General features: G+C 46.8%; 1 protein-coding gene, 1 long non-coding RNA gene and 1 pseudogene across 5 annotated transcripts; 1 reads left to right on the top strand and 2 right to left on the bottom strand.

Moving 5' to 3' along the window:
• Nucleotides 1-587: 587 nt before the first annotated feature.
• On the bottom strand, nt 588-16,629 carry LOC142443008 (uncharacterized). 3 transcript variants are annotated; one of them, XM_075544593.1, is made up of 5 exons: nt 16,471-16,629; nt 15,683-15,900; nt 4,808-4,931; nt 2,530-2,671; nt 588-2,201 (listed from the first exon to the last, which is right to left on the bottom strand). In XM_075544593.1, the coding sequence occupies exons 2-5, from the start codon at nt 15,695-15,697 to the stop codon at nt 1,052-1,054; spliced, it is 1,431 nt and encodes a 476-aa protein (XP_075400708.1). In that variant the 5' UTR covers nt 15,698-15,900; nt 16,471-16,629; the 3' UTR covers nt 588-1,051. The 3 variants fall into 3 exon arrangements, with proteins under 3 accessions (XP_075400708.1, XP_075400727.1, XP_075400717.1); XM_075544612.1 differs by having other exon boundaries at nt 588-2,198; XM_075544602.1 differs by lacking the exon at nt 16,471-16,629 and having other exon boundaries at nt 15,683-16,405.
• Nucleotides 16,630-23,827: 7,198 nt separating this feature from the next.
• Nucleotides 23,828-24,230, top strand: LOC142430284 (small nuclear ribonucleoprotein Sm D2 pseudogene; annotated as a pseudogene).
• A 16,556-nt stretch (nt 24,231-40,786) lies between these two features.
• LOC142443023 (uncharacterized) lies at nt 40,787-55,590 on the bottom strand. 2 transcript variants are annotated; one of them, XR_012783499.1, is made up of 5 exons: nt 55,395-55,590; nt 53,878-54,119; nt 46,958-47,081; nt 46,538-46,661; nt 40,787-46,260 (listed from the first exon to the last, which is right to left on the bottom strand). It is a non-coding gene; the product is annotated as an uncharacterized LOC142443023 (long non-coding RNA). The 2 variants fall into 2 exon arrangements; XR_012783498.1 differs by lacking the exon at nt 55,395-55,590 and adding an exon at nt 54,470-55,388.
• Between the last annotated feature and the right edge of the window lie 594 nt (nt 55,591-56,184).

Genomic DNA, 56,184 nt, shown 5'->3' with positions numbered 1-56,184 from the left:
AATTGTAGCCTATAATGTCCCTAATGGGCTCAAACAATTGAGGATGGCCCAGCACTGGGCACGGTTTTGTTCTGTTGTGCATAGGGGTGGCGATGCTTCAGAACTATCTCAGTGGCACAAACAACTTCCCTAAGGAACCACGCAACTTTGAGTCTAGTCCATGTGTTCTGTATGGCCATTGTAGTAAACTCCTGAAGTAGAGCACCATCGGGATAAACGGTTGTTATCAGAATGATAAAGAGATTGGAGGAGTTATGTCTGTCTTCTGTGCTAGAGGAATCTGCTCTGGGCTGGTCATCCTAACTTCTGGTTAGTATCTGCGGTGTTGGGTACACGTAGAAGTCTATGAGGCAGGAAAACTGCCCTCGCAATGGCGTCGACGGCTCATGCAGCACTGACATCAGCCTGACAAAGGCCCTTACCCACAGCCACATGGAAAAACCAGAAAGGTACTTTGCTTCCTACCAGAGTCTGTTGATGAGCGGAGCTCTCAGAGGGACACGAGGTTTCCCTCGTCTCCTACCTTCTTAGCATCAATGCAAAATGTCATTTTGCATGCTTTTTAAGAAGTCCAAAAGACTCAGATGTTTTTGTGTTACTTATATATGCATAATTTATTTAAAACGAGGCTTGTCCTATCTATCAAAAGGTGATTCGTGAAGGCTCACATGTGTGAATCACCACCACCTTGGAAAGTATCGGGGTTAAAGCTAGAACTTCCCCTTTAACATTTTCTTTAAACTACTTGGTGTCGATAGTCTGTACATCCTTTGTTTTTTCAGAAAAATGAAGGTGACTGAAAGCTCTCCCACAACACTACGCATGGATCCTTCCTTTCTGATGAATCTTCTTACATGTCTTTACGACCTCGGGGAAACGGAAGAGTGTCTCTCATTCCTGACATAAAACAAGGCTTCTTACATAAAGCGATGAGGCATGATGAAAGAATATAGGTTTCCTCCTGTTCCCTAAATTCTTCACAAGACCGATCCACAGTGAAGTAAGTGCTCCTTGAAGTGAGATGAACGGGCAAAGGCTTTCCCGTGGTGCTTTATACACAAGGCCTCTGTGTCCAGTGGGCTATTTTGTGCTGTGTGAGGTGTGAGGACTGACGGAACGCTTTCCCGCAGTCCTCGCATCTGTAAGGCTTCTCTCTGGTGTGCGTCCGGCTATGCTTTGTAAGGTACGAGGACCGACTAAAGGCTTTCCCGCAGTCCGCACACTCATAAGGCTGCTCTCTATTGTGACTCCTCAAATGATTAGTTAACGTTGAAAGATGCTTAAAGGTTTTTCCACACACTGTACATTCATAAGGCCTCTTTCCACTGTGTGTTCTTTTATGTTCGGTTAGTGTTGAGGAATAACTAAAGGCTTTCCCACATTCCTTACATTCATAAGGCTTCTCTCTGCTGTGAGTTCTTGTATGTTTAGTGAGTGCTGATGGATGACTAAAGGTTTTCCCACATTCCATACACTCATAAGGCCTTTTCCCACTGTGTGTTCTTACATGCTCAGTTAGCGTTGAGGGATAGCTAAAGGCTTTCCCACAGTCCTTACATTCATAAGGCCTCTCTCCCCTGTGAATATTCATGTGATATGTTAGTGTGGAGGGACGACTAAAGACTTTCCCACATTCTGTACATTCATAGATCCTCTCTTCACTGTGAATTCTTCTATGTCTATTTAGTGTGGAAGGATGACTAAAGGCCTTTCCACATTCCTTACATACATAAGGCCTCTCTCCACTGTGAATGTTTACATGATTAGTTAGTGTTGCTGGTTGCCTAAAGGCTTTCCCACATTCTTTACATTCATAAGGCCTCTCTTCGCTGTGTGTTATTCTATGTTCATTGAGGCATGGGGAACAACGGCAAGGTTTCCCATAACGTATACAGTTATAGGGTTTCTCTCCAGTAAGCGCTTTTAAGTGAGGATTTAAATAAGAGCAGCTGCAGATTCCTCCACATTCCTTGTACTGAAACGATTTGTATCCACTGTAAGGGCTGATGTGATGGCTGAACGTGTTATCGCCATCCTCACAAAATTCAAAAGAATTCGCACCAGCGGGAGTTCCCTTGAGTATATTAAAATTTGCAATCTGGCAGAAGAACTTTCCATTGCGCTCATCTTCTTTCTGGTCCGTTACTTGAGGCTCTCTAGGAGCGCAGATGCCCTCTACGTCCTCTACCACACAGTTCCTGCTGAAAATAAGGGGTAGAGTGTTAGGATGTGCGTTTTTCACCATTTCAAATCCGCCATTCACAACGACTGTGCATCCGTCGTGCTGAGTTGTTCCCACGCTGCACGGGCACAATCATCGAACAGAGCACCTTCGCCAAAGTCTTGCCAAATAAAGAGGCTTTCTGATATGAGGTACAACCAAACTATGTCATAAATACTCAATAGCTGACTCTCCTTTATGGAAATACTGTATTGTAAAAACTAGATAAACACATTATTTATTTATTCAGACTCTGTTTTACACACACACACACACACACACGAACACGCATGCCATGGGCATGATACCTCAGAGGCCTTTCCTCGTGGTCGTCGTGATCTTCACTGCCACAGCTTCCTCCTAATACAGACGACCAGGACTCGTTCTTCATGAATCGCATGATTATATGTTCGCCTGAACACTCTTGTCTGTGATCGTCCTGTTGAGAAACTGACATAGGCCAAGAAATTTATGAGCATCAAAGCATCGGTGAGGACTAGACAAGGCAACTAGTTTTCCCAGGAGTTTGGCCGACCAGAGGGTCAGAAACTTCTTGAGAAATAATTACATGATCATTGAGGGAGAGTAAGTAAACTAGGGTGTAAGTAGGCATGCAAAGCAATGCGTGTATGTAAAAGGAATGTTTTAAAACTTTTCATTGGGAATTAGAGGTGATCACTCACATAGTAGATCACCTCTCTTAAGTTCAACAACTTATCATACCTCCCAGTGTCTTGTCCTGGTTCCATCATTGTTCTCCATCTCCCTTTTGTTCAAAGTGTCACGGACCACCAGAAGAACCAACAAATCTGCCTTCAAATAAGTATAGCCAGACAGCTCCGTAGGGGCAAGGACTGGGAGACTGTCTCATGAACTATGGACAGGACATCATACTTGGTACAGTAGAGGGCCGTGAAAAAGAGGAGGCCCTTCTCCAAGGTAGACTGGCACAGTGGCTGCAACAATGGGCTCCCACATAAGAACAATGGGGAGGATCGTGCAGGACCCGGCAGGGCTGCTCCTGTGGTGGGCGAGGCCTCTGTGAGTCAGAGCTGCTCAATGGCACCTGACAGCAACCACCACACTCTTGGTGACAAACTGTCCCCTTCACCCAAGTTAACACTAGTCTACCCAGTGGGTGTATAAGAATACTAAGAGAAAACTAGAGGACGTTTCCCCCCAGAAGTCAAGAGAGAACTAAGAAAAACAAAAACTTTAAGTCAGTTCAGTTACGTGTGGAGGTTCAGCTCCTTGAAGTCAAATGGTTTCCCAAGCTGATTTCTTCTAATATAATTCTATCCAGCCAGGTCTCTGCCTTTAAAGGACACTCGCCTTCCTTTGTTCCCAACATAATGGCTCCATATAAATCCTCTCTACTACGCTCAGATCTTTCCTTTGCTTGAAAAGGAGAGAAATTCACATGGTTCACATGGTACTCACCGAGAGAGCAGCTCATGAGCACAGCACCAACCAAGGAGCAAATCTCCCTGATACCATGCCAATCGTGTGGTCTCCAGAGACTCCAAAGTTGGTGACATGCAGTGAATTCTTTGCTGTGACCCTTCTGGCTAAAGTCCTTCAGATTGTGACGTAGTGCAAGTCATAGCTCTATGCTTGTGGTGATAGTCTCAGGTTGGACCGAGATGTCTACGATGTTTGTGAGGTCGAATTCAGATGACGTGTGTGTTCTTAGGTCACCTCCTTACCAGACTGAGGAATCAAAGTTACCACTCTGAGTATCCTTGGGGTGGGGTGGGTGTGGTCTGCATTCAATATATAGAAATACGTTCACAGAGTCCACTCTCTTGCTCTGCATCTGCATCTAGTGCCTCCAGCTCCTGGAACACGATACACTAGCCTGTCATCTGACTGGCCCGCTAGCTTCAACAGCCTTTGGAGTTAATAGCCTGTCACCTGACCCACTGATTAAGGTTCATCAGTTCCTGAAACCACGTGAGTGAAGAGAATCTTCCAGATTGACCTGCGACTCGTGGATTTGGGACTCGCCACCCTCAACAACCACACCAGCCATTTTTCTCGAGGATTTGGACCCTCTGCAAGAAGCTGCAGAGGATTATGGGATCCTAAGACTTGAGGGAGACTACTTGAGGGGAGGAGGAGTTGACCTCAGAGATGATGGAGAGGCACAGCAGTTTGGAAAAGGTGGACGTTCAGGGCATCATTGATCCCTGCGCAGAGTGATCAACTGTGGGCCTTCAGAAAGAAATTAGACATGCAGATGGACAGTTCTAAGAGTGCTTGCCAAAAAAATAAGTCTAATTGGTCATAAACCGAGTAAAACACTATAAGTCTCTTTCTTTGGCCCTAGAGTACCTGGATACCAACGCTCACATTCACAAGGACCTAAAGACGTAAAAGCTTGAGAAATACAGAGCTAGTTGAACCCACAAGATGTTTAGTTTCATGGAGAGATCACTAGGGTCTAACCCGTGTCAGGTCAATGAGACTGTCTGTCCCGTTTGCCAATGATCTTCCCATGCCACAACCCAAATGCTGTAAGAGGTCGAACAGAACAATGTATTTATATGCAAAGGAAGTGATTTAGAAAGCAGAAGCCATCTCTACCTGAGTCCAGGTTCCTAAAGGTTTCCACCATGACATCTCTGTACAGTGTCTTCTGGGAAGAATCCAGCAGAGCCCACTCTTCTTGGGTAAATTCGATGGCCACATCCTCAAATGCCAGTGAATCCTGCAACATCACACATAGGCCGGATCAGCAAGGTGTCACATTCCCCAAACCACCCTTTGGCTGCGAGGTCACTGCAGGGTCCACAGGAGAACAGGTCTCAGTGAAGCTTCCGGACGGAGACCCGGTCATGAAGATGGGACAGTCTGTCCTTTTCTGAAGGACGAGCCACTGAGACCGTTGCCAACATCAACACAGCAGTGTCAGAGGTGGTGCTCCCAGGTCGGAAGGCGCTCGAGGCTGAACTTCAGGAGAACGGACGGCCTCCTCCAAGGAGAGTCGGCCTCAATGGCGTGGGTGGAATAAAGCTCGGGGAACCTTCACTTGCTGGCTGGACATGACTCAAAAGGAGAAGACCCCGCTGCAGCCATCTATTGATCACCAGAATGTGAGTATGAATGTGCACAGTATGAATCCAGGGAAACCCCGTCGTCAAAAATGAAATGAAACACAGGGAGGTCAATAATCTAGATATTGGTGAGCTGGAAATGAACTGGCATTGACTGTCTTAAATCACATAGCCTTGTCATTTAATATCCTAGGAACAACGACTTCAAGAGGCATGGCCACAGCCACTGTCAAAAAGACCATTCCACGCTCTCAAGATCCACCCGCGAGTACAATGCCGTCTCTGTGGGCAGCTGACACCAGGGATAATGGACGGGGTGGTCAGTGAAGTTAACTTGCTGTGGCTCCTTTCTGTACAGCCTGTGACTGCCGTGTGGGGGCTGGCTGGGAGCCCGCCATCAGGGTGCAGGGGACGCTAACAGAGTCATTCCGTTTTGGCTCTCTGTTGGGTACATCAGGGAGCCAAGTCAGTAGTTAGCACCTACTTCTGCAAAGGCTGGCTTCTCTGTCAGAGAAATGCACACTGAGAGAAACCCTCCTCAGAGTCCTCTCCGCCTTATTTGCCTGCTCCCATCCAGTCAAGTGGCAGGAACTATACAGACGACAATTCCACTTTACTGCACACCCACCTGATAGGGACCAGCCTTTTGCGTATCCTTCGAAGACACATTATACACACAATGAGATCGTTACTGCAGTTAGCGCCTCAATTTTAAGGTTTTAGTCCAATGGCTCCCCAAAGCACTGCTTGAATAAACGCCATCACAAAGAGATGATCTTTGAAGCGTGATCAAAGCTAATGAAGATGACTGGATGGACCAAACCTAACCAATCTTGGGATCCAGAGAGCAAGGTGTAATCAAAGCCATGCATTCGGAGGGCAACTGCTGGGCCACTTAAATTCAAGGCAGATGCCAACTCAGCAGGTTATGGTGGCCCCTTTGGGGGATCCCCAAGGGGCAGTGGGTAGAGCCTTTCTTAGAGGACACTGAATGATCGCAGAGCCATATTACGAAGAAGCTTTAAAAAAGAAAGAAAACGGCATTTGGTATTTTTTCCCCCCAAAACACAAAACATGCATCTGCTTATTCTTAGCTGATAGCAAGGGCTGACCTCCAGGGATTTCAACTGGAAACCAAATGTCAGCCACCCTATAGCCCTGTCTCTGCCCACTCAGACTCTTAGCCACAAGCTCAAGAACACGGAACAGGAGACTGATGTTAGGGACTCAAAGATGCCAACACTGCCGTCTTAACACAGTCAGGCTGCAAACGCACAGCCCACCAGGGAGGGACGGGGAGACGCATGCACGCCCTCACAGTTGTACAGGCCTCGTGGGAAAGAGGCCGGGAAACAGCTCCCTCACATGTTGATTTTTCAGTCTTCACCAAGGCCTGTCATAAATTTACACCTGTGGTTTTTTTCCTTTCCCATATAGGCGTATGCTCCTGAATCGTCAGAACATACAGCATCCCTGAAAGAAATCCCCAGACACGGAGAGAACTATTTCCACATTCATATCCTCATTTCCTTGGGGAAAGAAACCATTTAACCCAATGGTTCTCAACCTGTGGGTCGCGACCCGTTTGGTGGTCCAACGACCCTTTCACAGGGGTTGCCCAATTCCTAAAAGTAGCAAAATGACAGTGATGAAGTAACAACAAAATTAATTTTATGGGTGGGGTGGGTGGGGACAGTCACCACCACATGAGGAACTGTATTAAAGGGTCTTGGCATTAGGAAGGCTGAGAACTGATATAACCTGTCTCTCAAAGACCCGACACAAAATAAACACAAGGCATTGAGAATCCCAGAGGGACGGGTAGCTTTCCTCCTAATTCTAATGGACAAAAGTTAAGCGTGACAACCAGATTCGCCTTGGTAATTTGGGAACGAGCAGCCTGAGACGATGGCGTTTGCTGTTGGGTGCTGTTCGGTCAGTTTCAACTCGCAGTCACCCATGCACTGCCCAGCACCGCCTTCCTCCCAACTGTCGCCGGCCATTACATTGAGTCCACGCGGCAGCTCCTTGACGGCGTCCCTCGGTTGTGCTCACCTTTCACTTTACGCAGCAGGCTGTCATTTGCCAAAAACTGGTCTCTCTGGACAACTTGTCCCAAGTGTGTGAGAGAGTCTTGCCACCTCCCTTCTCAGGAGCCTCTGGCTGCACTTCTTCCCAGTGGGTCTGTTTGCCGTCCGGGCGGCTCATGGCACTCTCCAGACTCTGCCCCGCCACGAGCAGTGCCACTGAGGCCAGCGTTGGACAACCTCTGCATTCTGTGGAGTCACCTTTCTTTGGGAAGGGCACACATACGGATTTCTTCCCGCTGGATGGCACAGGCCATGAGTGCTTTCAGTGTTTGCTCAGCTTGTTGGAAGGTTTCAGCCTGATTTCTATTGATTCCAGGATCCTTGTTCATGAATGCCTCCCAGGCAACTTCAGACGTCTTACTTCAGTCCCGTTGGTTCTCGATCACACGCCGCCTCTGGAACTGGCTGAATGTCGCCTCGTGCTTTTTGGTACAATGGCTGCATATTCCATCATCTTTTGGTGCTTCCTGAACGACTCACTATTTTTCCCGTAGAATCCGTCAGTATTTCGATTTGAGGCTTGGCCTTTCCCCGTCAGTTCTTTCTGTTTGAGACCCAGAGTATGTCCCTCCCTTTGGGATGGCTAGTTCCAGGTCTCTGTACGCACCACACTCTGATCTGTCTTCTCCAGCTAGCCTTTGACATTTCCTATCCAGCTCCTTGACTTCAGTTCTTCCATTTGCTTCAGACAGACTACATCCAAAGGCAAGTATGAGCGTCTCTTCCAACACCCACTTTGACTTTTTTTCTCTTTCCTAAATTTTAAATGAACTGTTTACTTTGTATATGACGTTGTTGAAGTCATTCCATACCTCATCCAGCGTTCCGTTATCAGTGGTCAGTGTGTCAAATCTGTTAAGGTGGGACACACAAGTTCCTAGGGGGTGGGGCTGGGGGTTGTTCTGTTTTGATCTCATGGACTTGTTTTCCTTTTCCTCAACTTCAACCTGAACTCAATGATCTGTGCTAAGGGACCCCTGACCTCACTGTGGCTGCTAACAGTGAACTTCTCCATGACCTTTCCCTGCTGATATAGCCTATTTGATTCCTGCATATTTCACCCAGCAAGCTCGTTTCTGTTGGTGGAAAGGAAAGCATTTACGATGCCTTGCCAAATTCTAGATGCCATCGCCAGCTTCCTTTCTGTCACCAAGGGCATCCGTCCTCTGTTTCATGCCTTTGCATTTTGATAGCCAACAGTTATCAATATAGCCTGATCGAATGTCCGAGCAACATCAGACTAAAAGGTTGGTGGAATTCCTCCATTTCCTCCTCGATGTCTTAGTAGTTGGTTTGTAAATGGGCACCGTAGCTGCATTCACTGGCCTTCCTTACAGGGTATGGGTATGTCCTATAGAGATCTTCACATGTGCCCTTCACAATGTGTGGGGCACAGCTTGCTTGCATTCGCCATTCCTGGCATAGTAAATCATCAGTGTCTGGCTCGGAATGGCCGGTGGCGGTGCATTTCAGGTCACTCATGCCTGGGAGCCCTGGCGGCATCGTGGGCTGTGCGATGAGGGGCTAACTGGAAGGCCAGCATTTAGGACCCCAAAGTTGCTCCGCATGAAACAGATGACGCTGCCCACTCTAATAAAGAGTTAACGTCCCAGACATCCAACAGGCAGGCCTCTCCCGCCCTCTAGGGTCACTACGAGTCTGAATCAAATCAATGGCAGGAGGGTGACGTGAATGGAGTACCGCCTGTGGGAGTAAGATCTTCCATATCTTTATTTGCTGATGGGGCGCAAGTGAAAATAAGAAGCCACTGCTAAAATCCATTAATAAAATTTCCAACCTATAAAATATGAATCTAGGAAAATGGAAAGCCATCAAAAATGAAAGGGAACACATACAGATGTACATTCTAGTGAGCTGAAATGGACTGCCTTCGAGCATTCTAAATCAGGAAATGATGTGGCTCACTATCCTAGAAATAAAATAATCAGAGGAAGGGTGTTGCCTAAACTGTCAAAAAAGGCCACTCCAAGGTCTATCTGGAAGAACAAGGCTGTCTGCGATCAGACAATGTCTCTCCACATTCATGGAAATCCAAACCATACAAGTGGTTACTCACACTTATGACCAACCAACATAGCTCATGATGGAGAAATTGAAGATTCTGCCAACGTCTTCCATCTGCACTGGATCACACTTGCAGTTAAGATGCACCAATAACTGCTCGCAAGTAGAATGCGAACACTGGAAACAGAGGGAGGGACATGGGTTGCAAAATATGGTCTTACTGATAGAAACGAGGCTAGAAATTCCATGAACAAACTTTTGCAAGACCAACGACTGCGTCACAGCAAATACTTCTTTTCAACAACACAAACAACGGATATACACATGGACTTCTCCAGATGGGATACACAGATATCACATTAACTCCATCTGCGGGAAGGGATGATGGAGAAGCCCCATATCTACAGCTAAAACCAGGCCAGGACCTGGCTGTGGAGCGGACCACCAACGGAGCACATGCAAATTCAGGTTGAAGCTGAAGAAAATTAAAACAGGTCCATGAGAGCCAAAATACTACCTTGAGTCTATCCCCCCTGAAGTTCAAGAACATCTCAAGAACAGACTTGCTGCTAATGACAGAACATCATTCATGAAGAAGCAACAGGTCATTAAAAACACAGGAAAGAAGCAAAAGGTCAAAGTGGATTCAGAAGAGACTCTGAAGCTTGCTGTTAATTGTCGAGTAGCTGAGGGAAGTGGCGGAAATTCGAAGTTACAGAAACGAAGAGAAACTTCACAGATAGCTTGAGAAGACAAAGTCAGACATTACCATCATGGGCACGGTCCTGGGGCTGGAACACCAAAAGGAAGCCCACACTCTGCATAACGTAAAGGGAAAGGACTCAAGAAAACGCCAAGCCTCAACTTGAAATAGCGAAGGATTCTGTGGGCAAAATATTGACTGAGTCAGGCGGTTATCAAAAGAAAATGGAAAGTATACACAGAGGCACTGTAGAAAAGGGAAAAAAATTAGTTGACATTCGACCATTTCATCAAGTAGCATCTGAGCAAGCACCAGTGGTGCTGAAGGAAGAAGTTCAAGCTGCACTGAGAGCATCAGCCAAAACCAAGGCTCCAGGAGTTGATGAAATAGTCACTGAAATATTTCAAGAGCCGGTGGAGCACTCAAAGCACTGAGTCACCAATGCCAAGAAATTTGGAAGACAGCTACCTGGCCAACTGACTGGAAGGGATCTGTACTTGTACCCATTCCACAGGAAGACGACGCAACAGAATGCTCGAGTTACAGAGCAATATCATATGCAAGTAAAAGTGTTCCTGAAGATCACCCAACAAAAGTTGCAAGCAGCATATCACCAGGGAGCTACCAAAGATTCCGGCCGGATTCAAGAGGGCGTGGAAAATTCATGGCGGCCCTCTTGCTGCTGTCGGGTGGATCTGGCTCAAAGCTGTGAACACCAGAAAGATGCTTACTTGTGTTTCCTTGACTATGCCAAGGCACGGACTCTGTGGACCATAACAAACTATGGGTGACCTTGAGAAGAATGGGAAATCCAGAACATTTCATTGTGCTCATGAGGAGCTTGTATATGTATCAAGAGGCAGTGTGTGAGCAAAACGTGGGAATGGTGCACGGTGTGAAATCAGGAAAGGTGTCAGTGAGGGCCGTATCCTCTCACCATACTTGTTCAATCTATATGCTGAGCAGATCGTCATAGAAGCTAGATTATATGAAGAAGAGTACCCCACCAGGATTGGAGGAAGGCTTGTGAACAGCCTGCAATATGCAGACAGCACAACCCTGCCGGCCGACAGTGAGGAGCACTTGCTGATGAAGGACTGCAGTCTTCAGTATGGATTACAACTCAACGTCAAGAAAGCAGAAATCCTCAGCTGGACCAATAGGTGACGTGATGAATGGAGACAAGGCGAAGCGGACAAAGATTTTGTCTGGCTTGGGTCCACCATCAATGCCCATGGAAGCAGCCGTCAAGAGATCACGCAATGTACTGCACTGGGTACACCTGCTGCCCAAGACCTCTTGGCTGCTGAAAAGCTGGGGGGTTACTTTGAGGACTAAGGTGCGCCTGACCCAAGCCCTGCTATTTTCAATCACCTCATGTGCATGAGAAAGTTAGACACAAATAAGGAAGACCAATGAAGAGCTGATGCACGTGAATGATGGTGCTGGGCAAGAACCCCGAAAGCTCCGTGCATTGCCAAAAGAACACACAGATCTGTCGTAGAACAGGTTTAAGCAAAATGCTTCTTCGAAGGAGGATGGGAGGCTCCATCTCACGTATTTGGATGTTATCAAGCGAGACCAGTCCCTGGGAAGGGTCGTCATGCTTGGGGAAACCGAGGCCGGCGGGGGAGGAAAACCCTTGATGAGATTCACTGCCATGTGGCCACAATGGGCCAAAGCACAATTGTGAGGATGTGCAGGCTTTCCTTTGCTGTGCATCTAGGTAGCTACGGGCCAGAACCCACTCAGCAGAACCTAACAACATTTCCAGTCCCAGGAACCCACAGGGCAGTCCCACTGTGGCCTTCCTGGTCACCACCACGTCAAGTAGGACGGCTCTTCCTCCAACAAACAGGCCCCGAAATGATGTTATGGCCCAGGAGTAGCACTACCTGGCATCATCTACCCTACAGTCGGGAAGAGAAGTGCAGGAACGGATACATGCACATCCCGGCTCACTGCAACACTGATCACAGCAACAAGAAGATGTCAGCAACATCAACACTCATTAACACGAATGGATAAATAAGCTCCGGAACATCCACACAATGAAAGACATGTTGTTGTTGCTAGGTTCCATCAAGTTGGCTCCAGCCCTCAGTGACCCACTGCACAGCAGAACCACAGTCTGCCCTGTCCTACGCCTTCCTCACAATCGTTCCTGTGCTGGGCCCGTTGTGGTAGCCACTGTGTCCATCATCTTCCTCTTATTTGCTGCCCCTCCACTTTACCAAGGAAGCAGACGCTGAACATCTTATGCACAAAAGGAGTAGTGCCCATCGATAAACAAGAATCATGCAAACGTGACGCCGTGACATGAATGGGTGGAGGATATCATGCGAGGTGAAGTCAGTCAAACGTGAAAGGACACATACTGCATGCGACCGACGTTATTTAAAAAAAGGGAAGGAAAGTGCTCACACCAGACAAAACAGAACAGATGGTGACCAGGGGCGAGAAGGCGGGAAGGAGGGGCAATAGGCGGCAGAGGTTCATTGGGGTCACGGGGGAGAGAACCTCCTACAAGAGGGAGATGGGGGAAAGGCTAGTAGGAAGAAACTGGGAAACCTGGGTGAGATTCCCGAAGCTGTTTAAGTTGTTGAATGCAAAAACATCACTCTGATGTGTACATGCCCACCTAACTTATAAGTCAAAGTTTTTGGGGGAAAGATTCCATTTCTAATCTGTACTGGTAATGGTGAGAATTTGTGTGGCTAAACAGCAAGGTTTACAGCGGTTACTTCTAGGTTAGCAGTTTTTAACCTTCCTCACGCCGCCACCCTTTCGTACAGCTCCTCGTGGTGTGGTGACCCCCCAACCATAACATTATTTTCGTTGCTACTTCTTCACTGTCATTTTGCTCCTGTGATGAATCAGGCGACCCCTGTGAAAGGGTCGTTTGACCCCAAAAGGGGTCGCGACTGACAGGTTGAGAGCCGCTGCTCTAGGGTGAGCTTTTGGGATGATGCCTGAGTTTTCCTTTCTTCATGTTCACCTTTCTCTTAGATGTTTTTGCAACAGGCATGTAACACTTCTATATCTAAAAACCCTAAACAGTAATCTATGATGTGGAAACCAAAAAACTCCTGGCAAGATGATTAGGACGGTTTAAAATAAAGCTGTTCATCTGCAGGCAGCTGGAAGAAAGCTGTGACGGAGCAGAGGAGTAGGGGTGAACCGCTATGAAGCACACTTTGAAGTTCCATTGCCATTCGAAGGGCACTCTATCGGGGAAACACAACAGTTGTACTTTTACACACAATAGAAATCCACTGATGCTTAGCTAGAGCTTCCTAGTCCAAGTTAAAACTACTTGAAATTTAATCACTTAAAGCTTAATTAAGAAGTAGTACAATAAATTTATTTGCATAAAATCTAACTCAGGACACTCTCTTGACACAGAAAGCTCGAGCTATCAGTCAGCACATCTATTTTAATATGGGAAATAGTTCCAAAGTGGCTCGAAGCGTTCAACACACCAGCTCTTCTGGCGCAGTGGGTTACAGAAAGCTTCAAGATCCTTCTCGATATTTAAATAAGGCGAACGGTCGCTTTTAGGGCTGTTAAAACGGGCATTCCTCTGTGGGTGAGAAGGTTTACATGCTGTCCATTCAAAACAAACTGATCCCCAAATTTGCTAACAGTGGAAATGGTACCCCTGGGAATGTAAATCCACTCATCTCTTAGTAGGTTCAGTTTCTCTAGCTCAAAAAGAACCCTTAATTTTGCATTCTAATCCGACACTGTATGGAACAGCCAGAAATAACAGCCATGTGTCACCAGCTCTCGGCACAGGACGGCCCAGAAGACAAGTTAAATGGACCACCAGCTTCTCAGGAAGCTTCACACTGGACTTGCGGGCATTTCTGATTTCCTCATCTCTATGGACACATGGCAAAACTGGCCTGTGAATGGAACTGCACAATTTCTTTAAACAACAACTTACTCTATTTGAAAACAACAAAATTATACATGATTAGCTTATAAGTGAAACTACGTGACACTGTATTTATAATACTGGACATTACACATTTGAGCTACTGGGTGCCATGTATCATAAGGGTCGCTCAGTCAGACTATTTCTGTCCACTGCACCGTTTGTCATTACACGTGATCTTTACTTGCTAAGAACTTCCTCACTGTGCTTGTATGTATGAATGAAGTAATGCTTTCATGAATGGGACGAGTTTATTGGATTAATGCTCAATTTAGGTTCCCATCAAATTGATGTGTGTCTGTAGAGACAGGTAAACAAGTGAGTGTTGAGATTAGAAGGCTTAGAAGAAAATGAATTTGGATGTCTATTTGTCTCATAAAATGGATAGAAGTCTGCATAAACGGTAGGAGGTGTATGTAAAAAACCGGGGTCTGTCACTGTCGTTGAGGAAGTTGAAACGCATCAAAACGACTCGTCCTGTAAACCTAGTGTTGAAGTATACAGTGAAATACTCCACCAGTTTTTTTAAAAAAAGAGGATGGTTTAGACGGCCTCAACAATAATCCAGGTGGGACCATGCTCCGGCATCACTTATTCCTTCAGTGAAGTAATGACGGTGGCAAGGCCCGCACATGACCGCAGAAACAGTCAGATTTCTTCCCCGAGCAATGCGCTCTCCCTTTGCCCCATCACAGCGGGTAGCAGGCAGAGCTGTGGGTTCAGATCTGCACAGTTCAAGGGCCTCCGAAAGGCCAGGAACACTGTTCACAGGGATGGGCGGGGATGCTGCTGGGGGATCTGCGCTTCACCTCGTCACTCAAGCTGCTTCATTTCCAGGATCTGGACAAGGAATTCGGTTACTCAACATACGGCCCCAAGGCCCAGAGTGTGATGTTTAGGCCCCGTGGTACCTTTGGGACTTCATAATAAGGTACCCCAAGCATGAAGGGCTTGAAAAACCCACACGTATAGAGGTAGGTCTCCGTGACAACAGCTGTGGTGATTACATAACTTCATGTCAACTTGTTAGATAGGTTAGAAGGGTGGAGGCTAGCCTGTCAATCAGGTGGCAGCTTGATGACCTCATTTTGGAGGTGTGGCAGGTATAAAAATAGCTCGCTGAAGGTCAGAGCTCCACTCTCTGCTTCCTCTCCCTGAGAGACATTCCTGTTGACAAGACACCTGGAGCTACACTGATGGAGCCAGAGCCCCGGAGCTGGAGGAGCCACGTGGAGAGCCACGCAGGGGCTGAGACGCTCCCACGAGGCTTTCCACCCGCTGGTCTGGGGGCTCCCTGCTTTCGTTATCGTTGCATGTGCTGAGTGAGTCTGTGGAAGAGCTCATGGACTGGTATCCAGACAGATGGGCTAATATTGGACTTAAGGATTTGATCTGGACTAGGCAGGGCTGTTTGCTTTCTCAATATACAATTACCCTTTGCTATGAAGCTCTTTCTTGTATACGTGTGTCTATGAATTTGTTTCTCTCCTCCACCGGGAGGAACACAGTGGCACAGGGCCTCGCCTTTCTAACACCCGTTTGCTCGCAGAAGAAACACAGCACAGAGTTGCCCCCCTCCCCCCACCTTATCATCTATAAACTTGACTCGCTTTTACTGGGAATGCCCCAGGTCTCTTTGGTACTCACCATTCCCTGGCTCATTTCTCAACCTCTAATTGAACGCCCCAAGTAAGACGGGCAGCAGTGTCGGAGAGCCACCGGGCAGTCTGCAGGCAGAGAAAGCTTTGGTCCACAAAGCCAGTCAAAGCCTTCGAACCTCCTCCCTCGGACTACAGGGATCTGCAACGCCGTCACCTGGGTCCAGATGCCTATACTGGACTCCTTCTCTCGGGCATGGCCGGGACCTGAGAAGGGAGAAGGAGGCAGAGCAGAGGGGATGGGATAAACAGAGAGGCAGGGTCCTGGCCTTCTGTCCTCTTAGACGGCGTGGCTCCCTGCTTGCAGAAAAGGCGCCGTTTGCATTGTGGTGCTGGGGAGGATTGTCAAAGTGCCCCGGGACTGCTGCATGGGCAAACCGGCCCGTCGTGGAAGCAGCACCGTCAGAATGCGCCTCAGGGGCCCAGCTGCTGAGACTCCGCCTTACACACTTCAGACATACTGTCAGGAGAGACCAGTCCCTGGAGAAGCGGGGACATCGCGCTCGGTCGAGTGGAGGGGAGCGGAGTATAAGCAAGGCCCTCAAGAGGGGGGACGGACGGGCGGACGCACGGACAGAGGCTGCAACAATGGGCTCGGGCATAGGATCGAGGGTGAAGATGGCGCCGGAGCCGGCAGCGTTTCGTTGGGTGGCACCAAAGGGTCGCTCTGGGGTCGCAACCCACTGCAGGGTTCCTGGCAGCCGCCTCCCGGGGGACGCGCGGACCCTGCTCGCCGGCTCACCTCCCTGCTGCCCTGCAGGTCTCGCGAGACCTTACCTGTAAGCGCACAGAGACGCCGTGCAGGCGCCGCCGAGCGCGCGCGGGGACGGAAGCCGCGGGTTCGCGCGCAGCCCCGGGAGGATGGAGGGAACCGGGCGCGGGAGCCGGAGGGGCGGGCCTGCGCGCCAGCCGGGAGCTCTTGTGCGCGGAACGCTCGGAAGGGCCCCAAGTCGGACCAGCAGAGGCGACGCACACGAGGGCGCCACAAGAGATGGCTCCGGAGCACTTCCGCTTCCGGCCTCGCCGCGGCGTGCAGTAGCGAACAGGTCTGCGTTCTGACACAGATTGCCACGGCTGCAGGCGCGTGCTGTAACTTGGCCTGGGGTTTCAGATCTGTGCGCTGTAACCTTATTGTCTTCATGGGAAAATGCTGTGTAAGAAAGAAAAATGCGATGTCTTAAAATACTTATATCACCTGTTTCTTGGGAGGTGTGTCTTAAAAAAAAGTGAATGAATGGGGCAAGCTTTACTTTGGTTGCTCACGAAAGAAACCAAGACAAGCCCCCTTAAAGAAAAAGAGGAAGGGAAAGGATTTCCAGCTTTCTAAGGAAAAATAAAAAACGCACAAAGTCACTGCACCAAAAAGAACTGGTCTTCCACCGTTTCAGGAGGTAGCAGATGAGCAAGAAAAAATGGTGCTGAAGGAGGAAGTTCCATCAGCACTGAAGGCATTAGCCAAAAACAAAGCTCCAGGGGTGACGGAATACAAACTGGAATGCTTCTGCAAGCTGAAGACGCACTGGAAGCACTCACTCCTCTGTGCCGGGAAATTCAGAAGAGAGCTATGTGGCCAACTGACTGAAGGGAATCCATCTGTGTGCCTGTGCCACAGAAAGATGGCCCAGCGGCATGCACACACTATAGAACATGATTATTGATATCACATACAAGCAAAATGTTGTTGAAGGTCATACACAGGGAGCAGCCAGAGGGTCAGAACGAATTCAGGAGAGGAAATGGAACATGGGGTATCATTTCTGATGTCAGTTAGTTCAAAGCAGAGAATCCCAGAAATATGTTGTCGTTGTTGTTAGGTCTATCAATTCAGCTCTGATGCACAGTGACCCCATGCACAACAGGTCAAAACACTACCGGGACCTACACACCATCCTCACAGTCGGTCCTATGCTTGAGCCCCTTGGTGCAGCCACTGTGTCCACCCATCTCCTTGAGGGCCTTCCCCTCTTTTTCTACCCCTCTGCTTTACCAAGCATGATGTCCTTCTCCAGGGACTGATCTCTCCTGATAGCATGTCCAAAGTATGTAAAACAAAGTCTTGCCATCCTTGCTTCTAAGGAGCACTGTGGCATTACTTCTTCCAAGACAGAGCGGATTGTCTTTTTTTTTTCTTCAAGAAAGAAAACCTTGTAGTTAGTTCAAGGATCGTTTGTTGGTCTTTAGGAGTGTTTTCCAGTTCAGTCTGTTTGGGCACCACGACCTGGCCCCAAAGTCCACTTTCAGCATTCCTTGGGGACCTTGCTGCTCCATTCCCTTGCTGTTCCGCTGCACTCCCCCAGTGCTTTGCCTCGGTGTGGTGGGATCAGGTCAGGTGCAATTCCCCACTGTGTCTCCAGTGCTGTCCCCTGCAGAGCCATAGGTCAGTGTGGATTGTCTTTTTAGCAGTCCATGGTACTTTAGCACCACAATTCAAATGCATCGATTCAGTCTTCTTTATTGAATGTCCAACTTTGTTGCAGCCAGTGTTTCAATTCCTCTCACTGAGTGCCTTCCACCTTTAGATGCCCCTCTGCTTTACAATGGAACCCATCAACATCAGTATCCTAGGCATGAGTGAACTGAAATTGGCCATGTTGGATCACAGAAACACGTGGTTTACTATGCTGGGAATAACAAAACCAAGAGGAATGGCATGGCATTCCCTGTCAAAAGGACGTTGCAAATTCACTCTTGAAGCACAATGCTGCCTATCATTGGATTATATCTACCCGCTTTCAAGGAAGTCCAGTCAGTACAACACTTGTCCACTAACCACAAAGGTAGGGATGGAGAAATTGAAGAATTCTACCAATGACTTTAGTCAGAAATGGATAAAACTGTCAATCACGGTGTAGTGATAATTATTTGTAATGGGAATGCAAAAATTAGATACAAAGAGGAAGGAACAGAGTTGAAAAATATGAACTTATTGATACGAATGAAGCTGGAGAATATATTAATCATTTTGCAATGACTTCTTTGTAACAAATATCTTCAGGACCAAGGGTGTGAGGGACGATGCTGGGAGAGTGGAGGGTGAGTGGGTTGGAAAGGGGGAACTGATTACAAGGATCCACATGTGACCTCTTCCCTGGGAGAGGGACAGCAGAGAAGGGGGGAAGGGAGACTCCGGATAGGGCAAGATATGACAAAATAACGAGGTATAAATTACCAAGGGCACATGAGGGATGGGGGAAAGGGGAGGGAGGGTAAAAAAAAAAGAGGACCTGATGCAAGGCGCTTAAGTGGAGAGCAAATGCCTTGAGAACGATTGGGGCAGGGAATGTATGGATGTGCTTTATACAATTGATGTATGTACATGTATGGATGGTGATAAGAGTTGTATGAGTCCCTAATAAAATGTAAAAAAAGAAAAGAGGAGAAAAAAATGATTAGGGCAAAGACTGTACAGATGTGCTTTATACAATTGATGTATGTATATGTATGAACTGTGATAAGAATTGTATGAGCCCCTAATAAATTGTTAAAATTAAAAAACAAAAAAACACAAATGACAATGACACATACGGACTTCTCCAGATGGAATACACAGAAATAAAATCGACTACATCTGTGGGAAGAGACAATGGGGAAGTCCATTATCAGAGCTAAAAGGAGGCCAGGGGTCTACTATAGCAGGGACTACCAAGTGCTCATATGTAAGTTCAAGTTAAAGGTGAAAATAATGTAACCAAGTCCATCAGAGACCAAATACAACCCTGAGTCCATCCAACCTGCATTTCAGGAACAGATTTGATGCCTTGAACATTTAATGCAAGAAACCTAATGATCTGTGGGAGGACAGCAGGGCCCTCAGAGTGGATGTCAACATAGACCTGAAACATGCTCTGAGTTGTAGCATCGCTAAGGCAAGTATAAGAAATAACGAAGTCACAAAGTCAAGACCCAGAACAAATAATCATATCAATGCGAACAAGGGGGGAAGGCGGCATGGAGACCCATAGCCCATCTGTAGACAATTGAACAACCTGTCATAGATGGGTCACAAGGAAGAGATGAGCCAGTCAGGGTGCAGTGTAGCATCGATGAAGCATATAACTTTCATCAAGTTGTTTAATGCTCCCCCCTCCCCCCACTATCATGACTCCAATTCTACCTTACAAATCCAGCTAGACCATAGCATGTACACAGGGAACCCAGGACAAGTAAACCCCTCAGGACCAATAATGAGAGTAGCCCTAGCAGGAGGGTAAAGGGAAGGTGTGGGGAGAAAGGGAGAACCAATCACAGTGATCACATATAACCTCCTTCCCAAGGGATGAACAATAGAAAAGTGGGTGAAGGGACACAGCGGTCAGTGTAAGACACGGGGGGGAATAAAACCAACTTTATAAATTATCAAGAGTTGATGAGGGAGGGAGAGAAGGGGTGGATGTGAGCTGATACCAAGGATTCAAGTAGAGAGAAAATGTTTTGAAGATGATGATGGCAATATATGTACAAATGTGCTTGACACAATGGATGGATGGATGGATTGTGATAAGAGCTATAAGAGTCCCCAATAATATGATGGGGGGGGAGAAGAAGTCAAAGAGCTGAACAGAAAATTTCAAAGGGCAGCTCGAGAAGACAAAGTAAAATATTATAATGAAATGTCCAAGGACTAGAGTTAGAAAAACAAAAGAGGAAGTACACCCTCTGCATATCTTACACTGACAGAAAGAACACACAGAGTCACAGTACCAAAAAGAAATAATGAACATCTAATCATTTCAAGAGGTAGCATTTGAGCAAGACCCAGTGGTACCAAAGGAAGAAGCCCAAGCTACACGGTAAATATTCACCAGAAACTAGGCTCCGGGAATTGAAGTTGAAGTGGCTCAAGAAGCTGATGAAGCACTGAACGCACTCACTCATCTATGCCAAGAAATTTGGAGACGGCTACTTGGCCAACTGACTGGAAGAGGTCCATATTTGTACTCCTTCCAAAGACAGGTGACCCAATAAAATGATGCTTGAGGACAACTGGGAATTCGGGGAACCCTCTCCGTACCCCTGGAGCCTAGCCGAAAGGTTACAAAACGCAGCAGAAGGAAGAGACCACCATGGTGGTTTCCCCGAGTCAACCATGCTTGATGCCCTCCCCAGCCACGTGCGATGTCCCACTGCTGTTCCTACGGCTTCCGGTGGCTCGCTCCTCAGGGCGGACAGCCGATTCCGCCAGCACCGTCGATTCTCCACTGGAAGCTCCGCGGAGACCTGTTCACCGTGCATGACCCTGCTGCTATTTGAAATACTGGTGACAGCTTGCAGCAGCACACGAGCCACCGCCATGTGACAGACTAGCAGGCAAGTGGTGGGCACTGACCTGTCCACAGGCTGTGAAAGTCGGACCCTGAATGAGGAAGAACAGCGACGAATCAATGCCTTTGAACTGCAGGGCCGGAGAAGAGAGTCGAAAGCACCAGGGACTGTCACAAGAAACAAATTCGTCTTAGAAGTCCCATGAGAATGCTCTTTAGAGGCAAGGACGGACAGACTTGGTCTCATGTTTTGAACGTATTAGCAAGAGAGACCAGTCCCTGGAGAAGGGCATCATGCTTGGCAAAGTGCAGGGGCGGTGAAACAGAGGAAGGTCCTGGACAAGATGGGTGGACACAGTGGCCGTGACAGTGGGCTCAACGATGACAGCAATTGTAAGGCTGGCTCGGGCGGGGCAGTGTTTCATTCTATGGTACACGGGGTCACTGTGAATCAGGAAGCAACTGCCTTCAGGCAAAAATGTCTTTCGGTAACCAGGCCACTCACCTGACTTCCATTGTGCAGAGTTTTCCCAAGTCTATTCCAAGGTGGCGCTCACATGGCCTTCTGCCCCTAGGGAGGTACTAATTGTGTTAATTTGGGGTAGACTAGAGAAACAAATTCACAGACACTTTCATATGCATAGGAAAGAGCTTTATATATGAGCAGTTGAACATTGAGAAAACATCCCAGCCCAGTCCACATCAAGTCCATAAGTCCGATATTAGCCCAGATGTTCGATACCAATCTATAAAGTCCTCTTCAGACTCATGCAACACATGAAATGATGCCAAATACAGGAAGATCACAGGCCAGTGGGTGGAAAATCTTGTCGATCCAGTGGCGTTGTAAGCGTCTCAGCGCTGGCAGGGGTCTCCACGTGGCTCCTCCAGCTCCCAGGGCCCGGAGTCTATCAGCGGAGAGCCATGTGTCTTGTCAGCAGAGCGTCTCTACAGGGAGTCGATGTAGAGAGGGAGTGTATCTCTCTTCTCCAAGGAGGAAATTCAGGAGTTCCCAGAATTCTCAAAAGAAGGCCATGCCCACACAGAGACCTCATTGGCTATGACCCGATTGATAGACTAGACTTCACCTCTTCACTCTTAATCCTCTCAAGTCCCAAATTGACACCAGATGATGTAACGACCACAGTAAGAGGCTCCCATCCCCTGGGAGGTAAGGGGGTAAGCTCGCTCCTCACCATCCTTCATTCCACCACTGTTTCATAAGCACCCACTCTCTGCACCTATATTGCCTGATGGAGCTTACAGTGCTATAAATGTGTGAATGGCTAAGGTAATTTCAGCTGTGGCTTTTCTGAAGGATGTGACAAAGAGGAGGTGACTCATCAGGAGGGGAGCGGCTCTCAGGAGCCTGATTGGGGGGCCCTCTGGGAGGAGGTGACATTCAGACGAGACTTGGATGACAAGGAAGGACATCAGGCTCAGCACTGCAGCCGCCGTAAACAGCTCCTGGAAAGGCCCTGAGGCAGCATGGAGCCTGATGGGCTTGGGGAACAGGGAGGAAGCTGGCATCAGCAGGAGATGACCGGCGACTTGATGTTGGAGCCCCTGTAGACCACAGGAAGGTCGGAGTGATGGCCATGGAGGGGGGGGGCGAATTGTGGGCTTGGTTTGAAGGCACACTGGGCCTCTCCTCTTGGGCAGGTCCCCTGAGGAAACGGGCCAGCCCGACACCACCTGCCCACTGGGTGTCCTATGGATCCATGGTTGTGTCCCTGCCACCTGCCAGCACCTTCGCCACGATCTCCACATGCTTCAGAGCATCTGGTGGGTCTGAGAGTCAGAGTGGACCTCTGCCGGGCCAGGCACCATTGTTCTCCCTGTGGCTCCCCACAGGGATGTCCTTGGGGGCATTCTGGGAACATGGGGGGTGGTGTCCATGCCTGGTCATTCTTCTTAGGTGTACCAAGGACCTTTGTGCTGGGCATCCAGCAGCAGGCAGGGCACTGGGTCAGCACAGAGTGGGGTGCATGACAGAGACTCCACTGGGGACCAGGACTTGTTTCCCCAGGTCTGACCCACTCATCCCATTTACGATCCACTCTGGAAGTCAAGATGGATAGTCTCCTTTTGAGAGATTGTAACCTAAGATGCCAAACTAAAGTCCTTCCTGGGGAAGGTTGCAGCCTCCTGCCTGCATCCACTCCTGTGCCTGACACTCTGCGACATTCTTCCCTGGACCGGCTGACTTCTTCCCTGCGGTCCCACCCTGACCCATGCTCGTAGCTCCACTTCCTGCACTAAGGAAGTGATAGGAAGAGGAAACGCTGGTCTTTGGGAGCCTGGCAGGAAAGAGGACCCCAGGGCACAAGATGGACAGTGTCCAAAAAGCTGTGGGAGGAAAGGTCCAGGGGCTGGTGGAGCCGATGGGTCAGGGGGTCTCCAGCCACGGTGTGTCCAGTGTAGGAGGAGAGGGCCCGCTGTTGGGTCAAGTGCAGGAGCTCAAAGATCCCTTGGAGAAGCTGGGAGGAGGGGGTGCCCGTGGAGAGGAGCCAATGGGAGGGGAAGGTCCACATTCACATGAGCATGATGATCTTGTTCTGAAACATTTTTAATGGCCGAGTAATATTCCACTCCTCAGACACAGGAGCAATGGTGAGGACGGTGCAGGGCTGGGCAGGGTTTCGTTCTGTTGTGCATAAGGCTGCTATGGGTCAGAACCGACCCGATAGCACCTGACAACAGCAACAACAATAACAATCTTTCCCTAGGGAGCCCTGGTGCCATAGTGGTTTGGTGCAGTGGGTTATAGCGCTTGGTTGCTAATAGCAAGGTCAGCAGTTCAAAACCACCAGTCCCTTCACCTGAGAAGCACAGGGCTTTCTACTCCCGTAAAGAGTTACAACCTGAGAAGCAACGCGGAGAAGACGGGTTTGATCGGAGAACACAGCTAAGCTAAGCACCATGAGCCTCCTCAACAAGCCCAAGAGCGAGATGACCCCGGAGGAACTGCAGAAGCGGGAGGAGGAGGAGTTCAACACGGGGCCCCTCTCCGTGCTCACGCAGTCGGTCAAGAACAACACCCAGGTGCTCATCAACTGCCGCAACAAGAAGCTTCTGGGTCGCGTGAAGGCCTTCGACAGGCACTGCAACATGGTGCTGGAGAACATGAAGGAGATGTGGACCGAGGTCCCCAAGAGCGGCAAGGGCAAGAAGAAGTCCAAGCCCGTCAACAAAGACCGCTACATCTCCAAGATGTTCCTGCGAGGCGACTCCATCATCGTGGTGCTGTGGAACCCACTTATCGCTGGCAAATAGGGCCACACCGCCACGCCAGGAAGCCCTGCCCCGCATCTCCAGAAGAATAACTGCCCAGTGTTTGTTGTAAAAAAAAAAAAAAGAGTTACAACCTCGGAAACTCCTGCAGGGCGCTGAGTTGGCGTCGACCCAGTGGCGGTGGGTTTGGTGCAGTTCGAGACCTGCCGGTATAATCAGACTCCGTGAGGCCTTTTGGAGGATGGCCCAGTGATATCCTACTGTCTGCATGGACCACATTCTGTTGGTCTACCGCTTGATGGCATCATGATGTTGGGGTCCCAAAAGACAGAAACTGCCCCGAGTGAAGTCAGCAGGAAGTTGGGAGTGAGGGTGTCGATCTCCGAGGCCTGGCCATCAAAGGCACTGGAGCGTCCTCCTTGCTGTCTCTTGGATCACGAGCTCTGGAGGAAGCTGGCCGCCATGTTGTGTGGAGGCCCCAGCCGCTCTCTGGAGCCGTCCACCTGGAGAGGAACTGAGGCCTCCAGCCACAGCCCTGTGAGGGAGCCGCCTCGGACAGGCTCCTGCGGCCCCACTCCAGCCTTCAGATGAAGCTTGCCATCTTGGCTGCAAGCTCCTTGAGACCCTGAGCCAGAACCACACAGCTGAGCTCAGCCCAATTCCTGCCCCACGAGCTCTCTGGGAGACAGGTGTGAGCTGTCACTGAGCGCTGGCACAGCAATGGATGACTGTCAGAGATGTCTCAGCTCCATCTCCACCCAGCATGTGGCTGAGGGGGGCAGAGTGGGGGCCCTCCATGAGGGGAAGGAGGAAGACCAACCATCTCCAGCAGGCCTCACTGTGCATCTTGCAAAATGACCTACCTAGAATGTTTATTGCCATCTGTTTGTGGGCGTCAAAGCAGCAACAATCTGTGTGCATCCCCCACGCCCCAGCCCACAATGGCGGCTTATTAAAAATAAACCAGCCACAGAATGTATTAATTTTATAACCCTCCCCCACCGAGCTGAGTCTTATTTCTAGGCACCAGCTCTTCAAGAGATGGCGCGATGCCCACACCGCCCTCGCACTGAGAGTCATCCTTGGGGTGGGGGTCAACTGTGTGCATCAGGAAATAAAATTATTGGGCCTTCAAGATTCAGTGCTTAATATACCCCAGCTCTGGTCAGAACTTTTGCACCTGTTTTGTTTTCTTTTAAACATATACATTTTAAAACAAACTACTACGATAATCTTTAACTCTGGAATCAGGGAAAACATGGCTTCTCAGTTTCTGTGGGTGAATTTTATCCTTTGCTCTGACTAACCAGAAACTCAGCTGAACTCCCAAGGTCACGTCCTTATTGGTCGGTCAAAGCATGTGATACGATGCCTCCTCCAATCACAAGCAAGCAAGGTGGGGCCAAGGAGGCAGAGGCTGACAGGTATGGCTGCGTACAGGCCACTGACTCAGGGCCTTTGTCTCCCCCATTTTGCAGATGAGGAAATGGAGGCAGGCAGGTTTCCTCCACAAACTTCAAGAAAAGGGCAGAAGATTTGGGTCCCCTAGCAGCGTGGTGAAGACACTAGACGGTGCCTGGCTAGCAGAAAGAATAGCATGTGGGGTCTTAAAGGCATGTTTTCAAACAAGCAACCATCTGGACGAAGTGGCACATGCAAGTCCCCATGGACGAAGCACACCAGCCTGTGTGAGTGATCCAAGGTTTGTAAATAATATCGAAACCTGAAGGAGGGAAGGCTAGCAGAGCTTAAATTGTGGACACCTGGTTTGCAGAAGGCGATGGACGACAGCGGAAACCCAAAATTCCTTTGCAGGGCCCGCACCTGGATTAAGGCTCTGTGAGCCCCCTTTGATGAAAGCTGAGAGATGTGAATGGCCATCGTATCAGACAGAGCACTGGCAGGCAGAGGTCAAAATGTAATATCTTATCGTTTGGTTTCCCCTTAGATTCATTTTAAAGCTATCTCCATCTCTCTCTTTCTTTAAAGGAAGGGGAAGTACTCGCGGATTAAGCCCGTGGGAATCCCCTGTGACCATGGACCAGGGATGTGAATCGCCTTGCTAACACGAGGATACACTGGGAAGTGGATTGGTGCAGATTCAGGTCGGTGTCAATTTAGCACCCTGCCATTTGATCTTCCTTATGATTCATTTAAGTGTGTTCTGCTTTTTAATGTTTTCTGCTTTCTCTTCGGCCGAAGGCTATTCTGTTCTGCTTTATTGGTGCCAGCTGTTTTGTTTTTAACTGTTTTCTCTGTACATGAAACCCAGGATAGGTAAATCTACAGAGACAGTAACTGGACTCATGGTTCCTTAGGGGTGTGGCGGGGGGGGGGGGAATTGGGAGCTAATGATTACAAGAACAAAGAGAATGTTCTACGATTGATTGTGGTGACGACTGTACAACTCTTCTCGATGTTATTGAACTGTTGCCTTGTATGACACAGGACTTTTATGCCAATAAAACCATGGGGGGGCGGCGGGGGGGTGTTGGCAATTCAAGCCTGGCTCCACAGGAGGATTTATGTACCGCAGAGTCATGGGTGAAAAAATCCTGAAGCCACCAGGGAACCAGGCTGAGCCAAAAACCCAATCCCATGATATAAGTTGGTGTCTTTTAGAGAACGTTTTCTGAAATGACACCTTTTAAATGGAGGACAGATGAGTGGTCGCCAGGGGTTGAGGGGAGACCATTTGGTGCGGTGGGTTATGGCACTTGGCTGCTAACAGCAAGGTCAGCAGTTCGAAACCACTAGTCGCTCTGCCAGAGAAAGACAGGGCTTTCTACTCCTGTAAACAGTTACAGCCTCAGGAGCCCACAGTGGGTGGCCATGAGTAGGCATTGACTCGACGGCAGTGCGTCCACAGTTAAGTATTTTAGCAAGCATGATTGCCTTCTCCCAGAACTAGTCCCTCCTGTTACCGTGCCCAACGTGTTGAGAGCCAGTCTCTCCATCCTGGAGTCTAAGGAGCACTGTGGGTGTAACTCCTTCACAGCAGACTTGTTTGCCCTCCCGGCAGTCAGTCCATGGCCTCACTTCCTCTCTGACTTCCCTTATTCGCTGCCAGCTTCCCCGTGCACAGGAACCGGTTGGCAATGCCGACAGAACACCCAGGGCGCGAGCAGAAAGAAGCTGTTTGGAAAATGATGATGGCAACATACGTACAAATGTGTCTCATACACTTGATGCATGGATTGTTATAAGAGCTGTAAGAGCCCTCGAGGCGATGGTTTCTTAATAATAATAATAATATCAAAAAGGAATGAGTAGGTGACTACGTGGATGAATGTTGAAAACATGATGCTCGGTGACAAGTTGTTGTTGGACGCTGTCCAGCCCTCTGTTGAGCCCTCTTCCGCATCTTGTTGGGGGCTTTCCTCTTTGCCGCGGCCCCCGCACTACACCAAACATGAAGTCCTTCTCCAGGGACTGGCCTCCTGACAACACGTCCAAAGTGGGCGCGGCCGAGTCTCGCCGTCCTCCCCTCAGGAGCGCTCTGCCATTCTTCGTCCACTGTAGCGGGGTCTATCCTCGGAGCGGTCTGGCACTTTCCATACTCTCCTCCAGCGCCCAAACACAAATGCACGTGCCTGTTTCTGTCCTCCTTATTCAATGCCCAACTTCCACATGCACAGGAGCCCTTGTGGTGTAGTGGGAGATGCCCCTGGGTCAGCAGTTCAAAACTGGAAGTTGCTCAAAGGGGGAAAGGTGAGGCTTTCTATTGCCTTAGAGAGGTGCAGGCTGGGAACCGCATGGTGGCCCTTCTGTACTGTCTTATGGGGTCTCTGTGGCGTCGTTGGTCCTTTCGGCATTCCATCGTGCTTCCCATCTCCTTTACCAGCTCCGCAGATGCCCACGGAGTGTCAGATTCCACCGATGCCAAGTGCCCAGACAGCTGTACACAGGCAGGAAGTCGGTTTGTGGGTGCCTGGGGCTAGGGCAGCAGTGGGAGTCTGGTCCAGGGTCTCCTCCCTATAGGCTCCCAAGTGGCTCCGTCGAATTAGGAACTTGCTACTTGCGCTGAGAAACAGCCCATTTTCAGGACAGCCCAGTGGCTGGTGTCAAAGTTGGGACCCTGCTCTCTCCGCAGCTGGGTGAGCCAGCACCTGAGACTATAGCCTAACCTGTGGTACTCAGCCGGCCCCACGCCATGTCTTCCCTGCTCCCCCACGTCCATCTCGTTGGAATTCTGACACCTTTCTGTATTGCTTGGGGACGAACACGGTCAATGAAGTCGTCTCCACGAAGGCGACTGAGGATCACTAAGACACCGGAGGAGATTGCTCCTGCATCATAAACGCCTCTCTCATTGTCTGTGTCCAGAAAGAGCGCATCTGGTCAGTCAGCAGAGACATCCTGAGACTGTCCTAGCACCGAGGGATCTCATGGGCAGGGTCAGCTTGCTAAGGGACCTCAGTTGCATCCCACGATTGGTCTTAAACCTGGCTTCAGCCAAAGCACCTGGACAAGTATGTGAGACCCGCCCCTACCCCCGCGGGGTGGACCCCAAGTAGGAACTGTGCACTGCTGTTGCTCCGTGCCGAGAGTCTGTTCTGACCCCAGCGCCCCTGTGCTCCACGGGAGCAAGCCCTGCCCAGCCCTGCGCCTTCCTCACAATGCTCTGTTTTAGTTCATTGCCAAGGCCACTGCGTCAGTCCATTTCCTGGAGGCACCGCCTCTTCTTTGCCAACGCTCTGCTTTATCAAACATGGCGTCCCGATTGGAATGAGGGGGCTCGGAATGGAGACCCTAAGCCCATCTGTAGACAGTTGGACATCTCCTCACAGAAGGGTCAAAAGGAAGGAGCGAGCCAGGCAGGGTGCAGCGCAGCACCTACGAAACACACAACATTCCTCTAGTTCTTAAATGCTTCCTCCCCCCGCACAATCATGACTCCAGTTCTACCTTACAAATCTGGCTAGACCAGAGCATGTACGCTAGCACAGATAAGAGCTCTTGATACACAGACTCCAGGACCAATAACGAGAGTAGCAATACCATGAGGGTAGGGGGAAGGTGGGGGGAGAAGGGGGAGAAAGGGGGAACCAATCGCAATGGTCGATATACAACTCCCACCCTACCAGGGGAATGAACAATAGAAATGTGAGTGAAGGGAGACATTGGATGGTGAAAGATGCAAAAACAGTAATGATTTATAATTTATCAGGGCTCCTGGGAGTGGGAGGGTGAGGGAGGGAGGGAGGAGAAAAAAAGAGAAGCTCCTACCAAAGGCTCAAGTAGAAAGAAAATGCTTTGGAAATGTTGATGGCAACATATGTACACATGTGCTTGATACAACTGATGTATGGGTTGTGATAAGAGCTGTAAGAGTCCTCCAATAAAATGCTTTATTAAAATTAAGAAATAAAGCATAGCGCCCTTCTCCGGGGACGAGTCTCCCTGATAACATGTCCCAGGTAGGAGCGAAGAGGTCTCGCTATCCTCCATTCGAAGGCGCACCGTGGCCGTGTAGTCTCTGTGTTTGTGGGTTTCAGCTGGACTCTATCAAAACAGCCTACGAAGCTGGTCCAGCGGTCCAATGGTCTTAGGAACTGGGACACCACTCCTCTATCCATGCGGGCCCACCCACATGCAGATATGCCCACCTATGGGTACCCTGTGTGGAGACTGTTACTCAAGCTCCACCATGCTTCAAGACAAAATTTCATTGACTTGTCATTAGAAATACATTTTCACAATCTAGAATGACATACTGTTTTTGTGATTCATCACTATGCTTTCGTGATGTTCAATCTGTAACCATGAAAATACATCCTGTCTATCAGCTATTTACATGCCTATTCATCACAGTAGCAAAACAACAGTGATGAAGTAGCAACGGAAATAATTTTATAGTTGTGGGGGGGGGGTGTCACCACCACATGAGGAACTGTGTGAAAGGACCACGGCATAAGGCAGGTTGAGAACCACTGTGCTGGTCGATCACCTTCAAATCAAGCTTCTGTTTTTCTCGCTAAGGCAGCCCCAGTAGCACCGTGCAGCTCTAATGGCCGGCAATTCAAACCCACCATCTGCTCCAAGGGAGAAAGAAGAGGCTGTGAGCTCCCACAAAGACTCACACCCTGAGAAACCCACAGGGGGTCACGAAGAGTCTTGTTTGGCCTCCAGGGAGCCAACCCCTAAGGCTGCACAACCTACAAACTGTAGTCCCAGCAAATTCACCTTCCTCCCAGACTGGTGCAGCCCCTGCCTCCCCTGAGTCATTGAGAAATGGGCTTAGCAAGAAAAAACACAAGCGTTGAAAAAATGGTTTTCCATGTATGAATTTGAGGATAGGCAAATCTATCGCGTCAGTACCTGGATTCACGGTCCCTTGGTGGGTACGGCAGGGGAGCGCATCATGGTGCGAGAATGAAGAAACTGTTGTCAGACTGATTGTGGTGATGACCGTACAACTCTTCTGCTGTGACTGAATTGTGTATGTGAATTGTTTGCCAATAAAACTGTTAGGAAAAGCACAAGCAGGAAAAATGAATGCATCTAAGAGAGGACTTCAAAAAGTTTGTGGGAAAACTCCATTGTCTCTTAATCCCATCTCTCCACAAACTTTCTGAAGCTCCCCCCACATAACCATAGCCAAACCGCCATTGTCTAGAACAAGCTGGTTGCCCTTGGTCCTCAGGGTGGGGACCCCGTGCTACAGTGGCCTGTTGAGACCGAAGCTGGCCTGCCTTCCCCAGACTCATGTACAAAATCAGCCAAACACTCATGGCCACTCGCAAGAAAAAATAATACTTCCTGTGTTAGGCAGGGTTCTCCAGAGAAACAAAACCGAGACACGATTAGATAGATGATAGATAGATAGATAGATAGATAGATAGATAGATAGATAGATAGATAGAGTGAGTGAGAAGGAATACAAAAGCTAATTAGTCCACTCAGCAAACAGAGGGCTGGTTCAGTTCAACTCACTCCCATGGAACAGGAAGTTGTTATACTGGAAGTCCTTCAACTTATATGGGCTGCCAGTTCCAAGGTCAAGGAGGCAGACTGCAGAGTCCTCCCTCAAGCAAGGCAAGCAGAGTCTGCCCATAGGCAAGCAGCAGAGTGGGTCACTGACAGTCAGTCGCTCAGGAGCTTAGCAAAGCAGGTCTGGATGGGATATCAAATGCACGCAATGCAAGGGGACAGGATCCACCAGGGTCAGGCTCAAGCGTTGTATGCACCAGCAATGCTATGATGCAGGTCTGGAAGGAGCCTCAAGCTCTACCTACACAATCCATGGGTTGGCTTGGCCTACAGGTGGTGTAGCTCACAGGTTGAGGCAGAGAACTAGCTACAGCAGCAGCACGCATGCTCCAGCACGCTCTGATTACCAGAGAGCAAGCGAGAGGGGGTTGGGCCGTGCAGAGCCATTTATCTCTTTGCCCTCCGATCAAACTGCGACCTGATTAATCCCACATGTTCCTATTGGCCAGGTTGGCACAATAAACCTCACTATCATACTTCTTAAAGGAAGAAAGCCAATAAGCCTGGGCCCCTTCTGTCATCAAGGCTGTCTGACATTGAATTGCTCCCCTGAAAAGATAAACGATAGTCTTAACTAAAGACTCCCTGGTGGTGCAGTGGTTAAGCACTAAGCTGCTCACCCAAAAGACCTAGCCATCTACTCCTCTAAGCCCCTCTGGGGCAGCTGGTTCTCCATGAGTCAGGGTTGCCTTTAGGGCACCTGCAAAACAACCATTTTTAACTCACCCAGTACTCCAGCTGATTCTGAGTCCCATCGACCCTGAGGGACAGGGTGGGACTGCGCCCCCTCCCCCATCCCCCTACCAAGAGTTTCTGAGGCTGTAAATCGGCATGGAAGCAGACTGCCTCCTCTGTCCGTCTCCAGGGGCTGGTCTCTCCTGGAACTGTGGCTAAAGTGTGTAAGATAGTCTTGCCATCTTTGCCTCTAAGAGGCATTTGGACTGTACTCCTTCTTTTTATTTCCCTGAAACAGTTGTCGTTAGTTTGATTTGTGAATGGGATGATGGAAGGGAACCTAGAATACTTCTGTCTGCTAAGACAGATGGGTTTGCTCTTTTAGCAGTCCGTGGGACTTTCAATATTCTTCTCCAGCACCACAGTTCTTAAGTATCATTTCTGCTTTTGTCTTCCTTATTCAATTCCAATTTTCACATTTATAGGAGCCCTCGTGGTGTAGTGGGTGATTCCTTGCACTGCTAACCATAAGGTTATCAGTTCAAAACCACTAGCTGCTCCAAGATAGAAATAGGAGGTTTTCTATTCCCTTAAAGATTTATAATCTGGAAATCCCCTTACAGAAGGGTCTCGGGGAGGAGGCGAGCCAGTTAGGGTGCAGGGTAGCAACGATGAAACATACAACTTTCCTCTAGTTCCTAAATGCTTCCTCCCCCACCCACTATCATGACCCCAATTCTACCTTACAAATCTGGCTAGACCAGAGGATGTACACTGGTACAGATAGGAACTGGAAGCACAGGGAACCCAAGACGGATGATGCCTTCAGGACCAGTGGTGTGAGTGGCGATACCGGGAAGGTCGAGGGAGAGCTGGCGGGGCAGGGGGAACCAATTACAAGGATCTATATATAATCTCCTCCCTGGGGGATGGACAACAGAAAAGTGGTTGAAGGGAGACGTCGGACAGTGTAAGATATGACAAAATAATAATTTATAAATTATCAAGGGTTCATGAGGGAGGGGGGAGGGGGAAGGAGGGGGGAAAATGAGGACCTGATACCAGGGGCTTAAGTGGAGAGCAAATGTTTTGAGAATGATGAGGGCAACGGATGTTTAAATATGCTTTACACAATTGATGTATGTATGGATTGTGATAAGAGTTGTATGCACCCCCAATAAAATGATTTTTTTTAAGATTTACAGTCTGGGAAACCAATGGTTAGCTGCAGGGCAGTTCTATCCTGCCCTGTAGGATCACTAAGAATCGGAATCTAATGGCAGTAAGGAGCAGGGATAGGACACCTGAATTTAGACTTCATGCTCCAGGACTGTGTGAGAGCAAATGCCTGCAGTTTTTTTTTTTTAATTTTAACAATTTATTGGGGCTCATACAATTCTTTTCACAGTTCCTATATATACATACATCAATTGTATAAAGCACATCTGTACAGTCTTTGCCCTAATCATTTTTTTCTCTTTTCTTCTTTTACATTTTATTAGGGACTCATACAACTCTTACCACAATCCAATGCCTGCAGTTTTAAGCCATCCTTTTGTGGAGTGGAAATTCTCTAGGTTGGAGCGTGGCTGGAGGGCCTTGGAAAGTCTTCTGTACAGATTGAAGCGCAAGCTCTCAGGGGAAAGGAAAAACAGGTCTTCCCTATATTCAACCAATAGACATACTGTGTACTAATGCTGAGCTGCTGGGCCAGGGAGTCAGCAAAGCGGTCCCTGTGTGTCCTGTGAGCTTACAGCCCTGGAAGCCTAGTCCCCTGGTTCAGTTGGCCCACATAGGTTCTGTGATGTGCTGGGCCAGATTCATGCACATTACTCGCCACATAGTGGCAACAGAGAACGATCTCTCGTCCAACCTTGAGGGGAGGGTAGAACCTGGATTGAGGACCAAAGTGTCTGTGGGATTTGGGCTTCATCCTGGCACCTGCCCCACAGCACACACCCACTCCTGGCATTGGCAGAGGTATCTCAGTGATGAGTCAATCTCAAATTCTGTGAAATTAATTCTGGTCTGCGTGTACCAACCCCCCTTCTTTCTGCCATATTTACTTGCCAAAGAGAAAGCGGACTCATGGAATGTCATTGTCCTTAGGTGCCATTAAGTCAGCTCTGACCCACAGCGACCTGATGCACAACAGAGAAAAGCACTGCCTGGTCCTGTGTCCTCTTGTTCACTGCCCCTCTTTAGCAAACATAATGTCCTTCTCCTGGAACTGAATCCTCCTGACAACATGTCCGAGCATGGAAGAGGAAGTCTCGCCATCCTTGCCTCTAAGGAGCACTCTGGCAATGCTCCTTCCAAGAAAGATCAGCTTCTCCTTTTAGCAGTTCATAGTACTTTCAATATTCTTCTCCTGCCCCACCATTCAAATGCATCGCTCATTCTTCGGTCTTCCATATTCAATGTCCAACTTTCAAAAGCATACGAGGCCATTGAAAATTGTATGGATTGAGACAGGTGCACCTTAGTCCCCAAAGTAACATCCTACAGCACTCTAAAGAGGTCTTGTGAAGCAGACTTACCCAATGAAACACATTTTTTGATCTCTCAACAGCTGCTTGCATGAGTGTTGATTGTGGATCGATCCAAGCAAGATGAAATAATTTGACAGCTTCAATCTACTTTTTATCATGAAGTTACCTATTGTTCCACTTAGGGGGGTTTGGGTCTTCTTTACATTGAGTTGCAGTCTGTACCGAAGGCTTCAATCTTAGATCTTCATCAGAAAGTGCTTCAAGTCCTCTTCTATTTGGCAAGCAAGATTGTATCATCTTCACATCACAGGTCATTAATAAGCTTTCCTCCAATCCTGATGTGACATTCTCCTTCATATAATCCAGCTTCTCAGATTATTTGCTCAGCATACAGAATAAGTAAGGTGGGAGAATACAATCCTGACACACACCTTTCCTGATTCTAAACCACGCACTTTCCCTTGTTTCATTCTCACAATTGCCTGTTGATCCAGGTCCAAGTTCCTCGTGAGCACAATGAGGTGCCCTTGAATTCCCATTCTTCTCAAGACTATCCGTCGTTTACTTTGGTCCTCACAGTCGAATGCCTTTGCACAGTCAATAAAACACAATTAAGAGCTTTCTGGTGCCCCCTGCTTTTAACCAAGCTCCATCTGACATCGGCAATGGGGCCCCTTGTTCCACGTCCTCTTCTGAATCCGGCCTGACCCTCTGGCAGCTCCCTGTCAATGGACTGCTGCAACCATTGTTGGGTGATCTGCAGCAAAAGTGTATTGGCATGTGATATCAGGGATAGTGTTCTGTAACTTGAGCATTCTGTTGGGTCACCTTTCTTGGGAATGGGTACAAATATGGATCTCTTCATGTCAGTTGGCTAAGTAACTGTCTTCCAAATTTCCTGCCATAGTTAAATGAGTGCTTTCAGTGCTTCATCAGCTTGTTAAAGCATTTTAATTGGTATTCCACCAACTCCTGGAGCCTTGTTTTTGGTTAATGCTTTCAGTGCACTTTGAACTTCTTCCTTCAGCACCATTGGTTGTTATTCATATGCTACCTCCTGAAATGGAGGCATATCAACTAGTTCTTTTTGGTACAGTGACTGTGTAATCTTTTCATTTTTGATGCTTCCTGTACCATTCAATAGTGTGCCCATGGAATCCTTCAATAGTGCCACTCGAGCCTTGAATCTTTTATCCCCTTCTTCCCATGTAAGATGTGCTGAGCATGGTCTTCCCTTTGGCTTCTAATTCTAGGGGTGTGCACATTTCATCATCATACTTTACTTTGTGCTCTTGAGCTGCCCGTTGAAATTTTCTGTTCAGCTCTTTGACTTCATCCTTTCTTCCACTTATTTTAGCTACTCTGCAATTAAAAACAAGTTTCAGAGTCTCTTCCAACATCCACTTTGATTTTTTTTCTCTCTTTGCTGTCTTTTTAATCACTTTTAGCTTTCTTTGTGAATGATGGTCTCGATGCCCACCCACAGCTCATCAGGTCTCCTGTCATTACTGTTCAATCCATCAAATCTGTTCCTGAGAGGTTCTTGACATTAAGAATGGGTAGACTCAAGGTTGTACTTTGACTCTTGTGGACTTATTTTAATTTCCTTTAGCTTTATCCTGAACTTACACAGGAGAAATTGATGGTCTGTTTCACAGTCAGTCTCTGGTCTGGTTTTAGCTGCTAATATTGAGCATCATTTCTTCCCACAGATGTAGTCAATTTAATTTCTGTGTATTCCATCTGGAACCCATGTGTTTCGTTGCCTTTTGTGTTGTTGAAAAAAGAAATTTGCTATGAACAACTCATTGACTTTTCAAAATTCCATCATACCCTCTCCAGCTTCATTTTATCACCAAGTCCAAATTTTCCAACGATGCTGCCTTTCGCTTTGTTCCCAACTTTCGCATTACAATGGCCAATAATTATCAATGCATCTTGACCCATGTTTGATCAATTTCAGTCTGGAGATGTGGGTAGAATTCTTCAATGTCTTCATCACTAGATTTTGTGGTTAGTGCATAAATCTGAATAAAACTTGTATTGATTGGATTTCCTTGAAGGGGAATAGACATGATCTTATCAAAGACAGCACTACATGATTGATTTTACAATCTCCTTTGTGACAATAAATGCAACGCCATTCCTCATGATTTGTCATTCCTGTCATTATCAACCACGACTTTCTGATTCAAGATGGCCAATACCTGCCCACTTCAGCTCACTGATGCCCACGACATTGACCTTTAGACGTCCCATTTCATTTTTGACCACTTCCAATTTCCCTAGATTCATACTTCACACGTTCTAAGTTCCCATCATTGTCGGACTTTTGCAGCCATTTCTCTCTACCGTGAATTGTGCCCCATCAGTAAATGAAAATCCCAAAGGTGCTATTCCCCCAGAGTTTACATGGCTCATGTCACCACGGTTGACTCCACTCTGAGAAATGTCACATTTCGAACCCGAGGGCCCCATCCTCCAGCGCTGCCTCTGATGATGCTCTGCTTCCATTCTTTCGGTCTTCGTGGCTGACAATGTTCAAAGCTCTACATAAGGTTTCTGGTGACTCTTTCTTCTGAAGCAAGGAGCCGAGCCCTTTTTCATTGGCAGTTCGTAGTCTGGAAGCTTTGCTGAAACCGGTTCACGTTAGGTGACATTGCTGGCATCTGAAATACCAGGATGTAGCTTCCAGTATCCCAGCAACACACATGCCACCACAGTACAACACACGGACAGTTATGAGATGGGCTGTGCTCTATTTACCTACCAGAGAGGTCTGCGAGTTGTGCCTTACCTTATAATTCTCTGGGTCGCTTCCTTCTCCAGGGTGCCCTGGGAACACCAGTAATTAAGTGTTCAACAACAGATTAGTGGGGTTGGGCTGGGGAAAGCTGGGGATTTGCTCCCTTAAAGATTGTTGTTTGGTGCCCTGGAGTCAGTTCTGACTCATAGTGGTTCCGTGCACAACAGAACGAGACACCACCAGTCCTGCCCCAGCCTCCCGGCTCCTGTTACACTGGAGCCCCTAGTGGCAGCCACTGTGTCAGTCCCTCTCTGGAGGGCCTTTTTCTTTCCCCTGGCCATCTCCTTTCCAAGCACAGGCCCTTGTCCAGGCCCTTGTCCCTCCTGATGACATGTCCAGAGTGTAGAGACCAAGTTCCCCATCCTCACTTCTAAGGCGCATTCTAGCTGTACCTCCTCCAAGCCAGACTTGTTTGCTCTTCTGGCAGGCCACAGCCCTCTCAGTAGTCTTTGCCAGCACCAATCATTCAAAGACACCAGTGTTACTTCAGGCTTTCTTATTTGTTATCCATCATTTGCATATGTGGAAACTGCAAATACCATGTCTTGGGTCAGGTGTATTTGCTTTCTAGCAATTTAGTGAGATTTTTGGCAACAGTTGTTGCTGTAGTTGTTGTTGGGTGCCATCAGGCCGGTTCCACCACATAGCGATCCTACGAGGGGGTGCTGCAAAAAGGACAACAATAACAACAACAAAGAAACAGATTTTTTTTCAAAGCGATATATTTAAACTTTTTTTACGAGACAACCTTATCACTCTCAAAGGACACTCCATTACACTTAATATATTTGTCAAGTCTATGATCCCATTTTTTAGAAGCATTTTTCAAACTTATCTGTTTGGATGGCTGACAGCACCTCCCTCAGTTTTTGTTTATTAAATCATTTTACTGGGGGCTCTTACAGCTCTTGTAACAATCCATGCATCGATTGTGTCACACACATTTGTACATGTTGCCATCGTCACTTTCAAAACATTTTTTCTGTTTGAGCCCTTAGTATTAGCTCCTCTTTTCCCCCCTCCCTTCTCCACCTTCCCACCCTCATGAACTCTTGATAAATTATAAATTATTATTTTCATTTCTTACACCGACCGCAGTCTCCCTTTATCCACATTTGTTATTCCTCCCCTTTGAGGGGAGGATAGGATTATCCATCGATCATTGCAATCGGCTCCCCCTTTCCTCCCCTTTCTCCCCCCACCTTTCCACTACCCTCTTGGCACTGCTACTCCCATTTCTGTATGGGAGGGGTTTATCTGTCCTGGATCCCATGTCGGGAGCCCTTCTCAGTACCAGTATACATTCTCTGGGTTACCCTGGATTTGCAAGGCAGAGCTGGGGTCATGATATTGGGGCTGAGGATGCCTCAAGGAACCAGAAGAATATTGTTTCATCGGTGCTATACTGCACCCTGACTGACTCATTCCTTCCTTGTGACCCTTCTATGAGAGGATGTCCAATTATCTACAGATGGGCGACCCCCTTCATTCACATAGATATGATTATTTGTTTTGGGTCTTCTGATGTCTGTTCCCTGATCCCATCGACACCTTGTGATCACACATACTGGTGTGTTTCTTCCATGTAGAATCTGTTGTTTCCCTGTTAGATGGCTGCTTGTTTAACTTCAAGCCTTTAAGGCCCCAGATGCTATATCTTTCAATAGCTGGGCACCATCAGCTTTCTTCACAACATTCACTTATACACCCATTTTGTCTTCAGCGATCATGTCACCTCCCTCATTTTTTTTCTTTAACTCTTCTACGTCATCAAATCACTGGCCTTTCATGCCACTCTTCATTCATGAAAACAAAAGGAAGTCACACAGGTCAGCATTTTCATTCATTCGGGAAGTTGATGGATGTGCAGAATGAGATTTGCCATCAATCTACTTTTTACCTCTTTGGAAATGAGAAAACGCCCCTCATACACTTGAGTTTTTCGTATAGCACTGTCCTTGTAAGCTGTGTTCAACATCACAACAGTTTCTGAGGCATTTTTCCCAGGGAGGAAACAAGATTTCACAGCCACATGCTGTTCTCTTAAATTGGCCCTCACAAAAACACACACACACACAAAATGAGGTTCAAGTGAAACTGCTTTTACCAACAAACTCACTGTGACCAGAGAGAACTTTCCCAGGCAATGCCACTGGGTGCACTAACTCAGAGTGAGGTGCTAGATGCTCACTGAGGTAGTTCATTTATCGTGCCAACCTGGCTGATAAACACATGTGGGGTTAGTTGAAGGGCAGAGGGATAAATGGCTCCGTGAGCCTCGCCTTTCAAGTTCTCTGGTCTCTTGCTTTGTGATGGTCGGACCAGGGTGCAGCTGCCTTAGCAGTTCCCTGCTTTGGCTTGCAAGGCTGACTTCCTGCAAGACATCCCCAAGGAGAAGCCACATGGACCTAGCCCAATGCAGTCCTCAGTGCTGGAGCAGCCGTGTGAAGACCCCTGCCAGCACTGAGATGCTTACACATTTACTGATCTGGCTCTCCTCCTGCAGTCGGCATCATAGTGTGTGTTTTGTGAGATGGAGGAGGACTTTGTGGATTGTTGTTGGACATATGGGTTAATGTTGGACTTGTGGGCTTGGTCAGCACTGGGTTGGGATGTTTTCTTGATGTGCACTTACCCTTTATATAAAACTCTCTCTTATACATAAGAGATTCTGTGGATTTGTTTCTCTAAAGTACCTAGACTAACACACTCACCTAGAAGGAAAAATGCATATCACAAAAGCTCCACTCTGTCAAGTGCAATTCTGGTTTTGTTTCTTGGTTGTTGTTGTTGTTGTTGCTTTCTTTTTGGGGGGCTGGGTAACGAAGGGTCACATGTATAACACAAAGGCCAGCGTGCCCTTCAGAGGCAAGGATGACAAGATTTCTTCTTACATACTTCGGAAATATTGTCAGGAGAGACCAGTCTCTGGAAAAGGAGGTTGTCTTGGTAAATTGAAGGGTGGCAAAAAAGAGGATGGTCTTTGATGAGACAGATGGACACAGTGGCTGCATCAATGGACTCAGGCATAGGAACAATTGTGACCATGCAGTGTTTCCTTCTGCTGTGCCTGTGGGTCGGAGAAGACCCGATAGCACCTAACAACAACATATGGAGGGTTTTACTAGGATGTTGCTTTTGCTTTCATAATCTTGAGATGAACTATGAAAATATATATTGTTCCTTTCTAAATGAAACAAAACAAATGCCTCCAGATTCCTTATGACACAAACCTAAATATTGGTCTGAGTGCCTTAAAAAAAACAAACAAGCAAACAAACAAAATAGATGAGGAAGAGTAAAATTGAAATGGATTCAAGAGTCTTTAGTGACTAACAAGTCAATCTTAAAAAACAATTAAAAAAAGATAAAAAAAACAAAAGAAGGTTGCTTACCAAGCCTGACTGTAGTAAGTAAAGATTCACCTTGCAGTGTGTAAAGGTATGTTTGCATATTAGTGCGGACATACAAAAATAATAACAATGGTAGACATCTAGAATTAGTTGATGTCATTGTGTGTGAATTTTACCTTATTTAGCTTTCTCTTATTTTCTAAGTTTCTTTACAATAAGGAGTATTACTTTTAAAAACATGACAATACATTGAATTGGTGTATGCTAGACTTTGTATATTTTCATTACAAAAATAGCACTGAAACATTCATTTACTTATTCAGTCTATACATATAACAAGTGCCCAATTGCCACATTTGGTTATGTCCACTCAGTTGGACAGCACTGCTAGAGAACATCACCACAAAATGTTCTATGAGACATTGGCATACAGATATTTTAAAGAGACTGTTAAAGAATTGTTAAGGAAGACTACACGTCATTTTCAAGTTGTCACTGTAAAATCTATCATGATATTTAGGGATATTCGTGTGGATATACAAAAATGTTAACAGTGGTTATCTCCAAGATGAGTTAATGGGATTGTGTGTGAATTTTACTTTAAACTTTTCCCTTGTTTTCTAATAGTTTTTGAAATAACCATATAATACTGACACTTTATTAAACTAATTAACATAGGACAAAACAAGGAAAAATACTGGCAAGAGCCTTTAAAAAGTTTACAGAGAAGCTAGTTATCTACAGAAAGCCTAGGGAAGGATGTGGATGAGAAAAATCGGAGTAAGTCTCCATAAAGTGCCCTTTGTATGTCCCTATTTGTATTTGAACTATGGAAAATGTATCTATTAAATACATATTGATTATACTTTTAAATATATAAAAAACTTATAAAAACTCCACTGTTCCCTCTCACTCACTGCCCTTGAGTTGTTTCTGACTCACAGTGACCTTATGAGACAGTGGAACAGCCCCAGTGGTTTCTCACAGTAAAACTTCGTGGGATTAGGAAACTACTTCTTTCATCCAGAGAGATTCTGGTGGTTTGGAATTTCTGACTTTCTAGTTTGCAGTCCAACTAACCCACTGCATTTGGTAGGGTTATCTAGAGAGGCAAAACCAGGACACTTATGATTATATATACGAGGGCTACACTCCTTCCCTACACCCCCAAAAAACTGGGGGGAAAGCTCCACTGGAGAGTACTTTGATGGTGATATGGTTATTTTATTAAAAATTAAATACGTAGCTTTTTTTTAAATCCTGGGGTTTTGCGGGGGGGGGGGGAAGGGGGACTATCCCCTTATATATAAAAGGATAGATTTATATATCAAAAAGGAATACAATAGCAAATTAATCCACACAGCCATACAGAGAGAGCATAGTTCAACACACTTTTGTGGGACAGTTAATATAATGAAGGTCCTTCCAACTCACATGGCCAACGAAACACAGTAGAAGAAGTAGTGAGGTTTAGCAGAAGCCAGTAGCACAGTGTAGCGAGTCAGGTTGTGCTGGAACCTCTTGGAGTAGCAATGCTAAGTGGCTGGCGGGAGGCAAGGCATCTGGAGTAGTGGCAAGTTGTGTGGAATCAGCCCACAGGGAGCAGACCAGGGAAAGTGGGGAGGCACTGCAGCGTGAAGCGGCACACCCCAGCAATGCGGTCCACAGGTTGGCTCGGCCCACAGGTAGCCTGCACACAGGTTGAGGCAGGGGAGCTAACTCAGGCAGAGAGCTGGTCTACCACTACGGAGAGGGGCCAGCCTCCAGTGAGTCATTAATCTCAGTCACACCTCCAAAGATCAACAAGGTGCAACCAGATTGACAGGCTAAACTCCACCCATATATTCTTGCAAGTGCCATATTGGCACAATAAACCTATCACGCCCACTATGCAAGCAGGTCTCCTTTTCAATTTCACCAAGGGATTTCCATCTCAAAGGGAAAGCATATGAAAATGAATCCCTTAATACCACACGTGTCAGTTTTTTGTACTGTGGTAGCTCGTGTGTTACTGTGATGATGGAACCTTTGTCACTGGTATTTCACATGCCATCAGGTCACCCAAAGTTAACAGATTTCAGCAGAGCTTCCAGACTAAGAACACACAACAAAGGATTCGGCCCCCCACTTTGGAGGAATGAGCGCTGAAAACTCCATGCATAGCTTGACTGAATTTGTAGGATAGTGCTGGAGGAATGGTCCCTTGGGTCCAATGGCACTCACAATATGACTGAGGAGGAATTAATTTCTGAGTGGAGTCAGCCACGGTGACGTGGGTGGGGTGAAGCCTGTGGGAATGGAGCATTCAGAATCGTTATTGCTGATGGACAGACTCTGGGTAAGGATAAACAGTTGCAAAAATCTACTAATGATCATAACTTGAATATGCAAATTACAAATCTAGGAAAATTGGAAGTTGTCAAAAATGAAATGAATATATGTCAATATCTTGAGCCTTAGTGAGCTGAAGTGAACTGACATAAGCCATTTTGAATGACAAGATATTAAGATCCATTTATGTCAGGAATAAGATAACCAATAGGAAAGGTGTGGCATTCACTATCAAAAAGGAGATTGCAAAATCAATTATGAAGTACAAAGCTGCCTGGGATAGGATTTTAACTACCCGCCTGGAGGGAGAGTCAATCAGTAAGACTTTCGTACTTATGCAAACTTATGCACCAAGCACAAAAGGGAGTGATGAAGAAATTTAAGAATCCTACCTTTTAGTCAGAAATTGATCACACGAGTAATCAAGATACATTGATAATTATTGGCAATTGGAATTCAAAAGTTGGAAACACACAGGAAGGAAAGGTTATTGGAAAATATGGACTTAGTGACAGAAACCAATCAGGAGAGGGCATGACAGAATTTTGCAAAACCAGCGACTTGTTCATAGCAATGCATTTTCTAACAACACAAAAGGCTTATACTATACTTTGTTAGTCTGGGTTGACTAGGAAAACAAATCCAGACACACTAATACATGTATAAGAGTTTTATATAAAAAAGTGATTGTATATTAAGAAAACATCCCAGCCCAATCCAAATCACCTCAATAAGACTGATATTAGCCCATATGTCCGATACTAGTACATACATTCCTCTTCAGACTCATGCAGCACATGCCATGATGCCGAATGTGGGAAGATCACAGGCCAGTGGGTAGAAAGTCCTGTGAATCCAGTGGCAGTGAAAGCATCTCAACGCTGGCACAGATCTCCATGTGGCTTCTCCAGATCTCGGAGTGTCTCAACAGCAGGAAAGGGGAGGAAGAGAGTGTGGGTCTCGCCTCCAGGAAGGAAGTCAGGAGTTCCCAAAATCCTCAGGAGGCCATGCCCACAGAGGCCTCAATGGTTTATTACCTGATTGATAGGCTAGACTCTATCCCTTTGCTCAAGTTAACAGATTATATAACTGCCACATATATACATGAACTTCTCCAGGCTGAATACACAGAATAAAATTGACTACACCTGTGGAAAGCTTCCTCCATCTTTTACAGTCATGATTTATGCTACAACTTAAGAAACTTAAAAAATAAAACTCCAGATATATATGGATGAATTCATTTCAAATGTCACTGGTCATGCATTAAAAAGTAATAGTAATTGAGGACCTTCTAAAGCAATGTCTGATGCAAAAAAAGGGGTAGTAATAAATAAAGACATTCCTATATGCCTGCATCCTCACCACTTTGGATGGTAGCAGACAAAAGCAAACACTTTCCCCACTTTCTTGGTTTCTATCACGTGTATTTTCAGGTTTCCAACTCCCTTGTTCTTTAGATACATAACTCTTCTCTTCACTGTGAATTCTCATGATTACTGTTGGGGACCTTCTAATGATTTTCTTACATTAATAAGGCCTCTCTCCACTGTGAATTCTTTAATGTTAGTGTTGAAGATTAAAGGCTATAGTCATTACATTCCTCAGGTTTCTCACCAATGTATTCTTTAATGTTGTGTGAAGGCTTATTTCAATTGTGAATTCTATTTACCTTGTGTTGAAGTGTGATTAAAGGCTTTCCCACATCTTTACCTTCCTAAGGATCTGTCCCCTGTGAATTCTATGATCACTTAATATTGAAGGATGAATAAAGGTTTTCCCCCATTCCTTATACTCACTGTACTGTGTTTTTCTAATGCTAAGTGAGGGTCGAGGACTTACTGAAGGCTTTGCCACCATCTTCACATTCATAAGGCATCTCTCTAATGTGAACTTTAGTATGTTTAGTTAGTGCGGGAAAATGCTTAAAAGCTTTCGTACATTCTTTACATTTAAAAGGCCTCTCTCCTCTGTGAATTCTTCTATGTGCACTGAGTGCTGAAGACTGCTTAAAAGCTTTCCCACAATCCTTACATTTATAAGCCCTCTCTTCACTGTGAATCCTGCTATGACTATTTAGTACGGAAGCGTTCTTAAAGGCTTTTGTACATTCTTTACATTTAAAAGGCCTCTCTCCACTGTGAATTCTTCTATGTGCACTGAGTGCTGAAGACTGCTTAAAGGTTTTCTCACATTCCTTACACTTGTAGGCCCTCTCTTCACTGTGAATCCTCATATGACTACTGAGTGCTGAAGAGTTCTTGAAGGCTTTTGTACATTCTTTACATGTATAAGGTCTCTCTCCGGTGTGAACTCTAGTGTGTTCAGTTAGTTCTGAAGAGTGCTTAAAGGCTTTCCCACATTCCTGACATGTGTAAGGCCTCTCTTCACTGTGGATTCTTCTGTGTGCACTTAGTGTTGCATAGTGCTTAAAGGCTTTCCCACATTCCTGACATTTATAGGCCCTCTCTTCACTGTGAATTCTGGTATGACAACTTAGTGCTGAATAGTGCTTAAAGGCTTTCCCACATTCCTGACATTTATAAGGCCTCTCTCCGGTGTGAATTCTAGTGTGTTCAGTTAATGCTGAAGAGTGCTTAAAGGCTTTCCCACATTCCTGACATTGATAAGCTCTCTCTTCACTGTGAATCCTGCGATGAGTATTTAATGTTGAAGAGTATTTAAAGGTTTTCCCACATTCCTGACATCTATAAGGCCTCCCTCCACTGTGAATTCTCATATGAGCAGTTAGGCTCCAAGACTTACTAAAGGTCTTCCCACATTCCTGACACTCATAAGGCCCTTCTCCACTGTGAGTACCTCTAGGTCTAGTCAATGCCTTTGGATGACTACAGGCTTTTTCATATTCCTTAAATTCAGAAAGAATCCCTCCACTGTGAGTACTGAAATGCACAGCTAGTGTGGATGGACATTTATATGCTTTCCCACATTCCCTACATTGATAAGCCTTCTGTCCAGTATACTGTCCTTTAGGTTCTTTGAGGTAAGAGGAATGACAAAATGTTTTTCCATATTCTTTACATTTGTAAGTCTGGTCTTCACTACAACTCCTCCCTTTAGTGAGAAGTGACGAGAAGGCATAGCATTGCCTACAATCTACATGGTTACAGAGGTTCTCTCCACCAAGTGCTTCTGAGTGAGGTTGTAGATAAGCGGGGCAGCTCTGAGTTTTCTCATGTTCCATGTACAGGTACTGTTTGTAGTCAGTGTGTGCTCTGATGCAGCAACTGAAAGCATGACCACGACCCTCCTGGAACCCAAAAGGAGCAACACCAGCAGTAGTTCCTTTGTAAACAGGAAGATTTTCAGTCCGGCATAAATATTTTTTGTTCTGATCAACTTCACGGTAGTTCTTCACTTTCTGTTCTACAGTTGAAGGGCTGGTTGCTGCCATATTTATTCTGTTGAAAATAGGGAGTAAGCTATTAGAATTAGTTTTTATTACTTCAGAATTACCATACACACAGAGTACATAGTTTCTCCCATGAATTGTCTCCTGTGATATAGCATTATTATCAGGGTTTGGAGAAATAATGGGTTTTATAATTTGTAAGACTGAAGCATTTCTCAAATACTAAATATCTGATAGCATTTATGGAATCAGTATATTGTGAGAACAAGGTGAGTAAATACATTATTCTGCTGCCCCTCCACCTCATGGTACCTCAAAGACCATACCCTTGGTTGGTGTGATTTTTACTGCCACTGATTTCATCTAATGCGGATGACCAGAAGTTACTCTTCATGAATTGAAGTATGTGCTCACTGGACCACTCTCGTAGATTATTTTCCTGTTGAGAGACTGTTCCATAATTTTAAGTAGAGTTTCATTAAGAGAAAACAGAAAAGAAATTTGATGACAGAACAAGAACTGAGGCATTTTATGTCCCAAGAGTTTTATAAAGCCTTAAGAGTAAAATACATTACTGAGAATTATTCACAGGATGATGGAACATTAACTGCACAGCAGTCAGTATAACCATATATCCTTTTTTTCCCCGCTGTTTCTTCCCTCCCGCTGCCTTGCCCTTCTTCTCCCTCTACCCACCATATGTTCTTATATAAAAGCATCCATAACAAAAATAAAGCCATCCTTACCAGCGTCCAGGTTCCTGAAAGTTTCCACCATCACATCTCTGTAAAGCTTCCTCTGAACAATGTCTAGCAAAGTCCACTCTTCTTGGGTAAAGTCAATGGCCACATCCTCAAATATCACAGAATCCTAAATATCACATATATTGTGGGTAAGCAAGATACATATCTGACAATGTGTGCAAAAGGATGAGTGAGGCTGTTGCCAGGGAAAGAAAATTTATGGGAATATCACACAAAGTTCAGTACTCACTGGGGTTTGGACATCAGCATTGCTTTTCTCTTTGAATATAGTGCTTGGCTCTAAGACTCGTTGCACAGATAAAACAGTGCTGCAAGCACATCGGATGCACTTCTCTAGTTCTACTCTAAAACGGTAGGAAAATCATTGCTACTCGCGCTCCAGTCACATGATGGGTTTCTCTGAAGCAAACCAATGGAAACATATCTTGGCAATCAGCGAATGGATTCACACAAGAGCATCCGTGATACCCTTAACTTTCTCTTGCTGGGATGTCTTTGGGGGGAAAAAAGGCAGCTGATTTTGTGGTGCAAAATTTTAAGTGAATTTTGTTAGGGCACACAAGAAAATGCTAGGAAGACGCAGTACACTTCTTCCCAAATCACTGAATTTGGCAAAATTTATGGGAGTGATACACCACACTACACTGCAGCTTTTAGATACACCAAGAATTTTAAGAAGCCTAAGAAAACTTTCCAACGGAGCCAGGAGAGGAAGTATGGACGCTGAGGAGTGAACAAACTAAGGCTTGCATCCGGAAGTAGTAGCAGAATGCCTAATGTTTGTGCGGTGCAGCTAATTACTTAACGAGGCCCTTGCGACAGTGTCGATGGATTCAATCAGATGTACTCAACAGAAGGAAACCCTGCAGTCCTGTGCCATGGTCGCATTACTTGAGCCCCTTAGTACAGCCACTGTGTCACCCCATCTGTTTGGCAGGCTTCCTCCTTGAGCTCACTCACTTTACTAAGCTTGATGTCCTTTACCAAGAACTGGCCATTCCTCACAACGCGTCTGAAGTACGTCAGACAAAGTACTGCTGTTCGCCTTATTAAGGGACAAGCTAGCTTAACTTCTTCCAAGATGGATTTGTTTGTTCTCCCGAGAGTCCATTTGCTGCTGTAGCACCAGTTGTCTGTCAGTGTGTAGAACTGTGGTGGCTTGTGTGTAGCACCAGTTGTCTGTCAGTGTGTAGAACTGTGGTGGCTTGTGTGTTGCTATGACACTGGTGTTTCAAATAGCAGCCTGGTCAATGAGGGTGAGCAGGTTTCTGCAGAGATTGCACTCAGTACGGACTATGAAGAATAGGCTGTCAACTTCAGAGGATTGAGCCACAGAAAGCATCATGCAGAGTAGTAGGATACTGTCCAGGTAGAGCCAGAAGAAAAGACTGTCAGGTCAGAAGGCATTCAAGTATGACTTCAGAAGAGCTGCCTTCTCAGAGTAGAGGTGACCATAATGAAGTGGTTGGGCAAATCCATCAGGAGGAAAACCTTCTGGACCTTGCAGTGTCCTGGAATTGCCATTCTTCTAAAGGCTATCCATACTGTTAGGATCCGCACAGTTCAATGCCTTGGCACAGTCAATAAACCACGAGTAAATGTCTCTCTAGCAGCTCCACATCAATGCGTTGTTGCAATCACTGAATGACCTTCAGAGATAGTTCACTTACAGGTGACGTGAACGAGACTGTTCATGATTTGCGCACTGTGTTAAGTCACCTGTCGTTGGAATGGGTACAAACAGAGATCTCTTCCAGGGAGTATTCATGTGTGGGGAAAGTTGTGTGCTCCTTAGGAGAATGGGGCAGGACCACTACGTTCCATGGCTCAAGACCGTGAGAGCACGCCGACAACTTCACCTGGGGAGCTGATGAAGCGCGGCTGGTCTCGCTGCCTGAGATACAATGGACACTTTGCCCCTGGCTCCCTGGCAAAAGCTGCAGAAAGCAGCAGTCTCCAAACTTATCAGTTACTACATAGTCCCAACCTTGTGCTCCCCTCCAGTCTGTGAACAGCTTGGGGAGTTGATACCAGGGGCACAAGCAGAAAGAAAATGTTTTTAAAATGATGATGACAACATATGTACAAATATGTTTGATACAACTGACTGTATGGATGATTATAAGATCTGTAAGAGGCCCCAATAAAATGATTTACTAATAAAAATGGGAAAAGATCAAAATGCATGTCAGAAAAGATGCTGAACCTTGCTCTTTATTATTATTAATAAATTCTTTTATTGGGGTCTCTTACAGACCTTATAAAAAATCTATACATCAATTGTATCAAGCATATTTGTATATATGTTGCCATCATCATTTTAAAAAGATTTTCTTTCTGCTTGAGCATTTGGTATCAGCGCCTCAGAACCTTGCTCCAAATCACAGATTAGTTAAGGAGAAGAGATGAAATGAGGCAAAAAGGCAAACAGAACATTTCAAAAGGAAATTCTAGAAGACAAAGGGAATATAATGAAGTATGCGAAGACCTAGAATGAGAAAAACAAAAAGGAAGAACACTCTCAGCAAGAGCTCAAGCAAAAATTCAAGCCTCGTGTTGCAATATGGAAAGATTCTCCGGTCAAACTATGGAATGATGCAGGAAGTATCGAGAAGATGGAATGAATACGGTCACTGTACCCAAAAGAAGTAGCTGACAATCCTGGTGGTAGCATATGAGCAAGAACCCATGGTGATGAACATTAGCTATGGAATGTCAACGGAAGTGTTAACAAGCTAATGAAGCACTGGAAGTACTCCCTTGCCTGTGCCAAGAAAATATGGAAGACAGTTAATTGGCCATGTGACTTAGAGAGACCCATATCTGTGCCCGTTCCAAAGGAAGGCGAGCCAGCAAAATGCTCAAATTATAGAACAGTATCACTGAGATCCAATGAAAGTAAAATTTCGCTGGAGCTCATCCAACAACAGCTGCAATAGTGCAACAGCAGGGAGCTGCCAGAAATTCAAGCCAGATTCGGAAGCGGACGTGGAGTGCGGGATATCCTTGGTAATGGCATGGATCTTGGCTGACGGTAGAGACTACCAAAAAGATGTTTGCTTTTGTTTAACTGAGTGTACACCAAAGGGTTTGACTGCGTGGACTGTAACAAGCCATGGACAGCCATGAAGAGTGGGGATTCCAGACATGTCACTATGTTCATGTGTATGGACCAGGAGGAAAGTATGCAAACAGCACAAGACCATGCTTAAAGTCTGAACTGGTTGGGGGTTAGTCCCAAGAGGACCACCCTGAAAGTATAAGGGAGTGAGTGGGTGGGGGAGCACTGGCCCGCCCCAGCCTTGACTGCAGGAAGAGAAATGGGGTCTTGTAGAAGGTGCACTTCCCTCGGACAAGAAGGCTGAGGACTAAGAGTGTATGAGTGCAGCTGGGTAACCGGGTCCTGGGAGATGGATCTCCGAAATTTAAGGGGAACGGACCAATGCATTTTCGTTTATATGGGTTTTTTCTTCCTTTCTTTTCTCTTTTGGTGTCTATCTGTATGAGATACGCAGGATAAGCAATCGAAAGGAGATAGCAACAGGACCAAGAGTTGGAGGTGGGGGGCATAGGAGAGGAGAAGGGGGGTTGGAGATGGGGGGGGAACGATGAACTAACAACAGAGATAGGTGAATAGCAAGAGATCTAAAATTGACAGTGAGGAGGGGGTAGAGTTCCTGATTGCGTTTGACCAATTGAAATGTATCCGAGAGGAGTTAATGGGAGGTGCATGATGGGTAAACATGATAATGGGGCAAGAGGAAAGAAAAAGAAGAAAGAACAAGTAAAAATTATATATAGGTATAAATATGTAAGTCTATCAAGATAGGTATATTTGTCTGTGTGTGTACACACAAATACAACAAGGAAGCAGATAGACTTTGGACATTAGCTGGTATAAGATAAGGAAATAAATAATATTTACTACAACAACAATTGTTCCTGGGTGGTAGGGTGGGGAGGGAGAGGATAGAAGGTAGCTGATATCCAAGGGTATAAGAAGAAAATGTTTTGAAAATGATGGAGGCAGCAATTGTACAATCATGCTTGATCTAATTAAACTATGGATTGTTAAAATATCTGTAAGAGCTCCCAATAAAATAGCGGGGGGGGGGGGGGGGGGGAAGCAGAGGGTCAGAGAAAAAGATGGACTGACATGGTGACTGCCACAATCACCTCAAGCACAGGAACCATTGTGGGGATGCCACAGGACCGGCAGTGTTTCATTCTGGGTACACAGCATCCCTAAGGGTCAGAATAAACTTGATGGCACCTAATTAAGAACAACTACTACTGTAAGTACTTTAATAAGATAATCCTTCTAGGAGAATTTAAGGGGAAGAAAATATTGCCCAGATGCTTAGAAAAGTTTACAAGAAAGCTAGTAATCTATAGGTACCGATGGGAAGAGGCGTATGGCTAAGAACAGTTTAAGAATTTATATCCATAAAAGATCCTTTTAAATTTTATATTCATATTTTAATTGAAGAAAATAACTACCTTTTAATTTTTATATTTAAATTTGAACGGAAAAAAAGAACTATTTGAAAATAACACTGATTTTACTTTTAAACATACTAGAAATCAGTTCTGACTCAAAGCTGGGGATGAACATTGAAAGTACCATGACTGCTAAAGGACAGATGGATCAGTGTTGGAAGAAGTAAGGGCAGCGTGCTCCTTAGAAGCAAGGCTGGAGAGACTTCTTCTTACTTACTATGGACATATTGCAGGGAGAGACCAGTCCTTGGAGAAGGACATCACGTTTGGTAAACTGATTTTGGCAGGCCCTCGACGAGATGATGGACGCAGTGACTGCACCAATGGGCTCAGGCACAGGGACAATGACGGGGATGGTTCTGCTGTGCACAGGGGAGCTATGAGTCGAAGCCGACTCAATGGTGCCAACAACAACAGAAATCAATTGAGAATTTTAATATTTCCAAAGACTTTGCACTGCAAAGTTAAAACCTTTTGGAAATTAATCACTTAAGACCTAATTATTATGAAGTGACCAAATAGATTCTTTGGCATAAAAAATCCACAAATTAGAGTGCTCTCTTTAAACAGAGTAGCTGGTTACCATTCAGTACATCCATTTTATCATAGGAGAATGTTTCAAAATGCCTACAAGATTTGGCATGTCATCTCCTCTGCAAAAACATGTTACGTGTAGTAAGCGTTTTCAAGCTTGTTCTCAGTATTTAAATAAGCTTAACAGTCACTTCCATGCCAGCTAAAGCAGGTACTCCCCTGTAGTTGTGAGGTTTTACATCCATTAATTAAAATACTTTCAGCAGGAGCCTCAACTGATCCCCAGTCTTGCAAACAATGGAAACTGTGAAAATGACAAGCTACATCCACTCCCCTCTATGTTCATTTTCTCTGCCAAACCCAGCCCCACTCGAATCCACTGCCACAGAGATTCTGACTCCAAGTAGCCCGGCGGGTTTTCCGAGGCTGTGACTCTTAGCGGAGCAGGAAGGAGCACCTTTGTCCCAGCAGTTCCTGACCGCGGACCCGAGGGGAGAGGCCCATGTGTAACCCACTGGGCCACCAGGGTCTAGCAATACAAGCCCTCTTCACGTCCATCTTCTGCCTGATGTGAGCTCGGGGGGTGTCGTGGTGACTCGCTGGGCTGAGATCCACGTGGCCGCAGTGAGAAACCACCAGCAGCCCTGCTGGTGCGAGACTGGGCCTTCCTTCTCCTGTAAACAGTTACAGTCTCGCAAACCCACAGGGCTCACAAGGAGTCAGCATGGCAGAAGGAATCTGATACTGTGAGGAGCAGTCAAACCATTTAGAAATGTAACACCAGGTCTAGGCACAGCTAGAGTGAGGGAAACAACTTGGAATCAGTCACAGGTTTCTCTGAACCTTCACGTCTCTAGCAAATTATCCATCGCAGCCAGAAAGAGGGGAAGCTTTTCCAGACCTGACAGGTAATAATCCTGCATTATTACCTGCGTTATTCCTTCAATGAGGACATGACTGTCACAGGCCCCAAGCAGAGCCACAAAGCATCCAGCTTCCTCCCCTAATGATCGCTCCCTTTCTACACTCTATCACTGCATGTAACAGGTGAATCTGTAGTTTAAACTCGCACAGAAAAACCAGTAGTGCCTAGGAACAGCCAGGAACCGTTTACAGGATGAATCTGGAGGACCTGGGCTCAGCCTCCTCAGTCAGGGCTGCACAGTCTTCAGGCTCTGGAGAGGAGATTCTGTTATTCCAGAGTCCCAGTGCCCAGAGTGGGGTGTGAAGCCCCACAGAACCACCTCAGATCGACTAGTATGAAAGGTAACCCCAGGCATACAGGGCTGGAAAAAATGTATAAACTGATAAATTCCCAATGGTGTTTGGCAAATTGCTCCCTTTATAAGTTAAAAAAAAAAGTTTTCCTCAGCGTCATCCAGGAAATTAAGGACTCTTATTCTACAGCCCACAAAGAGCTCTGGTGGCACACTGGTCAGGTGTTGGACTCCCAAGGGCAGAGGTTTGAAACCACCTGCCATTCCTCAGGAGAAAGAAAAAGCTTCCACTTCTGTAAATCAAGAGTTCTTCTCAGAAACTCACAGGGGCAGTTCTACCCTGCCCTACAGGCTTAATATGAGTGGGCATAGACACACTGGTCATGAGTGGCGAAAAACCATAGTATAGGATTGTTTAACCGTCTGCATTTTCAGTCACCCCTTGGATCATTCCAGAGACCTCAGTGGGCAGTACTGTCCATTTTGGTTAACATTGGTATACCCAGAGGTCCCTCTCAGGATGTGGTCCCTTGGCCTCTTCTATCAACTTACCCTCGAAGAAGAAACAAAGCATAGCACTGGGTCCCAACAAATCATGTATCACCTCTCCCGCATACTACCAAGAATTACTCATTTCTCCTTGGTACTCACCATTCCTGAGGTGGCTTCTCAACAGCTAATTGAATGGCCTCTGTCAAGCCCACCAGCCAATTGCATAAGGTGGCCAGTGGAAGCAAGTCCAGCAGGCCTTCTGAAGGCAGATGAAGTGTGGTCCACACAGCCGGTCATAGCCTTTGAAAGTCTTGCTTCCGATTGCATGGAGGTACAGGGTTGTCGTTAACAGTCCCCGGCTGCCCACATTGGACTGGCTCTAACTGTGGTGAGTCTGGGACCTGAAACAGCAGAAGGGTGGGGTGAAGAGAGGGTGTTGACTATCAGGTCCTTCTCCTCCAGCTCTATCCTTGGACAAACTTCTTAGTAAGCACTGTGCTTGCCCCTTGTGTGCAGAAACGGTGAGCCAATCATTAGTCTCCAATCCTACCTCAGCCAACTCTTCAAGTCCTGGGGAAGCACTAGTTATGTAATCTCTACAAATCCTTCCTCCCCTAAAATGAGATTGTTCATCCACATCTCATCCTATCCCAGATGAAATAGGATTGGCTTCAATAGTTCTGACAAATCATTTTGAAATTTCGGATGGTGGGGTTTGCTTAACCCCAAGAGGCAGACTTTCCATACGTACACGCAGAGAGACTCAAACGCTGACTTCCAGGCAATCTCTCTCACAGTCAATGCTGACCCATAGCGACGCTAGAGGACAGGGTAACCTGCCCTGGTTGGTTTCCAATAGTGTAACTCTTCACAGGTGTAGAAAGCCTCATCTTTCTCTTGGGGAGAAGTTAGTGGTTTCAAATTGGTAACCTTGCAGTTAGCAGCCCAACAAGTAATCACAATGTCTCCAGGGTCCCCAATTGTAGGCAAACTGAAAGAGATTGTTTTATTAAATTTGGGAGATTTCCGGAGGCGCGCACAGACCCCTATTCCAGCAAGTAGGCTGTGGGCAGTGGAGACAGGAAATTGTCCACAGAGGCGGTTTATGAGGCGCACATTTATACAAGAAGTGAGCTGGGTGAGATGAGAGGGGGTACAGAGCAGCTCCTGGTCGGATACCCACATAGGGGACAGTCCTGTAACCAGCTAAGGGAGAGGGCGAGGGCCGCATTCACAGTCTGGCTGTGCAGCGGCGTCCTGTCGGCGAGGGGAGGGATCCGTTAGGTGGCCCGGGACGAACAGGGAGCCTGTTGAGCGGAGCGGCCACTTCTGGACTGTTGTGACCTCGTGTCCCTCCACCTAGCGACGAAAGACACTCCGTGTGCCTTTCCTAAATGTGTCGGGAATGAAACTGGGGTACATAGGGCTGTACATCTGCACGCGACTCCTTCCAACTCATCTGAATCCGTGCGTCTGGAAGACCTAGAGCCACGGCGAGTGAGCAGACACGCTCTGCCCACCATCGCACGTCCTCACAACGTCCGGCCCGGGAGAAGTCCGGGAGGGCAGGGCCGCCCTGCGAGCGGGGCTGGGGCCTCAGGGCACCGACCCCGGGCGCCCACGAAGCCGGACCCTCATTCCGCGCCCGCTCCCGGGGGTCGCTTAGCGGGTCTCACCGCGCTGACCGGTGACCACACCGCGACGCAGGTGCAGCCGCCGCCGCCGCCGGGCGGGCGGGCGGGCGCGGGGAGTCCCGCGGCCTGGGGCGCCGAGCGGGCGGACGGAGCGGAGAGTCGCGGCAGCGCCCTGGGCACCCCCGCGCCGTGGCTCCCCTGAAACAAGCCGCGCGGGGTCCAGGTGGAAAGGACTCCAGACGGGCCGGCGCGCGAGCCACCACTGCGCAGGCGTGGACGCCGACTTCCGCTTCCGGGTTCCCACGCACGCGCAGATCCGAACGGAAGGGGCTTGGCGTGCAGCCTTACAGCGCTCTCTGAAGTGTGTGTGTGTGTGTGTGTGTGTGTGTGTGTGTGTGTGTGTGTGTGTGTGTGTGTGTGTGTGTGTGTGTGTGTGTGTGTGTGTGTGTGTGTGTGTGTGTGTGTGTGTGTGTGTGTGTGTGTGTGTGTGTGTGTGTGTGTGTGTGTGTTTTCTTTAATACCCATACAGATTTTGTTTTGTGTGTGTGTGTGTGTGTTTTCTTTAATACCCATACAGATTTTGTTTTGTGTGTGTGTGTGTGTGTGTGTTTTCTTTAATACCCATACAGATTTTGTTTTGTGTGTGTGTGTGTTTTCTTTAATACCCATACAGATTTTGTTTTGTGTGTGTGTGTGTGTGTGTGTTTTCTTTAATACCCATACAGATTTTGTTTTGTGTGTGTGTGTGTGTGTGTTTTCTTTAATACCCATTCAGATTTTGTTTTGTGTGTGTGTGTGTGTGTTTTCTTTAATACCCATACAGATTTTGTTT

Source organism: Tenrec ecaudatus, chromosome 1 (genome assembly GCF_050624435.1).
Source record: "Tenrec ecaudatus isolate mTenEca1 chromosome 1, mTenEca1.hap1, whole genome shotgun sequence".
Taxonomy (NCBI): Eukaryota; Metazoa; Chordata; class Mammalia; order Afrosoricida; family Tenrecidae; genus Tenrec; species Tenrec ecaudatus.
The sequence above is the reverse complement of the archived record's forward strand: the minus strand, read 5'-3'. Positions and strand labels throughout refer to the sequence as shown.

Excerpts from the sequence above, each read along its gene's own strand:
- LOC142443008 (XM_075544593.1), bottom strand. Across the intron at positions 2,672-4,807 it reads CTTTAGGAACCTGGACTCAG|TTTCTCAACAGGACGATCAC; the intron begins GTAGAGATGGCT and ends GGCCTATGTCAG. Across the intron at positions 2,202-2,529 it reads CACGAGGAAAGGCCTCTGAG|CAGGAACTGTGTGGTAGAGG; the intron begins GTATCATGCCCA and ends CCTTATTTTCAG.